The sequence below is a fragment of the Globicephala melas genome, chromosome 15, assembly GCF_963455315.2.
Source record: "Globicephala melas chromosome 15, mGloMel1.2, whole genome shotgun sequence".
Lineage (NCBI taxonomy): Eukaryota > Metazoa > Chordata > Mammalia > Artiodactyla > Delphinidae > Globicephala > Globicephala melas.
The window spans coordinates 85726656-85795189 of record NC_083328.1 but is presented as its reverse complement, the minus strand read 5'-3'; the positions used below and the strand labels follow the sequence as shown (position 1 = coordinate 85795189).

Sequence of the window (68534 nt, the reverse complement as noted above, 5' to 3'; positions counted from 1 at the left end):
CGAGGCGTTAGTGCTGTAGACCTTGGGGAGGCCACTGGACAGGTGTCCAGGAGGGTGAGGCCGGCAGGAGCCGCACGGGCAGTTCTCAGAACAGAGGGAAGGACGCCTCTCACCTGGCGGATGACCCAGGACACTGGAGTCTCACCCTCGCTCCCCAAACCCCCTTGGACCCCTGTCTGGACCTGGCGGGGGCTACCCCCACTGGCCGGGCACGTGAAAAGAACAGCCAGTGGGGCCCAGGGTAGTGGAAGCTTGGACTCCATCTGCGGACACGGGCAGGTCCCCTGCCTGTGGGCCCCACCCAGGCTCAGGCTGTGAGCCGACTCCGGGGGGGACAGTCCAGGGTGAGGCCAGGACCACCCCTGGGAGGGCCGGAGCCCTCGCCTGCACGCCTCCCGGGGGTGAGAGACCTCGGAGGCCCTGAGGGTCTTGCCCGCTGGCAGGCAGCACCCGCACCAAGAACTGATAAGTGCGTGCGGACGGCTGTGTCCGTTATCTCCGGGGCAGGACCGCTGGGCCAGCAGCGAGGTGGGGCTGCCCCCCACCCCCTCTGGCCCGCACCCTCCTCCTGGCAGGGTGGACTCCGCACCCCTGGCGCTGGGGGAAAGTTTCGGGGAGGGAAGAAGCTGCTGTCCTGGACCTGGTCACAGACAGGGCGGGGGGTGGGGGGTGGCACGTGGGGCCCGTTGCCCGGCCTCCCGAGCTTCAGTTTCCTCGGTGAAGATGGGCTCATGTCCCTGACACCCAGCTCCTTCTCGGGTCAGTGAGCAGCAAGGTGACCCACCAGTTCCTGGAGCCCCAACAAGGAGCTGTCGACCGGCCAGCGGGCTGGGAGAGGCCTGGCACCAGCACGGCCCTCCTCCACAGGCGCCTCCCCCGGCTCCGCTCCCCCTGGCACATCAGTGTACTTTTCCACAGTCCAGGGAGCGAGTCGGGGAGCCTTCCCCGTGTCTCAGGCCTGCAGAGGCCTCCCCGGCCCCGCTGCTGCCCTCACAGCTGAGGAGCTGTTGCCCCAGGAGGCTGCAGCGTCTGGCAATCCCACTGGCGGAGACAGCTGCTTCCAGGCTCGAGCTCCTCCCTCGGGGGGTTTGGGGTGAAGGAGCCCGGCCTGCTGTCCCCAGACAGAGCCGTGTTTGTGGGCGGCGCCCGGTTTGGACTTTGGGAATTACAGTCCAAAGTGTTCTGCAGCCCTCAGTGATGTGTGTGGTCTGATGTAGTGACCAACTCTCCCGGAGGAGAGACTTGGGTGCCGCTCTGGGCCCTGGCCTGACTCGGGGAAACCCGCCCTTCCCTGTGCCTCAATTTCCCCGTGTGCACTGGACCACGGATTTCAAACTGGGTCTCTGGGTGCCCGGAGGGGTGCCATGGGTGGGGCTCCCAGGCGGCACTCTTGGACGAGTTGCTTTTTATATTAGAACCTCCTATAGGAGTCCAATGGGAAATAGGGTCCCGTGCTGGAAAGCCTGCCGTTCTGCAGTTCCAGGAGCCGGCCGCTGGACCGTGCCTCGGCAGGGGCTGGGGGGCTGCTCCCTTCGGAAACTGCCCGGTGACCCTCAGTGACGAGGGAGGGGCCGTCACGCCCCCACCCTCCTTCCTGGTTCGTAAAGTGTGCCTGGAAGGACTCAGAAGCCAAGATGCTGAGGATGACAGTAGCACAGCGCATGCGGCAGGTCTCGGTGGCCTCCCCCCTGGAGAGGCTAAGGCGGCGGGAGGGGGCGGAACCCCACGGGGCAGGTCGCAGACTCACCTGGGGCCTGGTGGTCCCAGACGCTAGTTTCCTTTACAGAACCAAAGACTGTGAGGGGCGGGGCAGGGGCGGGGCGGGGGTTCTGCCAGGCCAGCGAGTCCCCAGGAGGCACCCGCTCAATGTCTGAGTTTGTGACATGCAACCCCTGGGGGCTCAGGGCCTGTCTCCTCCGCGGCTCCAACCGTGGGAATGACACCCCCAGTCCACCCTCTTGCCCCCTGTTTCCCAGCCCCGCACTTCAGGCCTTCGGGGACACTGCTCCCTCTGAGCAAACATCCCACCAGGCCTACTGGGAGGCACGGTCCAAACTGCCCACCGAAACCAGCCCAGCCGGCCACCCGGGCCCACCAGGACGGAGTCAGCAGAGGACTCATGAGCCCAGCCCTGCCGTGGCCTCCGACGCCCGTCCAGGGCCACCTGCACGGCCCTGCGGGCGAGCCCTCGGCAAGCACACACGCACGGGTTGGTGCACAAGGGGAGTGGCAGGGGCTGGGGAGCAAGGCTTTTAACTTCCCACGAACAGCCACAGCCCGAAGTTGCCTTTAAAAGGAAGTTTTATTCCTTTATGTGGTCAGAGCAGCGGAGGGTCACCTGCGCGCAGATGGGACCGCATCCCCGGCACCTGCCCCTCCCTCGGATGCACTGTGCTGGCACCCCGGGAGCCTGGCTCTGTTTGCTCTCTAGGTGGGAAGTCCAGTTAGAAACAGGGGAAAGCCAGATGAGACTGACCTGCTCTGGAAGGCTGGCAGGGTACCGAGAATACGGTGCTGCCCCCCCGCCTCCTTGTGGCCCCGGGAGGTCAAGAAGGGCCCGTCAGCTTTCAGGCAACCAGCCCACTCTGAGTTTAAGGCGCTGGCATGGGACGCCCTCTGGAGCTGGGGGGCCAGGTGCTGTGTGCTTCCTCCCTGGGCCCCGGAGGCCCCCGCAGCCCTGGCCCTGAGTTGGCGGGCAGCGCCACTGGGTGGGCAAAGGGACGTCCTCCACAGCTGCTGGGGACACAGAACAGGCCAGCTGGAGGTCTGGCTGGAGGGGGTGACCCAGACACGGCCAGCTGCCAGAGGCCCGATTAGGACGCCAGACGCAGAATCCTGGCCCTGCGGACGGGCTTGCTAGGAACACGGAAGGTCATGGCAAAATCAGCCACAAAAGGCCTGAAGACCTGCCTCCAGCCCACTCTGTCCACTCCCGAGCCTTGGGTCTGAGCCCCCAGCTCTTCAGGGTGCTTCCGTGAACCTTCTAGAACCTTCTGCATCCTGCAAATGGCCCCTGTGCATGAGAAGCACCCACGGCTGAGCAAACACAAGGTCACGTGGACCCTCGATTCAGAAAAGGGAAATGAGTCAGCGCTGGGGGCAGAGGGCAAGCAGGGGCAGAGAGCAACCGCCGGAGCGCGCAGGCCCAAGGCTGCCGGCGCCCGGCTGGGACGTCCCTGGGGAGCGGCCCTGCCTCGGGGGTCATCCACATGGCGGCAGCCGCCCACGGTCGCCCTTGTCACGATTCTCATCACCTTTAGCCACTCGGGGGTGCGAACCACCTTTTCCCGCTGAGCCCCACTCCACCCAGGACCCCCGCTACCCCACCCGCAGGTGCTCCCTTCTAAACTGGGCGGGGAGGGAGGCGGTGAAGGCAAAGCCGGCCAGGTCTAGATCCGTTAAAGCGTAACCGAGGGGGAGGTTTCAAAACATTCTTCAGAGGTCCCGGCCCTCTGCCCAGCTGGCTGCGGAGCTGCCTGCCACCTGTGTCGGCGGGGCCTCGCCTCGACAAGGGCGGGGAGAGAGCGAGGGAGCAGAGGCGGCCGCAGGGCGCTCCCCAGCCGGGCACACCCCGCATGCCTGCCGCCCTCCTGGGCACCTGGCAAGGAGACCCCGTGCTGCAATTTGGGCTTTGGGGCTCCCGCCCTCACCAGGCCCTGTCCCAAGGGAGCCTTCTGGCTTCTGAGGCCTTCCTGTGACCAGCTGTGGGAGGCGGGTCCCGCAGGCAGCAGGGCAGGCCCCGGGGACTCAGAGCTGGAGGTGGACGGGCCTGGAAGCGCAGGGCCTGACTCTGGGCCTGGGGTCCACTGGAGGACCTGAGGGAGCTCTGAGCGGCGGGCGGCCTGGGGGCTGCTCTGAGGGCTCGCCTCTCGGTCCTGGTCGCCCTGCGAGTCATGCTGGTGAGCAGATCCCTGTCCCAGGGCCTTCTGCACCCGGCAGCAGAAGAGGGCGGCCTGCCTGGGCTCTTCCTCCCTCACAACCGACACCCCCGTGGGGACCCTGTTGGCGTCACGTCTCTGGCACACGACGACAGCAGGGCTCAGCCAACTGCTGCAGGTGCCGGTGTGGTCCCCCCAACGCCCCCCAGCCCACTGCCTGCCTGCGCAGGTGGCACTCAGTGGGTGGTCACAGGTGCGGTCCTGGGGGTGGGGAGGCCGTGCCTGGGAGCCACCCTGCCCAGCCAGGCAGGCCTCCCGGGACAAGACACTGCGCACACCACCCCCAGGACCGGGGCGGCCTGGAGAGAGTGCAGGGGGCTCTGGGTGGGTGGGGGGTGGCACTGGCCCTGGATGGGAGGCGTGGAGGTGCAAGGCCCCCCAGGCAGAGCAAAGGTGCGGGGCGGCAGGGAGCCATCTCTGCCCAGGACGCCCGCTCCCTCCCCTGACCGCCGCCCCGCCCCCACCCCCCGCCGCGAGGCCCCACCTGGACCACTGGGCGTCCTCGGCCGCTTCCCTGCGGGCCTCATCCGGGAGCGGCTGCATCGGGCGCGGACGGCGTGGGCACAGGGTGTCCGGGTCCGTTCCCGCCCAGCCGACCCACCGGGCAGCGCCGCCCAAGTCCACGTGTCAGTCCCAGCTGCGCTTCCGACCGGCGTACTCCCAGGACGTGTCGCCCCCGGACGGCCACCGCGGCGGGCGGGGCGGGGCGCGCAACTTGGGTCTCCGCCCTGCTCACTCCGTCGGAAAGGCCAGACCTGGCGCTCCCGCGGGCGGGCGGGTCAGACCCTCGCGCGCCGGGGCCTCCTCGCTGCCGGTCGCGGAAGTTCGGGATGGCGCGGGCACTTCCCCTGCAGGCGGCAGGAAGGATGAGGCTTTGGAGGGGCTGAGCCGGCGTGATCCCGGCCGGACACATTGCTGGCAGGGCAGCCTCCGCGCACACACACAAATGGAGGTGTGGTGGGGTGGTCCTCACCTCGCAGGGCTGCCTACGCATCCGTTGACAGCTCGGGGTAGTCTCACCTGTGCAAGGACAGCAAGACTCAAGGGGAACCAATTTTTAAAATGGATCTTTGAAGGTGGGCTCCAGCCCTGTGACCCTGGACCAGCCTGGGAGCCCTGGGCAGCCCAGCGCTTGCGGGGGGTGGGGGTGGGGTGGGGGTGGGGGTGGGGGTGGGGTGGGGGTGGGGGTGGGGGCTGAGTGTTCTGAGTACGGACACGTGCCGGGCCCCACGCTGAGCCCTGTGGATCCTCAGTCTCAGGGCTCCACCTGACCTCAGAAGGCTTCACACCCACGTGCTGCGCACAGCCAGCGCTGTGACGGTGGGGACACGTTGGAAGCAGGTGGATTTCTGGGCGATTCTGCTTCCGCCAGCTGCCCCCTCTTCACCCTGCAATGCCCCCTCCACCTGCTACCCCCTCAATCCATCCTCCACACGGCAGCCTGGCGAACGTGGCCACATCCCACCCTGCTCCATGTGTGCTTGCTGAACAAACTGCTGTTCTTCCATCCACGCGACGCTCAACGGGGCAGAAGGATGGGGCTGGAGAGAGGTGTGTGCCCCCAGAGAGCCTGTGACTCGGAAAAGTGTTCAGCTCAGCTACGACAGTACCCCACCCTGCTCCTGGCAGCTCACCCTCACCCACTGCCTGGGGCTCTTTGATGATGATTTTACGTACAGACCTAGAGCCACACTGTGGGGGGCATTTGTCATTTGCCCAAAGTCCCTCTCCTTCTGGAGCTGATGTTCCAGGGCGTGTAGACGAAACACAAAAAGGAGACCAAGTGGGGCAGGGAAGGGTGGCTTCTGCCGTGGGACGGGCTGAGAGGTGCTCCCAGAAAGACATACGCGTCAAGTCTGAGAGCAGGGAAGGAGGAGGCCGAGCGGGCGGGGCGGGCGGAGGCCCAGGGCCAGCTCCAGGACCGCAGGGAGCCCAGCCGGGCTGAGGAGGGGGAGACAGGAGGTGGGGACAAAGTGCTGGTGAGGTCATTACTTGAACCTCACAAACACTGCTGTTCAACACTTCTGTTTTACGCTCAGGATACAACAGAACACCCGGAGATTAAGGACTCATCAGTCCCACGAGTCTGTGGCCAAGCAGGGGCCAGTGCCCCGTCCCCTCACCCTGGCCAGGGTGGTCGACGGCCTTCCAGGCTTCCGGCTGACCGCCCACCACCTCCCTTCCCGCCCCTCCAGCCCCGGCGTGGCATCCTCCGTGACGGCTGGGCTGGCTTCACTTGCAGAAGCCAGATGGTAAAATTAGTGTGACTGTAAGACACCACGACCCGTGGGAGAGAAAACCTCATGTGACAGGGCCCGCGGCTGAGTCTGCGGAGAGCGGGAGCCACGACCGGAGGAGGAGACGTCCCTCCGTCCTCTCCGGTGACTAAGCTTACGTGCAGCCCAAACACGCAGAGTGCCTTGGGGTCCCAGCGGCCAGGCGCATCCCACCCCCAGCTCCAGAGGCGCGTCGGGGTCTCAGCCTCGTGCCGCAGTGAGCCTGCTGCTCCACGGGCATCTGACATGGAGAGAACGCAGCCGCTCAGAAGCTTCACGTGGGCAAAATCTGCTCACCCAGAGAGGAGGCCTGCCCCGTTATCCGGAGGACGGCAGTGTCTTTTTTTTTTTTTTTTTTTGCGGTACGCGGGCCTCTCACTGTTGTGGCCTCTCCCTTTTCGGAGCACAGGCTCCGGACGCGCAGGCTCAGCGGCCATGGCTCACGGGCCCAGCCGCTCCGCGGCACGTGGGATATTCCCAGACCCCAGACCGGGGCACGAACCCGTGTCCCCTGCATCGGCAGGCGGACTCTCAACCACTGCGCCACCAGGGAAGCCCCGGCAGTGTCTTTTAACACAGAATGTGTACGATTCTCTCCGAAACTCCTGGTTCTGCCACGGTCCCCTAAACTAACAGCAGAGAGAAGTGGGAAAGTAGACGTCACACTGCGTGAGAAAAGCTGCCCCTCCACACATCTCCTCTGCATGTCTGTCTTCAGAGGGCGTCCTGGCTGGACGGCAGAGCCAGCCCTGCGACCCCCAGGCTTGCTCCTGGCATCTCAGTCCACGCCAGGACCAGTCCCAACCAACAGCTGCCTTTTCTAGAAACTGGAAAACTTAATTCAAATGGCAAAATACGTTAGCTCTCATTTGCTTTGCGATGATCCCTGTGCTTCGGAAGAATCCCGACTAGGGGTCATTGCTCACGTGACTTCACAACACCAGGAACACAGAGCACCAGAATATTCGCACATTTTATTCATTTCAAGGCACTTTCCACCCGAAAGTGTGAAAGAAGAAAGAAACTACCCTGGTAGAACATTACATTTTGACAAACACAACAGCGAGATCCAAATGAGACGAAGCAGAGTCAGCACACTTGACGCTCGTTATCTTGAAATGGCTTAAGGTCGCCTGCTTGCTGCAAAAAGAGAGACTGCAAAAAAGAGGAAACAGAGGCGTCTGCAAAGCCACCCCCTTGAAGATTTCCAGCCCATGGGGAAGGAACTAGACCCCTTAAACAAAGGTAAAGAGCTGAAGAGTAACATCTGAATTCTCCGAGTCTGGCCAGCACCCAGCTCACACGGGTTTTAGCACTGGCCGATCAAGTCACTCACTGGTGAACTGGGGAATAAAATAGCAACACTTCTCATAAGCATTTAACATTTCATGCACGTGACAAACCCCATTCAAGTCCTGACAGTTTATGGATGATTCTTGCCCATTACTGTACATCTCAAACCCTCTCCTTTGAAAAATATTTCAAATCGATTATATATTAATTATGCACATAAACAATCTTATATACACTAATAATAAAGGATGCTTTTGAAAAAATGTAGTTTTATGTCTACTGCCCTAATATTTTTCTTCCAGCTTCTGCTGTATTAAGTCTTAATTACCTGAAGATTAAAACCCCCTTTCTCCCTAACTTATTTTTATCCTCAAACCTCAGAGGAAATGATCCTACGGAAAGGTCACACCTGAGGCTGACGACCGAGAGAGGTGAAACTCATCACTTCTGGGGGTAAGGAAAGGACACCCCACCCCCCCAACCCTCACAAGGTCCAAAGGGCAGCATGAAGGGCCAGTCTAGGGCCTGAGTGGTCTATTTGCCTTTGCGCCCGTGACTGAATTACACAACCACCTGGGGAAGGAAAATCCTGCCTGAAGCTGTACCCACTGAAGACCAGTGACCCCGCAGACTCAAGTGCAGGTCGAAAGCGAGTGGTAAGTGGAGGGAAGAGCTGGTGCCACAGATGCTTCAGGACAAACACTCGGGGGGTCGGAGGCAGAGCCCCGATCTCCCCGAGGACCTGCTTCACTATGCATCCAGGCCCACGGGCTCCCCAGATTCGGCTGCTGATGGCATTTCTCTCCATCGAGCCCGGAGGCCAGCACAGCCCACCCTGCACAAGGGCTCAGACGAGGGAGAACTGAGTCTCAGCCACGTGGGCGCTCCCACCAGAGGGTGCACAGGAGCCCCCAGCCCCAAGAGCTCCGCGTGCTGGGGCCCCGTCCACCTCCACCTCCACCACCTCGCCCAGGGGCCGGCAGCTCTGCAACAATCCACAGAACCCCTTCCAGCACCGGCGCCCCAGGCCACCTGCCACAAAGCCCAACACCCGAGCCTGCATCTGGGTATCACCGACCGCACTGGGTGCCGGGCAGGGGACAGATATGAGGGCACAGAAGCAGGACAGGCACAGCACTGGCTGACAGCGTGAGAGATGCTGAAGTACGGCACACGCCGCGGCGCAGTCACCCGTCTCTCCAGCTGCAGATACTAGACGGTGTCACTGCCGTCACATGGGGAAGCCAGCCCCAGAAGCAAAAGGTGTGCTGGAGATGATGAAAACTTTTGAGAGACCATTTTGGTCATTCTTGAAATTAAAGAGAAACCTTTATTTTTAACATAACTGCCCAGGAGAGATGGTTCATTGATCCACTAGGAAAGAGTCTCTCACCACGTACAGCACCAAAATATATATTTAAAAATTTAAAAAACACACAGCCCGCCCCTCATATACACACGCACGCACGCACTTATCTTGCCCAAAGCCACACAACCCCGACCAAAAGGGAAAAAAATCAAACTCAGGACCCGCACACAAAAGAAGTCTTTGAATTGGGATTTACAAATTTATATAGTCTTTCCTATGAAAAAACAAAAACAAACCAAAAACCAAGGGGGGAAGGAAATACTTCTACACGAAGGCCAGCCGAGATGTGGGAAGATGAGGATGCGCTGTCTGTCCAGACACAAACAGAGAGCAAGACGGCCATCAGTGCTGCCCCGGTGCTCCGGGCGGCGGCCGCGGGGTGGACCAGTGTCCCTAAGATGCGGCGCCTTGGGAGCCGAGACGCCCAGAGCACGGAGGTCAGGCCATGCTGTGGTCCTCACCAGCCTTCCGGAGGAGACGGTGTCTTTCACCGCACGTTCTCCAGCACTTAAAAGGGCTACTTTTCCCTTCTGAAAAGATTCTGGGTCAAAAAAAAAAAAGTAAAAGGGGGGAGGAAAGAGTTCTCTGCTGCCGTAAAAATCTTCAGTCCCAGACGGTGCTCTGCCGGCCCGGCGGTGAAATGGGGCCCCTGCCCAGACTCTACTTGGGCTCCTCGATCACGCCTTTGCTGAGGTCTGTCATTTTGGGATATTTGACTTTCTTCTGGTCCAGCTCATTCTGAGCCCAAAGGAGTAGTTTCAGTAACTTTGCCAGCTTGGGTGTTGACTCACGATTTTCATAATCCAGGACAGCTTGGTTCACTTCACTCCACACCTAGAAAATAAAGGCAGCCAATAAACACCACCACACACGCAGAGCGCCCGCAAAAGGGGTCCATCACAAGATGCATTTCGTGCGTCCTAGAAACCAATTTTATGTGAGAAGCTGGTTACTTATTTAACAAACATAAAGTCTGTGACCGTCAGGCACTCCAGAGGATGTAAAGCACACTACTTGTCCAGAGGAGCTCACAGTGTGGTCAGCAGATATCACATCCGGCCTGGACGGCAGTGACATGCCAGAAGCTGGGCACGAGGGGCCTGGCAGAGAGGGCAGACCAGGGTGGGGGTGGGACCGGTTCCAGCCTAACGAGCCCCAGGACGACACCTGAGGTGGACCCCAAGGACACCCTCGTTCCAGGGGAGCGGAGGGTGGCGGGGAAGCCACCATGCCGGCGGGGACACAGAGGCTGCGACAGGGCGCGCAAAAGTGTCCAAAGCAAGTGTGGGCTTTTAATCAAAAGGTACTTGAAACCCCTCTCCTACGAGTCTCCAGCTATACAGGAAGAAGGCTCAGATAAACAAGAAAAATGGGCGAAGAGGCTTGCCTGCTTTGTAACAGCTGCGACGCCCTGGGCTCCCGGTGTGACACAGTGGAAGTGTCAGCTAGGGAACAGCCGAGGCCCTCCCAGCAGCGTCCCGGCCAGAAACGCCGTCCCGTTCGACACCACCCACCCACCGCCCCGTTTCTTTGGAAATCCTGTGAACATCTGTGGAGGATGCAGACGGAAGCCCCCTACCCGCCTGGCGCCCACCTTCTGCCTCTGCATCATGTTGAGCAGGTCTCCGAAGGGCGAGTCCTCGGGGTTGTCGAAGGCCAACAGGGCCAGCGTGCGTTCCATCTCGGTCAGGCACTCCCGGCTCTCCTCGCCCTGCTCGGCCAGCTGGGTCTGTGCGAACTCCAGCGCCGCCTCCGTCTCCCGCTGGCGGATCAGCTCGATCAGGTGCTGTTGCTGGTCGGGGCCCAGGCAGACGGGGTGAGCGCCAGGCGCCTGGCCACTCGGCCAGTGACACCCCCGCGGTCGCGCCTGCTTCTCATGGAAAGGGCCTCTCAAAGGACAGAGTTGTCTAGCAACTCCGAGTTATTACATTTGCATTTTTAAAGCAAGAAACAGCTTCTGAGATACACAGAAGAGCAGCTAACTCTAACCCCTTCCCCACGTCAATTAAAGCAACGTTCTATTAAGGCGAATTAGCCTCGTTACTTCTGAATCCCATAAAGAACCTTAATTTGTCAAGCATCCGTAAACCAGACTCACTTGTAGGTGGAAGTAAAGATAGCGGTTTGTGTCCAGAAGCTCCGGGTGGAGGCTGTTGACCAGTGCGATGGCCTCGGGAATCTGGCCTTCCAGTATCATCTCCCGGATTTTGATTCGCTCGTCGAGCGTTTCTAGATCAACACTAGGTTCGATCCCAGATTCCATCCGAAACTTCTCTGCTGCTTCCTTAAAGCCCTCTGGAAATGAAAACCATCCTCACTGCTCGGAAGGTCAGCAAGACATCAACGCAAAGCCCTTTTGTCTCCAGAAAGCCCACCGCCTTGAATAAAAAGCCTCTGCTATAACCGCACTTTCTTGGGGATCTGGGTTTAATACCTTTGTGACTTATCAGTTATGTCCCAGAAATGCAGACGTAGGACTTCATTTCCTTCCCCCCACACCCCAAACGCTCTAACCTCCCAGCCAGGTGAGGACGGGTGCTGGTGGAGGGCTGCGGTCCAGGCCCAGTGCAGAGAAGCTGCCAACCTGCTCCAGGGGAAGCAAGGCCCTCTCAGCCTGCAAGGCCCTGGCTACTCCCACTCTTAGTGAGTTTACAATTCTCTTCAACATCAGAGACTGATGGGAGGGGTGGTGGCCACTGGGAACTCACAGGAAGGAGACTGACTTTCTGGAAACATGTGGGTTTTCTCACCACGTACAGAGTTACCCTTTTGCTTCCCAGTGTCAAGGAGGACTGAGTGTTAGCCGCAGAGCATGTGCGTTTCCTTCCATATGCCCTTCCCCCTTTCTTGAGTTGGACACATCTTCTAGAAACAGTCCAGTATCATTTACCAGACTGGCCAGAAGAGGTTAATTACTTGGGTTTTAAACGTACTTCAGCACTTTCTTAATTATGCTGATCAATTGCAAAAACGTCAAAGGCCAAGAAACAGGTTTTTTCCTTAGGTCTCAGAGACCCGGAATCATGATCTCATCTCCGGAAGAGGATATCTCTTTAAATCCGTAACTACAAGTTTATCAAAAGAACACTGCATTTTCATGACGCCTGAACACAAGTGCACCACAAAACTTCAGTAAGTCCTGACTGTGTGCACAGAAAGGGATAAGGATGTCCAAGGGGCAGCACCCTCGTCACACCCCTTACCTGTGACCAAGTAGTTCATGATGAGACGGTTCATGTCTGCTCGCTGGACGTGTAAGTTATTGAGCTTTTCCATCCACTCATCCTTTGTGATTTCATCGGGTTTTTCTGTATAACTCATTCTGATTTATTTCTACAGGGAAAAAAGGTAATATTTTAAGAATCGGTGAAGAATTCTATGACAATTGCGATCACTTCAGACATAAACACGGCGACAGAGCAGGAAGTAAAAGGGGGAGTGGGAAGATACTTAAAATGTGGAAAACAGCACATGCAAAGGGCCTGAGACTCAAACACAGATTCAGGGACCAAAGAGAAGGTTGGGGTGTTTGGAAGGTAGGATGAACGAGAGGAAGAGCCAAGGGTCTTAGGACCAGGAGGTCAAGGGTCGGCTGGGGTCCGATTAAGGCCCTACAGGACAAGGGGGATCTAGATGGACTCCCCTCTAAGCACGAAGGGCAGCCACGAGAGGTACAGGCTGAAGAATCACGTGCTGCGATGTGTGTTCTCCAGAGAAGCCCACATCACACCCCCTTCAGACTGAGAAAAATGAAGCGGTCTGACAACACCAAGTGTTCACAAAGACGTGGAGTTCTCCTGAACCCCTTTACCCTGCGGTCAGAACGGACCGCACAGCAAAAACACTTGGCATCGCTTTGCAAGGCTGCGCACATGTGCCCCTCACAGCCGGCTCTTCTACTCCTGGAGACTGAGACCCAGACACAGACGAGCCTGTCCACAGAGACACTGCTCGGGATGGCGACAACATGGAAGCCATCACCCGGATGTTCAGCCAACAGCAGCACAGACAAATGGACTGTGGTTCACAGGACCACAGTCCCATAGGACCAAAACCTTGGGGCAGGTGGGTTTCGGACTTCAGAACTGTCCAGGCTGCACAAAGACTATCTGCACATTTGACCACGTATCGTACGCCATCCCCTCTGTGGTGTGGGGCAGCACCCCACAAGCAGATATGATTGCTTCAGTGAAACGTATGAGGCCTCATACCAAGTGGAACAGAAGCTACTAAACAGCCTTTGGCAGGTGAGGTTTTGCCATCTAATAGGTTAAAAAGAAAACCAAAAACTTTTGGTTTTCAGAGTTATGTGGATTTTAGAACTACTGAGAAGGGACTGTGACTGTATCCACGAAACAGGATTTACTAAAGCAAGTAAAATAAATGAATGTGACCACACGGGGGACTTAGAAACCAGCTGGACGAAGAGAGCAAGTCACAGCGGAGACCCCAGTGCGGCGGTTTGTAAAGAACAAAAGCAAGACAAGCTGTACAATGCTTGCTTAGCAGTAAATACACTCATACGTTCGTAGCAAAACCGTTTTGCCACTGTTTTAAGTAAGGGCACGAGACATGAAACTCAGGAGATGGTTACCAAGGAAAGGGGGCCCTGGGAGCACCAGCTGGGCTCTCGCGATGGGTGGTGAGCCCACCACCGTCCACGTCAGTTTTATCCTTTGTAACTGACATAGACGTTGTGGATATTACTTTATACATAGCAAAGCACATGCCAAACCAATTAAAAAAAATTAAAAGACAGCTCTGGTGCCCAGTGGACATGGGATGACCGTGGGGTGGTGAGAGCTGAGCAGGAATACCAGTGAGGAGCCACCCAAACAAGAGAGGACGGCAGCAGAAGAGCCACAGAGCACAGCCCATCAAGACTCTGTGCACGGAGCCAGGGCGCCTTGCTGCTGGACCCAGCGTGGAAGGATAAAAGAACGGAAGACTCAGGGACCATGGTGGGGTTTCAAGCTTGAGACCTTGCAGGATGGAGCCACAAATGAGGAGAGGAACAGGTCTGAGGAGCCGGGCAAGTTTGGGCTATCAGACCCACAGCTGGAGAAGTCAAGCAGGCACCTGGATTACAGGTCCTGAGCTCAGCGCTGGAAACAATTAGGGAAACATCCGCCACAAAATGACTGAAAGCCAAGAGTTCGCCAAAGATCGCCCAGGGAGAGAGTGTAGGTGGGGAAGCAAAGGGGTACAAGACAAAGTTCTCGGTCCGTGGGGGGATGCCATGCCCAACTCTAATCCGCAGAAAAACACTTGTCCTAAGACAATCAAGATGTGCTGTCCCTCACCCAAGGACCCATCTCTCCAAGCTACGCGCCAGTGGTGTAACTCACTCAGATCAAATTCTCAGTCCTGGACGACAGAGCGACGTTTGAAAAAATAACAACTTTGGAGAACTGTCTCATTCTGTTTTGTGCAAGAAGAACTCAGCAGTTAAAAATCCCACAGACATAATTTAACATCCCATTGCGGACGGCGAGGAACACTTGCTCGCAAGAGCAACGTCCGGCCTCTGCAGCTCAGCCTCTGCTCGGACGCGGTTCCGGGTGGAAACGGTTCCCGTCGCAGAGACACCTGTGCGACGTGTCGAGAACTATCACCTCCTAGTAGGTGCCGCCTCGGAATGTGCAGACCTCCCTCGAAACGCGCTTCGTCAACAACAAACACCGAGTCTCGGCGCTCGGGCTCCGTCGCCTTAGGAGAAGGGGACATTTGGACCTGCAAACCCCGAGGGCGCCGCCTCCCCGGACAAGGCGGCCCGATGACACCTGCTCGGACCCCCAACCCCGGAAGGCCCCCCGGCGCGGTCGGCCAGTCGGCGCACCCCCGCGGCCTGGCCCGTCCCCTTCCCGGGCCGCCTCGACCCCTCCCTGGCCCCGGCCCCTGCCTGACCCTCCGCCTCCCCGCCCCGCTTCGCCGCGCTCTCGCGGGGACGCTCCGCCCGACCGCCTGGGCCCGCCGCGGCCATCTTACCGTGAGGATCCCGCCTGCCGCGCTGCGCGGTCTCCGCGGCCGCTCGGGGTGCCGGCCCGGGCGGGAAAGGGGCGGTGGCAGCGCCGGGGAGGGGGAGGCAGAGGCGGGGGCCGCGGCGGAGGCGGGGAACGGGAGGGCAGACGCACCGGCGGCCGCCCCCTCAGCCACTTCCCGCGAAATCGCGAGATTGCAAGCCGACAGCCAATCAAGGGCTCTCGCGAGGGTGCGGGTCGCGGCGGCCGCCCGGAAGCGCGGGACTCCCGCTTCCGTCCTTGCGCAGAACTCCTCTCACGGCGCCCTGGCTCTACGGATTGGCGCGAGAGTCAAAAGGCGTTGGCCGCCTCTGGATAAGATGGCGGCCGTGGAGGCGTCGTTGTGGGGGAACTTCGAGCCGGGACGGCGACATCTGGACTGAGTCGGAGGCTAAGGTCCCAGCGTCCCTCCAGTCGTTTGTGTGAGCCCGAGGGCATGGGGCGGGAAGGGGGGGACAGGCGCCGGTGCTCCGCGCAGCCCAGAGGCGGGGTCCTTGCCAACCCGGTGCTCGCCTTCGCGCAGGCCCGGGAGGAGCCTCCCGAACTCGGCCGGCGGGAGCTCTCGGTTCCGACGGTTGGGGCAGGTTCCTGGGCACGCGACCGCGGCGGGGAGCGCGCACCCGCTCGCTGCCGCCTGAGTCAACCTGGACGGGCCTGCCTTCGGGGAACCTTCCGGGGACCCGGGGGCCTTTTCCGCCTGTGGTCCCTGCGGCGCGGGGCCTAGTGGTTTTTCCCGCCCGTGATCCCTGCAGTCCCAGGCCTGGTGGTCTTTACAGCCCGTGATCCCTAAGCCGCGCTCGGGTTGGGCGGGGACTGCAGGCCTGTGCGACAAGGGCCCCGAGATGCTGCGGCCGGGACCTGGTGGTCGCGGAGACGCAGAAAGTCATTTGCGCGTTTATTTGGTTATTACTGTCCGTCTGCTGGAGAAGAGTGCAGATTCCTTCAGATGAGGGTCTCGTTTTCCCGTTTCTGGAGAGTAAAGTTAAAAGATTTTGGAACCCTTCAGGAAGGAAATTGAGGGGCAGCCCTTTACTCCATCGGATGAAGTCCGGTGCCCTCCTGAGTTAGAATTCGGGGGTTAGTTGGTTTCCTGTGATTGCTGGGGAGTGAACTAAATAACGTGGAAGTGGTATGGGACTTCTTGCAGAAAGTAAGTGGAATTTGGCAAATAGGTTTGACAGTGACGACTAATTGTGGATATTTCCCATTAGGGTTAGTCAAATGAGCTAAATCTGCAGGTCCAGAGCTTTGACCAAATCTATTTAAAACGCAGACGCAAATGCAGTATATGTCTGTAATTACATCCTCTTCAAGTACTTAATCCTATAAACAACTTTAGATGTCAACTTTATAATGGGCGAGGGGGTGCAGATTTTAAAAATTCTTTTCAAGGGAGCAAAAATCTGGTGCCCTAAGAGGCTAGAGAGTTCTAAAGAAGGTCCATCTGCACCTTCTGTGCGGGTCATAGCTTAATGGCCCGTCACCCCCAGAAGTGGTCCTGCACAGCCTAAATTCTGTCTAGATACCGGCTGCTTTTTGAAACCCACACTTCAGGCAGGATCATCTCTCTTTGTCCCTGGCTCCCTCTTCACACCCATCGGCAACTCTCCAGTTGCCTGTGTAGAGTGAGCACAGCTGAAAGACTCACCACTCCTACCCTGACTCTGGGCTCTCAGGAGCTGGGTCTGCGTGCAGCGCTCCTGAGGCCAACTCCTGGGAGTGGGGACACCATCCCGACAAGCAGGATGTCGTGCCACCCCTTCATGTTCACGTGGTCCCTAAACGATTCCTTCGTTGCCTTCAGCACACCGTTCTATGTCACTGATGCCTGTTAGTGTGTCACAGTTCACCACCACCAACACATGACCTTCATAAGAGCTGAAGCGGCTAGTATGTGGCAGGGGTTCTGTAGATAGTTGCTGAGAATGTGGAGGAATAGATGAGTGAGGGTGAGGACCTTCGCTAGAAGCAGTCTCAGCAAAAAAGGACAAAGGATGGGAAGTTAGTCCCAGTGGAGTGAGAGCAGAGGAAGAAGTCGAGAATGGCGCTCGGATGTGTAGCCTGGTTGGTGGGGTCGATGGTGGCGCCAACTGAGGAAGAGCCAGCAGGGTGAGGAGTGAGATGGGAGGAGGGAAGGGGTGGTTAGGGGCCCAGGGTGGACCATGGAACGCTGGAGGGAACGATGAGGCTGGAAGTGCAGGTTTCTTGGTGACACCGTGAGAGTCCGTAAACGTATTACTTGGAGGAAGTCCGTGGAGAGGAGGAGCGGGGAGGAAGGGCCGGAGCGCTGCTGCCGGGCTCTCCAGGAGCCTCGGGGCGCAGCTTCCAGCAGAGCCACTGGCTGGGGCGGGCCACTTGAAGTTCACCAAAAGCTGCCCTTGTGACAGGGCAAGAAGTTCGGTGAGCCGGTGAAGGCGGAAGATGTCAGATCGCGGTGAGCTGAGATGGGGTGGGGTGTCTAACACTGAGAGGCGCCTAGGGCCCTGCAGCATGTGTGCAGAGGAGCTCGCAGGTGGACTTGGTCACGGGAAATGCTAAAGCCATGGGGTTTGATGGCTGAGGGGGAGGCCGGTGTGTCGGAGAGAACCCTGGGCTTCGGGCTTGTGCCTTTGGGTTCCCAGGGCCGGGCCGCCACTGAATGGGGACACCAGAGGAGGGCTGGGATCAGCGGGGAGCTCAGAAGTCAGGAGCTCGTTTCGCATGCGTTAGGCTTTGCAGTGCGTTTGAGGCATCTAGTGGAGAGGTTAGGGGAACAGACTAGTGGATAGTAAAGGACAGCCGCACGGCCAGGAGGGCGGCCTGGGCCGAGCCCTGAAGACACCCGCATGCAACAGGGGAGCGGGGAGCAGGAAGCAGCTGGGGGTGCAGGGCCACGTTGGTCATCATCTGGGGCAGTGAGCAGGTTGACCAAGATTTCAGCCCCTTGGGGTGGTTGACTGACTTCGTGATAGGAAGGCAGGGGCCCAGAGCTTCTGCTCTTCTCCAAGCCCTGATGGAGAGTTTCATTCTGACAGATTAACAGTTCTTTTTTCTCTCTCTTTGTAATTGGTTTTCTTTTCTTTTTTTTTTTTAATTGAGGTATAGTTGATGTACAATATTATATGTTCCAGATGTACAAGGTAGTGATTCACAGATCAGCAGTTCTTTAAAGAGAGATGTTAAGGTTTATTAGTTTTAAAAGAGCAGGCAAGAGTTTTTAAAAAAGGAAGTGCAGGGCTTCCCTGGTGGCGCAGTGGTTGAGAGTCCGCCTGCCGATGCAGGGGACACGGGTTCGTGCCCCGGTCCGGGAAGATCCCACATGCTGCGGAGCGGCTGGGCCTGTGAGCCATGGCCGCTGAGCCTGCGCGTCCGGAGCCTGTGCTCCGCAACGGGAGAGGCCACAGCAGTGAGAGGCCCGCGTACTGCAAAAAAAAAAAAAAAAAATTAAAAAAAAGGAAATGCGTTTTGAGAATAAAATACACAGTGCTCCTTTAATAAAATCCTGGACTGTTCAACAACCTGGGTATCAGCCATGTTTTACAGAATTGCAGTATTTTGGAGGGCGTTTCTGTCTTATTCTCATACCCTCAAAGCATAAAATCAAACCCCTACATGCTGGAGCTCTGCTTTCCAGGGGATTTGGCAAATCAACCCTGATTCTTCAGGATAAGGTATAAGCTGATTGATTGTTGCTGCTGGGAAACGTTACCACAAGTGGGCAGTAAACTCCAAAAAGTCAGTTCCCATAGCCTTAGCTTCACACGGTATCTTGTCTTCAGTTTCTCTGTGAAGCTGTTGGAAGAAGGAAGACTGTTGTGACTGTTTAGTTCTGCTGCATGTATTCAAGACCCTGTGAAGCACGTGTAATGGGGTCTGAGGTGGTCGCCTTCCCCCTCCTTGCGGGATTGTATTTCCCTTTCTCGATTATATCACTAAATCAGAAAGCACTGGTTTCGTCATAAGTTTCTTTGAATGGGTAAAGTAATATTTTAGAGTAATAGTTTTCTTGACCTTTTAACTCCTGCAGAGGTTGTAACGTAAATTGAGTCCAGCACGGTGCCACCTGAACCGCTTGGGGTGGGGTGGGGGCCGGACGGAGGGGCACAGGCAGCGTGCTCACAAGGCTACCAGTCAGTGCGCTGCTCGCAGACTGTCTCTGCTGAATTTGACCCTTCCCTTCACACCTGGCTGGTTAGGGCTTTGATGCACACATCGGAGATCCATACAGACACATGCACGTGTATATATAAACGCCTATAGCGTACCCGTGCGTAGCTGTATATCTGTATATGCTTTGAGGGGTTTCTGGTTTCTGTTGGTTTTGGTGGTTTTGTTTTTGCGTGAGCCCAGTTCTGATCACATGTCTGACTTGGGAGACGGAAGCACTGAATGAAGATGAGGCATTTTTTCAATCCATACCCACGCGTTCTTTTAAAAAACACTCGCCAAATTGATTTTCTTTTTTGACTTTAAAGTCCTCTTATATTTACTCTTTTAAATGTTTTTACTTTCCATTGAACGAGAGGAATTTTGTATGTCTGACAGACTCCCAAGATTTGTCACTTTTCTGTGTAGCTGTAAAAGGCAACGTTCTTGTCCTCCTACCTTCTGTAGACAGATTTGGGAGATCCTGTTTCTCCTTGGGTTTCTAAATTTCAGAAGCAGTTGGTTCCATTTGGAACTCAAAACTATTTTGGTATTGAAAAGGGTAATTTGTGGGTATTGATTTCATTGAAATCAGGGATACCCCAGAATAAAACCTTTTGGGTATCCTTTTGAAATTCCTAATAGCTCAACCTGTGTTACTCTTGTTGGTATTTTTTTCAAATACTCTTTTCTCTCTTTCACCATTTTGTTTTTGTGACCCAGGCAAGAGCAGGAATTTATACATTTTTTTTCTCTTTTGGACAAATCCAGAAAGCCACTGTTAGACCTGACTTTCAACTATCTTTCACTTTTCAAGTATTTTCTTTCAGAAAAAACGAATCTCTTAAATTGTAGGCGGTACAGCTATTTGTCGCTGTGTGCCTGCCCCTGAGGCCCCACCGGCCAGGTGAGGGCCGAGGACTGGTGTCAGCGGCCCTGCCCTGGGCCCTCCCGTCTCAGTTGACTGTTCTCTCCCAGCCTGTGGAGGTTCCTGCTCACCAGCTGCCCTAGGAATTCGGTTCAGATCTGTGGGCTTGTTTCTCCCTTTTCCTGTTACGTACTTTGTGGTGTGATGAGGGTAAATGGTGTATGTATCTGGGCACAGTGCGGTGGTGGATCCAGTACACCAAAAGGTGTTTCTGCTTTACTCCTAAACTGCTTTTCTGTCAAAATCTGTGAAAGGCGTTGATTTTTCTGGCTTTTTCATTTGGTGTGTTCCTTTAGAGACTGCTAAGAGATGAAACGAACCAGAAAAGAAATACACTTTTTATGCCTTATACTTTTTAAAGTATTTCTTCTGAAGTTAACTTTATTTACTTTTCACTAAACTCACGGGAAGAAGTAGATGTCTCAGAGTTACAGGAACCACCCTGAAAGGCAGGAGTAACAAGCGTTGTTCTGACGTCTGAGCCCTGCAGCCCATGACCCCTGGGTCAGAGGGCACCTGCGGTAGCTATTCTGAAGAAACCCTGAGGGTTTTCCTCCAAACTGCTGGCCGAGGCTAGGGAGGAGGAGCTAACGGGGGTCCCACCTTGACTTTGCCCCCTGGCTTCTTCTCTCCTCCCTGGCATCTCTCCTCTGCCCCAGGCCTGGGTCTGAGTTTGGGTCCAGGTTCACTGGGGACCTTGCCCAGGGCCAGGCAGTGGCCCCACCCTAGACCTTGACTACCCAGCCCCTTCTCTGCCTGCCTGCTGGGAGGGCGCTGGCTTGCTTGCTTGCCTTTGAATTCCAAATGGGAGTAGCAATAAAGCTGCTTGGCTGTCACCTCGCCCAGACGCACTTTGCCTTGTCTCTCAGGGTTGCACTTGACTGCAAGGAGAGGGGTGCTCTGCTCAGGACCCAGCTTGCCAGTAGGCTTTAACTCAGGGGTGAGAAGAGGCTGAACGCCAGGAAGCGGTCTTGTAAAAGGATTGCTGACTTTTCCAGATGTGCTTTTCTGCTTTTATAAATTTCCTCCGAATTGTCCATGGGTATTGGTGGCAGGACCTGGTGTCCACACACGTTGGGCAAGCACCAATCATACATTTTCTCAAAGACTGAAACCCCCTTGAGTCCTGGAAGCCTGTTTAGCTCCCTGCTCCCCCCTGCCCTCTGAGCTACTCGTGCTGTCCCCTGAGCTTCGGGATTTTTCTGTGTGTATTTGGGGTATTCAGGAAAGAATCTGAGACAACTGGAGACTCCTTTTTAATCCGTTTGTTCCTCTGGGTATAAGGTTGTTAGGAGAAGGTATTCCTTAGCTAGTAGACTTCAACTAAAAAGTATCCAAACTGAAGTTCCAGAAATGCCTTTTTTACCAGGGAAGAGCAGCTCCCGTGAGGAGTGACAACAGGTGAGCTGGAGTTACCTGAAGAGGTGGGAGAAGGGCGAGGGCCTGACTCCTCCCACAGGTGGCAGGTGCCCCTGAGCCTGGAGGCTCATGGTCAGGGCTAGCTCCTGCTGGGAGATCAGAAAGGGAGGCGCAGTTGCAGGGCTGGTGGGGGTACGGTTTCCTTTCCTTTGCTGCCCGAGAGCCCTCCTGAGCCCCCCAGTACTGCAGTGATACAGCCGGAGCTTCCCCTCTGGGCCTCCCTTCTGTCCACTGGGCTTTCCACCCAGAGCTTCCTCCTGTTCCACTGGCAGCCCGGTCCTCTGTGTCTTTCGTGCGTCCCAGCACCCGCCCGAAGCTGCAAGCCAGTTAAAACCTTGTAGAAAGACATTACTGCTGGGTTTGCTTCATGTAAAGATTTTCAGCTAAAGAGGCTGGGTGGGGTTTCCCCGTTGCGACTCCCATTTAGGGAGCCCTTTGCAGGGAGGCCTTCTGTGAGCTTCCCCTGCACCCCAGCATGAGTCCCATGTTACACACAGCTTACCCACTTACACACTGTTGGTTCAAGCCAGTTCCAACTCTGTCTGGTTTATGAACTTCTCATACACCCATCTGGAGCAAACCTGGAGACAATCAAGATGCTAAGAGCGCAAGATTCATACTTGGGAGAGGCCGTGGAAGCAGTCCTGATGGAATCACATCAACAGAAACAAGCTGTGTTGGATTCCTTTGAAGAAAACGGACAGTCTGCGAACCTGGCAGGCCGTGTGATCTTCAGAGACGTTTATTTAGAAGCACACCTGCTCCCAGGCCCCTGGTTCTCACGGAAGCACCTGGCAGTCCTCTGTAGAGTCACGGGTGGAGCTTTACTGCACACAGGGCACTTTTCTGCTTTTTGCCCAGCGGTTCCTGCTACTAAGGAATGTGGAAGCAGGGAGCTGTAGCGGCAGCGATGGGGACAAAGGCCCTCGGCCGGGGAGTTACTGTCTTCGGGGGCCATTGTCCACTGTCCCAAGGTAGCAGGTGTTTCCCCTCTGAAGTCCGTTTGTTGAGTATTTGGGGATGGACAAGTGCCCTGCAGCCCTCGTGGGCAGGTGTGCCCGGTTGAGTAGGCGGGGGCGGCCCGGGCACTGAGCTCTTTGGCCCGTGGGGAGCGGGCTCGAGTCCCAGAGAAGCTGGGAACGCAGTCTGGTGGGAAAGGAGCGATGCGCCTTGCTCCTCCATCCTCTTCCCGGCCCCTTTTGGGGCCCGGGGTGGCCAGCCGACTGGAGCCGCGCCGCCTCTGCTCTCAGCTTTGGCCCTATGGCTCGGGAACAGCGCGGCGCAGGGCAGGAGCGGGGCCTGGGCCGGGCTCCTTCCTCCGCCAGCCGTGCGGGGACGCTGTTCTCGGCGCGCGGCCGGCTCCTCTACCCGCCGCGTCTCGGTGGCCGGCGTCTTCTATTCGCTCAGCGCGGGCGGCCCCTCTACCCCCCGCATCTCGGTGGCCGGCGTCGACCCCGCCCGCCCACTCTGAGGCGCTCGGAGGAAATGGCTGCGAAATCTTGGAGGCCTGCGGCCCGCGCAGTGAGTGGCGGCCGGGGCGCCGGGCGGAGGGTCGGCCGCTGCGAGGCCGCATAGGGACGGGCGGGGGTGGCGGCGCCCGAGCCCGGCCCGCCCGGCGCCGCAGGGCCCGCGCCCAGCCGCGCTCTGTCGAGCTGAGAAGATGGCGGCGGCCGCGGGGAGGGCGAGGGGAGGGGGGAGGGACGCGCGGGCCGTGGGCAGGAGCGGGGGGGCGGTGTCGGGGGGCGCCGGGGCTGCCGGGCAGGGTCCACTCCGCGGGGTCCGGCCCGGTCCGCCCGCCGCGGGCGTGTCCTGGGGGCTGGGTTACGGTGTGGACGACTTGAGAGGTGCGCGAGCAGGACGCCGCCCGGTGACCCCCCAGCGGCAGTGCAGGAGGAGGGCGATGCTTTTTCCTAGAAGTTCCTGGTCTCGCTGCTGGTGCGTGGAGGAAGTGATTCTGTTTCAAGTAACTGTGTAACGTAGGATTGAATCCCCCCCTCCGTTTTTTGTTTTTTATCAAGTGTCTAGTTGCTCTGGACACCTTAAAGGAGATGAAGTTTCATTCTGGTTTTTTTTTTTTAAGTGTGGTTCTTTTTGCTTTTATTTCGCTTGATGGTTTTGGTTTCTGGTCGACTATTCCTGTAAAGAATAACATTTCGATAGTTGTGTGATATTTGATGCTATAGGAAGCAAAAAAGGCCTTCAGAAAATCTGTTTCACTCTTTTAAAGAGTGTGTGCCTAGCCATAAAATACGGATTTTTAGCTTTTATTGTGCGACGTGTCGATTTGATGTAGGACACAAATTTGTGTTATATCTTATCTTCTGGTCAACCTCAGAGTAGAAAGGGGCAACGTTCACCTTCCACCGGAGGTGTGCCCGGCCGGGCTCACCAAAGACGGGCTCACGTCTTTGGGGCTCAGATCCCACGCCCTCATTTGCTCACTTTTCTTTCCCCCTCGGTTGCTCCCCCGCCAGGTTGGGAAACTCTGGAGGTCAGGGCAGGTTTTCTGCTCTGAATCCAGCACTTCAGTCAGTGACCTTAGAGTTAGGACCTTAGAACGACAGCACCTGAGCTAAGTTGAAGATACTCTTTAATTCGTGTTTTGGCCTTAGATAATATCCATATAATTTGCACATTGGTGGAATGAGATTTGAACCTCATGTACTTGGGTATTTTGCAGGAGGGAAGGGCGGATACTGAGATCTTTTCAGTGTGCTCACATAAGCTCATTACCCATAGCTTGGTAAGCGGGAAGCTGAGCCTCCACTTGGCACCAGCAACAGCTCACAGTGGGCATTCCACCAAGGTTGACCCTGTTCTGGGCAGTTGATGTGTGCTAATTCGTCTCAGTGAGTAGGATGCTTCTGTACCTGTTCTAACCTCCAAGAAGCCAAAGCACCTTTAAGGAGCTTGCTCAAGATCGCAGAGCTGGGTTCTAACCGGGCCGTTGGGCCAACCCCAGACAAATGTTCCATGATTTCCCCAGAGCTACGTAGTCCCTGGCTTCATGTTTCCAAGAAAGGTGCTTTAGCCATGGACTTTTTTTTCAACAGCTTTATTGGAGTATAGTTGCTTTACGATGGTTTGTTAGTTTCTGCTTTATAACAAAGTGAATCAGGCACGTATCCCCATATCTTAGCCATGGGTTTTAAGGAAATAAGATCTGTGACCATTAGAACGATTTCTCGTTGTATTCAACAAATATTTATTACATCCTGTGTGCCAAGCACCCTGGTTGTAGCAGGGACCAGAAAGGTGGCCTTCCCAGCCCTGGAGACGTGTGTAATGGGGACCTGTGAGGGTCGGCAGCCATGTCCCTGGAGCCTGGGGCCCCTTTTTGGCACTTGAGGGTGGCATGTATTGAGCATATACGTCTCCACGTCTAGTCCTCTACCTTCCCATCTTAACACGGCAGACGTCTCAGGTGTCACGTGGGGAGGCCCAGCCACAACCCTGCTGTGAAGCACTCTGCCTAATGCATTTCCTGAGCACCTTCTGCTTCCTAGCTGCCCATGTTCTTGCAGGCTTACGTTAACAGTGAGTTTAGGACTAAGGTGTATCTTTAATTTACTACTGATTTTCCACCGAGAACTGTCTTCTATTAGTATTCGATTAAATTCAGGCTGTTTCAGGCGAAGCGAGTTATGCTCTGATAAGAAAGGGTAGAATGAAAAGTTGGGCAGTTGGCCGCTCCCCTGATTGTCTGCTGTTACCGGCGGTGACCATGTATGCGTGTGTGAGCATCACAATGGCTTGTTGAGGAACTGTGTCACTGGGGCTTGGACACGGGGCGCCCAGTGCTTCAGGTGGCCCTTCGTGTGGATGGGGTTTGTCTTCTTGGTGAGGAAGGGAGGGTTTGGAGTGGGGACTTGGCTCCCGTTTTCTTTTTGGCGGTGGAGTTGTGGGTCCTGCTGTTGATGCTGGAAGTCTCTGTGACTGACCACAGGGTGCCTTATTGGCTTGGAGCCCCTTCCCTGGCAGCCCGCGGACTGGGTCTTTTTAGTGTGTGTTTCCCAGATGTTCCAGGTCCTGATTGTTTTTTATTTCTGTTAACATGATGTGTTTTACCTTTTTTATACACGTGTTGCAAGCTACCAAGTGACTTGCATTTGGCTCTTACAGAGCCAAGGTTGAATGTTTACAGGTCAGCTCACTGTTGTCCTTGGGTCCCGTCCAGTAGAGGCCTGATTTCTCATACACCTGGTGGCTTCAGGAAGTCCTTTAAGAAAAACGTTCCTTAAACAGTCCCTTTTGCATTTTTTCTTATTTAAATGGTGGCGTCAGGTACAGTGGAAACCTAATGTTACTCTCTTTAGGGCCAGCATCAAATGATGTGTGTTAATTCCACTGCAAAGGCTCTGTGATTAACAGTTAATGGACATGTACTATTTGGGAAGGAGGAGGCCTAACGGTCTACATTGAGCTCCCTTGATCTTAAGTGCCCACACTTCCTGGAGTCTCTTGCTTAGGCCTTTTTTTTTTTTTTAATTCCAAACTCTATTTTATCCCCCTGCCCGAGCATGCGGGCAGTGGGATAAACTTTGTTTTCTACGCCTGAGTCTATTTCTGTTTTGTTATAAGTAAGTTCATTTATGTAAATTTTTTTAGATTCCACATATAAGTGATATATATTAGTCTTTCTCTGATTTCATTTAGTATAATAATCTCTGGGTCCATCTATGTTGCTGCAAATGGCGTTTCATTCTTTTTTATAGCTGGGTAATGTTTTGATGTATACATTAACCACATCTTCTTTATCCATTTCATCCATCAGTGGACATTTAGGTTGCTTCCATGTCTTGGCTATTGTGAATAGTGCTGCAGTGAACATTGCGGTGCATGTATCTTTTCAAATTAGAGTTTTCTCCAGATACATGCCCAGGAGTGGGGTTGCTGGATCATGTGGCAGCTCTAGTGTTTTAAGGAACCTCCATACTGTTCTCTTCATTTTATTTTTTGAGTAGTATGGTTGACCCTTGAACAACATGGGTTTGAACTGTCTGGTTACACTTACGCAGGGACTTTTTCCAGTAGTAACTACAGTACTACACAATCTGCGGTACACGGAAGCCAAGTTAAACACAGGAATTGGATGGGAGTCCAGTTCCTGCGTTGTTCAAAGGTCACCTCTAATTTTGAGGGTAAGTTGTTATGTGAAGTTGAATAGGTAATTGTACGCATTTTAATAAGAATTGTTGTAACCATGATTGTAAAAACTACTTAGTAGGTGTGATTATCTTGTTTGTAATTTGTAAAGCAGGTGTTTCTCTCTTGAGTGTCAAACTTAGGTGCTATGGTTTTGTTTTTCATATGCTGATAGAGACACTCCAGAGGTATTTAATACACCTTTACAACAGGAAGGTAAATGAGGTTTCCTCCCCAATGTAAAGATGGCTGTACGGTGTTTGGGTTGCAAAAATAAGTTTATAGAGAGAGAAAATTAGGATATAAAGAAAGGATATAAAATATGAAAGGATAGAAAGAAAGCAGAAACCCCAGAAATGGCACCATTTGGAAGCCCAGTTACAGCTGTGGATGTGTTTGTGAACTTGGTTGGGGTGGGGTGGGGGGGTCAGGATGTGCTGGGAAGTGTTACCTGCTAGCTTCGCTCAAGGGTGTGGGGCTCTTTCCATGGCAGGGGCTGTAGAGTTCATCATCCTTTAATTACAGTCTTAAAGAATTGCATCACATGGCTGTTTCTGGGTTTTTCTCAAACTGGTCTCCTGGTGATGGACATTGGTTTGTGTCCCTTAGTTTAAAAAAAAAAAAAAAAAAAAGGCATGCTGGGAGCGCCCTTATAAACGCACCTGCACTTCCCTAGTTATCCCTGGCAGGTCACAGTGAAGCAGTCCCACCTGGCCGGGTGGAACAGAGGTGCTGCCTGCTCTGTGCCGAGCATGGAAGGGGCTCTTTGTAGATATTTGCAGATTCTCCTGTGAGGGCCTGTTTTCCCAACTACTCACCAGCAGACATTGTCATTTTAATAAATGACACAGGCTATTTATCATAATCTGACTGGCACTTGACATGATGGAGTTTCACAGTTGTCCCCATTTCCCTTGGCAGCACACCTAGCTGTTAGGTTTGCAGTTGGGGTTGAAGGCAGGGACACCCTGGTGTGAAGCCTGCCTTCTTCCGTGGTGCTGCCCCTTGAGCCTCTCAGCCCCCTGTCTGCTTATCAGAGGACTTACCCTACTTGTTAGTGTGTGGGTGTGGTCATGCTGTGGTCAGCAGAGGAGGACACTGGTGGCTGCCTTGGTCAGGACTGGGGATGCTGAGCCGGCACAAGGAGTGGTACCCCTGAGATGCCCCCCATGCCCCATGGACACAGGGCGAGGTCAGTGCTAGCCATTGACTCTTCAGGTTTGTTAGATTGTAATTTAAACAGTATTTGTGTTTTTAGTAGTAAGGTGGCTTTCTTCTGCACTTTCCCCACCCGGGCAGTGGGCAGGAGTTGGGGAAGCTGCCTCAAGTTGAGCTCTGCATGGATCTGTAAAAATCAGTACAGAAAATCCTGTTTTTATTTAATAACTGCTTTATTTAAGCTTGGACCTTCCCCACTGCCCCCCAAAGCTAGACATTGGCCTCTTCTAATCTCAGAGAAAGAAAGGAGGATTCCAGCTCAAGTATACAGCTTAATTCTTGACTTCTGCATTTCCAAGGTCTCCAAGCATTATTTTTGCCCCTTGGCCTGTGGCATGAGATGCAGCTCCACTCATGAAGCAGATACTTGTGAGGCAGCAGCAGGCCTTTGGTTTTTTTCTCCAACCATTTTCTCTTTGGACTTAGGTGGCAGTCCCTCTGAATGCTGCAGTTTCGTAATTGGTGCCTTCTCATCCGAGGAGAGGTGGGGAGGGTCTGGGAGAGCAGCCTCCTGGAGCGTCACTGTCACGGCCCATCAAGAGCAGCCCCTTGACGTTGCCAGTAGTGTCAAGTCTGTGGTGGTGGCCATTCTCAGACTGACCCCTTTACACCTAAAATTAACAAGGACCCCAGAGGGCTATTGTTTACGTTGTATCTATTGATATTTCCCATATTTGGCATTAAAAATGAGACATTTAGGGGCTTCCCTGGTGGCGCAGTGGTTGAGAGTCCGCCTGCCGATGCAGGGGACGTGGGTTCGTGCCCCGGTCCGGGAAGATCCCACATGCTGCGGAGTGGCTGGGCCCGTGAGCCATGGCCGCTGAGCCTGCGCGTCCGGAGCCTGTGCTCCACAACGGGAGAGGCCACAACAGTGAGAGGCCCGTGCACCGCAGAAAGAAAAAAAAAAGAGAGACATTTAAATTTACTTACTTAAAAATAATAACATAAATGACACTTTAGGGGAACTATGTTCCAAAACAAAAACAATTTAATGAGAAAGGTAGTGTTGTCCTAGGGTTTTGCAGCTCTCCAGAACGTCTGGCTTAAGCGACAGTAGCCAGATTCTCTTGTCTCCTTCGTCCTATCTCTGTCATTTGGCTTCTGAGAAACCACCACATCCGTGCCCTTAGTGTTGTGCAAATAGTTTGTCCTTGGGGGGGCCCTCCTGAAAGGCCCGGGGGCCACACTTTGAGAACCTCTGCTCTGGGTCATGGTTAGAAATGCTCTTGTTGTTGAGAAATGGGAATTTAAAAAGGCAGTTGACTCTGAACTTGTAACACCTGGGGAAATGGGTTACTTTTAAGATAGGCAGTGTTTTCAGGGGGCCCTCAACCACGTTCTTGCTTTTTGGGAAAAACGTGGAATATCTGGCTAGTTTGTGGTCCCTAGTGAAGAGGGTTCAGTGCACACGTCCCCCTCAAAGTGGACCGCCTGGAACCAGAGCCCTAGAGTACAGCCGGGGTGCGCTCTGGGTGAGGAGGCCCCAAGGGTCTTGCGGCCTGAGGGAACGGTGGGTGGCATTTTGCCTTTATCGTAGGCTGTCCTCACCCACAGCCTCTCACCGGATCCTTACCAACAGCTCTTGCTGCAGTGAGACACGGTGCGCCGGGCCTGCACTGGGTGCTACGGGTGACACGGGGATCTGGCAGCAGTGCCCCCGTGGGCGCTGGAAGGGAGTAGCCAGCCCGGGTGCACTCGGGGCCCAGACAGACCATTGCGGATATGAAAGCGATAGGGTGAGCAGTTAGGGGGGCGGAGCTGGAGGATCAGGGTCCCTAGGAAGCAGCCCCTGAGGTGCCCAGCAGGGCTGACTGTCCTGGGGAGCGACTTACTGTGCCCAGGGTCCCGTCTGTGACCCTCCCCCCCTCCCGCCTCACAGTCACACCCTCTGTCTTGGTTGGGGAAGGAGAGGGGAGGCTCCCTCTTGGGGGCCCATCCCAGTGTTGTCCTGGATATTTAGCCAGACCTGCCCCATCTTGCAGACTCCGTGAGGACAAGAGCCTGTGCAGTTCAGAGGGGCCCTAAGACCCTGGCAGGAGCCTTGTCTTACAGGCACCAACCCCAGGGTGTAGGATTCAGATAGTCCCTTGCCAGTGTCTGAAGCCATGTTTTCTTGTTCCTTGAGAGACAAGAGGGAGCTGCCTCAGTCCCCTCGGGCTGCCGTGGCAAGGACCACAGACTGGGAGCTTTTGCACAGTGGACTTGATTGCTCGCAGCTCTGAAGGCGGGAGGCCCAAGGTCAGGATGCCGGGGCAGTTGGGTCCCGGTGGCAGGGCCAGGTGAGCTCTGGGGCCTCTTTTCCAGGGCAGGTATCCCATTCAGGAGGGCTCCGGGGGCACAAACGTGCAGACCACAGCAGGAGTCCATCCAAGGTAGCAAGTGGTTTCGTAGAGAACAGGGAGAGCCTCGTTTCCTCCACCTTAACCTGGACGCATTCAGGTGGCTCTGCTGGTTGTTCCTGAAGCGCTTTTGGAGAGTTGCCCACCGAGGTCACAAGCCTGTGTTTTCACTAGGAAGTGGATAGAGAGAAACCAGAGTGCCCACTGCCCACCCGCAATGGGGGAGCTGGGGTCCCGGCCTCACCAGAGCTTGGCCGAGGCACCAGTCCTGGCGAGCTTTTAAGCAACAAGTTTTACTTTTTGTCTGCACAGACCTGTAAAGCAAAAACACCTAAGAAATTTTGAACAGCAGGTGGTTCCTAGATTTCTCTCTGTAGTTACTGCTTGAGAAGCTCACCGTGCTGTGGGTCCTTTTGCTTCAGTGGAATTTTAATAATGACAGTGTTACTTGGAAAGCGGCATACTTTGGATTGGCCACCTAAAGGACTGCAGTGCCACTTGTGCAGTCGAGTCAGGATGAGCGTGGGGTAGCGTGGGGTCGCTGAGAGGGAGCGCTGCCAGGTCGGCAGAATGTCGTGTGTCCTCTCAAATTCCTGGACGTGCCCTCGTTAGTGACTATCCCATTAATAAAAACGGAATTGTGAAAGAGGCTTTAATTGGGAAAGCTTGCGTTTTTAAGTACTTCATAGAACTTTCAGCATCTTCTCAGTCCCTCCTCATCCCCAGCAAAGGATTCGTCATGAGACGGAAGACTCTTAACGTGAAATGTCAGTAACTGTGAACTTTGGCCCAGCCTGTTAGAACCATAAATTGAGTTAGCAGAGTCCGAAATAATGAGGTTATGTTGTAGCATTGGATATAAATTGTGACCGGCAGGTTAGAATTGTTTCAAAATTAAAATTGTTAGCTTTGAATATGGTTTTGGGGGTGTGAGGTTCGGAGGACCGCCTTGTTTTGCCGCTAGGTGGGCAGGACAGGTGTGCGCTTGTGTGTTATCCTTTTGAGAAGCTGCAACTGTTTTCTTGTGTTTGTTGTGCTGTGGAAATAGGAGCTTCATTGTGGTTATGTATTATATTTTAAAGTATCAGAGAAATTAGTCTCCAGTCCATAGAACTAAACATCTTCAAATGGGTAAGAGGCAGTTACTTACCCGTCACGAGCTTTGTAGAAGTGGAGCCTTCAGATTTACGTGGTTGTAGAGTTGGGCATCACTCACGTTTGGGGAGCGTATTTTTGGTTTTGCTCTAAAGAAAATCACTTCTGGCAGCTTAACGTTTTTCAAGGGTTGGATAGTCTGAAGGGAAAATGAAGCGGTGGTTTTAGAACAGTTTTGTGGAAGCAAATGTTTCCTCTCCTCTGACACTGAAGTGCGGATATGTGTGACTGCTTGGCGTGTATCCAGCATGTTCTTGAGCTACCGGAAACGGTGTGTTTTGAAACCCTTTGGAGGCTAAGAGCTCAGAAGCCCTGTCCAGGGTCACAGTCGGCCTCGTGAGCCGGCCCTGCCGGGTCGGCGTTTGCACTGCTGGCACAGAGGTTCCTGGTAGCGCCCCTGAGGGGCCAGAGGGGCCTGCAGCCAGGGGCCGCAGAGCATCACCGATGGACTGCATTTTTCCAGGTGGTGTGTGGCAGGCATTTTCTCGAAGATGCACAGTGTGAGACTGGAGGAAAGTAACTGACAATGTTTGTTACTGATGACAAAATTCCAGCTTTAAACGAAAGTTAGCATTTTGAAAAGCTTCTATCTGCCACCCTGAGCTTGATGGCTTCCCAGTAATGAAAGACATTTCAGGAGATGGGCGCTAACGTTAACAGATGCGTCTCATGTTGTCTAATGAAATGTGCCAGCGTGTGGACTCTGCATGTGTCCAGCTGGCCACCGTGCACACAGGCAAAAGATGTTTTCAGAGTGCGTTACGACCCAGGAAGGTGTGGAGCATTCATGGACGTGGTTGCAGATTCGTGTTACAACTACTTTTCATGTAAATGCGGCCTGTCGAGGTTTGATGTGGTATCAGGGAACATCCACAATTCTGAAAGCCTTTCTCAGGTTTAATTTTGGAAATACATATCCCACATAAGCAACCGCTCTTTGGGGTCCTCAGTTTTTAAGGGTATAAAGGGACCTCAACAGCAAAAAGTTGGAGAGCTGCCTGGGAGGTGGTGGGCTGCTTCCTGCCCTTGGGTGGTCTGGGGGAACCTAAGGTTTCATGTTGGTATTCGTAGGTCTGCTTAGGAAATGGAGCAGTTTTCAGCTGAGAGGACATTTGCACTTAGAAATGTAAAGATATAAAACTATCTCAGTGCATTATGTTCGCCTCCAGGTTTTCTTTTTCCCAGTTTCAGGGATGCCCGCCCACCGTTCTTTTCCTCTGGGGAAACGTTGTTACTAGTATGGTGTGACCACCGTTTGGTGACCTGCTGTTGTGTGTGGACCCACATTTTAAGTTGTGTTAGGAGCATAACACAATTTTTCTTTTTTAACTTTTGCCTTCATCATAGGGGTTTGTTTTTGTTTCATGACCTGAAATTTTACATTAGAATTTCTGGGAAGCAATTATGAAAGTGATCTTGCAAATGTAAAATCAAAAAAAAAAATGAACCAAAATGAACCAGATTATCTACAATGATATGATCTATTCTGAATAAAGTACTTCATTCCACTTAACAGAAATAACTGGATTTTCCTTTTCTGATTATTCAGAACTCAAATCCAGAGGCATGGGGTTTTTTTTGGGGGGGGGTTCATATTAACATAAATTGAAAAAACTTTTTAATTCCTGAGAACATCGTAATTTCTTTGCTTTTATAAATGTTCACTGTTGTGAACAGTTTCTCCTGAGAAGTTTCTCGTTTTGAGATGGGTTGACCACATGTGAGAGAGGTGGTGGCCATGGGGGGGCGGGGGTGACCAGAGTGAGATGGTCGCTATCTCTTTAAAAGGAGGTGGGACGGAATGTTTGCTCTGAGGTCACCAAGGAGACCACAGTTACAGGGGAGGCAGTTGGTGTGAGGTGAGGAAGAGGTGAGGTGCGGGCAGGGAGTCCTGGGTCTAGAATGCGAAATGTGTTAAAATGTTAACATCGAGGACTTACCTAGAAACAGAGACACGTTTGTGGAGCAAACTAGGTATCGTGACTGAATGAGGGCACAGGAGGAGAAACGTTCTTTAAATATGTAAATACACGTAGATGAGCTGTACCACGGTGATGTTCAATAATCATAACATTAGTCCTCTGAAATCTCTCTTAGATTTTTAACTAAAAGGATGACATAGGTATAGTGTTCTAGGGCTTCCTTGGTGGCACAGTGGTTAAGAATCCGCCTGCCAAGGCAGGGGACACGGGTTCGATCCCTGGTCAGGGAACTTAAGATCCCACATGCAGCGGAGCAACTAAGTCCATGTGCAACAACTACTGAGCCTGCGCTCTAGAGCCCACTCAGTAGCCACAGCTACTGAGCCCACGTGCCACAACTACTGAGCCCGCATGCCACAACTACTGAAGCCATGCGCCTAGAGCCTGTGCTCCACAACAAGAGAAGCCACCGCAATGAGAAGCCCACGCACCACAACGAAGAGTAGACCCCCGCTCGCTGCAACTAGAGAAAACCCACGCGCAGCAGCAAAGACCAACGCAGCCAAAAATTAAATAGATTTTTTTAAAAAAAAGGATTTCTAGGGCTTCCCTGGTGGCGCAGTGGTTGAGAGTCTGCCTGCCGATGCAGGGGACAGGGGTTCGTGCCCCGGTCCGGGAAGATCCCACATGCCGCGGAGCGGCTGGGCCCGTGAGCCATGGCCGCTGAGCCTCCTGCGCGTCCGGAGCCCGTGCTCCACAACGGGAGAGGCCACAACAGGGAGAGGCCCGCGTACCGCAAAAAAAAAAAAAAAAAAAAAAAATCTAAATAATGACTTTTCATGTGTAATTTTTTTGTTCATGTTTTCATGTTTTGTTCCTTTCTCTCTTGTCTCTGGGTTTTTATTGACCTTGGTCCATCTCAAAAGTAAGATTGTAATTGGAAAGCATCTGGTACCAATTATCAGTTTTCAAACTCTCCTTCCCACTGAGGCCTCTGCCCTCTGCCCACCAGCTTCCTCCCCACCAGTGTGCCAGCCGAGGCCTGTCCAGCCCGCCCCTTGCTTTCAGAGTGTAGTCAAAGTATCTTCCCTTCTTTAAAAGTCCTTAAGGGAAGCAGGGGACTTTGTTTTGTGGATTTTGTTTGTCGACTCGCTGAATGTCTTTGTGGGTCACGTAATGTACATTCAAATAAGAGATTGTTTGGAAAGTTTCATGCCTTTTTTTCCCTTAAACATGATTTTAGTTATAGTTGCTTTAAATCTTTAAACTATTTTGTTGTTTTCTTTTAGGAGCTTACTCCGTGATCACAGTCTCGAGATAATCTGCGTTGTAATCTGTGAATAGTGACCGACAGCAGCAGTGTTGCGGGGCTTGGCGCTTCCCTTGGACCCTGCAGTTGCATCGGCCAGGCTTTGGTTGTTTTTAGGAAGTCGGAAGAAGCGCCCAAGCTTCCATGTGGGGCAGGTAACGTGGCAATAGTGTTAAACGCCAGCAACACAATTTTAAGTTTTGATGTCATGTTTTCTATTTCAGAAGTGGCATTATATGTAAAGAAACTAATGTAACATTAGTATTTGTTTGAAATGGTTTAAGCTTTAGCCCGAGATTTCTTGAAGAGTGTCTAATTGTGTGTTAAGAATCTGATTCAGAGCACTACTTTATCTTTACATGAGTGGTTTTTTTAGTGCATTTACGATGACGTTTTATATTCTCTCTGGTGAGAACTGTATTTTGTAGAGGAGAGTCCTTCCTGCAGAAAGCCTTGGGTGACCAGGACAGTGGCGTGGTCCTTGGTGGCACAGGTGCTGATGTCACAGCTACTCCTGCAGCTTCCGAGTGGCCTGGGAGAGTGTGGGCCTAGGCCCAGGGTGGGGGAGTTACAGACCTGGACACGGAAATGGGAGGTGACAATACTTAGTGGGAACCAAAAAGAGAATTCAGTTGTGTGTGATGTTTAATTTTGTGTATTTTCTGTTTGAAGGTTTTCATTCTGTATTAGTCCTTCCCCTGGGATGGAACATGGCATAAAACCTGAGTCATCGTTAGCATTTAAATGTAATTGAAGCCTACACCGCTTGGGAAAAAATTCTCAAGGTATATACTATCTTTTTCAGGCTTTTTCATTTTAAACAGGAGCGACGTTTTCACAGACATGACCCTTTAAACAGTCTGTTAGAGAGAGGAGAGACGAAATACACGCCAAGGGTGCGTGTGGCTCAGTGTCTCCTCAGCGCCCCAGCGACTGCTGCTGCAGACCCTGCGCGCAGCGCCGGATGGGCCCACCTTGTGTCAGCAGTCGTGGCTCGGGAATCTGGGCAGGGTTCAGGGTCCGAATCCCCCATCTCCATGTGATCCCTCCAGCAGCGTGGTCAGACGTCTCACACACAGCTTGGGGCTTCCAAGCAGTAGGCCCAGAGCCAGCACAGCGCTCTGTCCACCGAGCTCTGCGGGCAGAGCCAGGTGGGCCCCGCGTCTCTGTGCTGGAGAGCCCGAGGCACCTGCCACCCTGTCCTGTCCTGGCAGCACTGCTGCTCGCTTCCTCTTTCCCTGCTACCACTTGTACAAATCCTCGTCCTCAGCAGTTGACCAGTTCACAGATTTGGTTTGCTAGCTGTGTTTGTCTGCTGAACATTAGATACGTAACTGTTACAGTTTTCTTCAAGAACCCCCTTGAATCCTCTCAGCGCACTTTAGGAAACACCTTCGGGTTTTGTAGGTGGAGAATTGTTGCGATTCACTGTGTCTGGGTTTCCTCCGTGTGGGTGTTGCCCCTTCTCGTGCGCTCTCGTGGCTGGTGGGTGCCTGTCCTGGTCCTGGACCGCGGCCCTGGCTGACGCCTGGTGTGGTTTGATTGCATTTCCCCGTTAGGTATGGACGAGAAGGGTGACCCGAGTGGTGAGGATGCGCCCAAGGCCATCAAGCCCACCAGCAAAGAGTTCAGGAAGACGTGGGGGTTCCGGAGGACCACCATCGCCAAGCGCGAGGGCGCTGGGGATGTGGAGATGGATGCCCTGGACCCGCTGCCCCGGCAGCAGCAGAGCCCGTCGCTGCGTCGCAGTGGAAGGCAGCCGAAGCGGACCGAGCGGGTGGAGGAGTTCCTGACCACGGTACGGCGCCGGGGCCGGAGGGGCACCCCCGTGTCCCTAGAGGACTCGGCGGAGCCGGCGTCCTGTCCAGTGACAGATGCGGAGAGCGCCTCTGAGGGGAGCGTGGAGAGCACCTCGGATGGGAAGAGCGGTCCCAGGTCTGGCTCCACGGGTGCTAAGGAACGAAAGGCCTCCTCGGCAAAGGCCAGAGGGCGTGGTGACGAGGATGACACCTCCGATAGCGACAGTGATGGGCTGACTTTGAAAGAACTCCAGAATCGCCTGCGGAGAAAGCGCGAGCAGGAGCCCACGGACAGGCCCCCCAAGGGCGTCCAGAGCCGCCTGCGGAAGAAGCATCGGGAGGAGGACCCGGTGGAGACCATGGACGTTGAGGCAGGCGATGCAGTGGAGGGCTCGCTGCCCGTCCCGCAGGAGCTGGAGGCCGACCTGGGGGCTGCGTCCCAGGCGGCGAAAATGGACAGAGAGAGCCAACTGGAAGGGAGGGCGGCCCCAGGGGGGAATGCAGAGGAACCCGGAGACGCAGTCCGACACAAGCCCGAATGTGAGGTGTACGACCCCAATGCCCTGTACTGCCTGTGCCGCCAGCCTCATAATAACAGGTGGGTCGTGGGAGGATGGAGTGGCTGCCCAGGCTTCTGGGGGGAGTCCGAGCTGTGGAAAGTGCCAGAGAGCGTTTTCCATTCGTCTTAGTTTAGAGAGTCCCAGGGTGGCCTGAATGAGGGACTTGTTCTCTTGGGAAAGACGAACAAGTCATTGTCCAAAAACAAAAACGGCGTGGGTGGGCACTGCCAAGAGCCACACCCTCCACCAAGGTGAGGGCTGGCGTGGGACATTGGCTGCCTCGGTCCCACCAGCCACGGACAAGGCGGCCTGGACCAGAGGGGATCTGCTGTCCCAGAGAGCTCGCTGGGTGATGCTGCTCCAGACCGGCTGAGACTGGGCTGTGGTGTGGACATTGGGGCAGCTCGGGGTGTGTGGGGGGGTATAGGCGTGGCTGCCCTTCTGTGGACGAGAACTGTGGTGTCAAGGGCAGAGTGCTTCCCTCAAAGAAAAGATGAAGCAAATTTGATTGAATGTTAGTAAAATTGAGAAGGGCACGTGGATGCTCTTTATTCTATTCTCTCCACGTTTCTGTAATATTTTTGTTTTTTTCATAATAGAAGGTTGAAATTTGACTTGTGTTTAAAATTGAGTTGGTCTCTCACTTTCCATTCCTATACTAATAATATCCATTCTTTATTTTATCATTCCAGATTTATGATTTGCTGTGACCGATGTGAAGAATGGTTTCATGGCGACTGTGTGGGCATTTCTGAGGCTCGAGGGAGGCTCTTGGAAAGGAACGGGGAGGATTACATCTGCCCAAACTGCACCATCCTGCAAGTGCAGGACGAGCCCAGCTCTGAGACCACAGGCACGCAGGACTCGAGGTCGAGACCTGCGGACGCCGACGGCACAGACTGTACAAGTATAGGAACCGTGGAACAGAAATCGAGTGAAGACCAAGGAATTAAGGGTAGAATTGAGAAAGCTGCAAACCCAAGTGGCAAGAAAAAACTCAAGATATTCCAGCCCGTAAGTACCTGTCTCCCAAGGTCAGCGGTAGAGGTGACCGTGGAGCCCTCAGCTGCCATTGGCAGAAACATCAAGACAGGAGCGTTTGTCTTCTGAGATAAGTTAGCTTTTCCCAGGAGTGGCATTGTGCGCAGGGCTGGGCTCTGCGAGCTCCCAGGTCCATGCACCTGCTCCAGGCTGGCAGGCCTATCTATTCTTACTCTATGTTTGTTAATCATATCTATCTCCTATGCTGTTATTACTGACTTAACATTTTCCATAAGTGGACTCACTTTTTTAAGTCTTCCCTTCAGTTTCCTCATGAATGGATCCTGAGTTTGAAGTGCATATGTGAACAAACAAAATTATTTTTGAGTCACAGGGGCACATGTGCACCTATATTACCCGTCACCGCCTTGAGAGAACCAGTGGTCTTGTCCCTGCCTCGCAGCAAGATGCCAAGGCCGGCGGTGGTGACCGCACGGCTCCCCAGGGTGACAGTTCAGCTGCGGCTGGCACGCCCTCTGTTATGGTGGTCTCCCGCTCCCCAGTGCTTGTGCAGCTCTATATGCTCCTTCCCTAGCTCTGTTCACTCGTTTCTCCTGCCCAAGGGCCGTGATTCTTGGTCATGGTTTCCGTGCATCTTGAGAGCTGTCTCAGGCTCTCAGGATTGTCCTACTCAGAGCATGTTTTCACCCCAGGCCTTCCTTGAATTGGGGGCCCATGCCGCCCCCACAGCCCGTTCTCTAGCCAGTGTTGGGCATGCAGACGACTTTGCGGTGGCCGTGTCATAGCTTCCCGCCGTCTCCCCCTTGCACTGACGTAGCCTCGAGGGCTGGACCATTTAAATTTTACCTGTCATGGGGGTATGAGGAGGCATCGAGTGGAAGTATGGTGATAACTGGTAAGGAAGAAGAATTAATGGAAATGTAAGTCAGTAGGAAACGTCATGTTATTGCTGATGTGTTTGAGACTACACATAAAGTATTTTTCTGAGTAAAACTTGGATTCTGTGGAGAAAAAACAATTAAGTGCATAATTTGAGACGCAAGATTTTGCTCAAGTACATTTGAGGGGTATGTTCATGTATCTTATTAGTCTCGACCGTCAAAACATGTTCTAGTGATCGTGGACAGCTGTGCTCAGCCCTTGTCGTGAGCCAGGCTCCTACTGCACGGCAGGCAGCCACAGACTTGTTTAGCGGCTTAAACAACACACATTTATTCGCTCAGAAGCCCAGGCCTGGCTTAGCCGGGCCCCCTCTGCTCTGGGTCTTACAAGATTGCCCTCCGGGTGTCGGTGGGGGCTGAGGTCTCATCAGAGGCTCGGCTGGGGAAAGATCCACTTCCAAAAGCTCTGACTTGATTTAGCAGGTAAAATATGTCCCGGGCAATTTGTGTGGCATGGTGACACCAAAAAGTTATCTGTTGTTTTCTGAGACCCACGTTTAATTGGGTGTCCTGGGTGTCGTCTCACAACCTTGCCCGCCGAGCCTAGGCCTGGGCGCCCTCTCAGCAGAGGCAGCAGTGGAATCCTTTCTCTTCTGGAGGCTCAGTTCCTCTTTTAAGGGTTTTCAGTTGATGAAGTTGGACCCTTTGGACTAACTCACAATCCTCTCACTTGGGATCTTAATTTCGTTGGTAAAATCCCTGCCCATTTGCCCGATAAGGGAACCTACTTGTGGCGTGCAATCCCATTGTGTTCAGAAGTATGCAGCAGGAGTGCCGGGGTCCCCTTAGAGTTCTGCCCTTCCTGCGTGGCATGACGGGCAGTTAAGAACTTGAGGGCCTTACTCGGGGGAGGTGGATTTGTGTGTTTTGAATAAACAGAGGTACATCTTTATTCATAATTTCTTCATACATGATTAAAAGCAGTAATCTCGGTACCGTGAATAGTTGTATTACGAAGTGCCACAGCCACCAAAGCGGGCGAGCACTGAAGCCGCGTCTGATCCTGCAGGTCGTAGAGGCGCCTGGTGCCGCCAGGTGCATTGGCCCCGGGTGCTCAAGCGTGGCGCAGCCCGACTCTGTCTACTGCAGCAGCGACTGTATCCTGAAACACGCCGCGGCCACCATGCGCTTCCTGAGCGCAGGGAAAGAGCAGAAACCAAAACCTAAAGAGAAACCCAAGACAAAGCCGGAAAAAATCATTCTTCAGAAATGTAGCGTTCAGGTGAGTTGACGGAGGCCAACCATTTGTGTAGTTGAAACCAAAAGCGTCTGGAGGTTACGGGCTCGGTGGGTTGGTTTGGAGAGTGTAGGGCACACAGGCCCAGACAGGATGCGGCGCCTTTGCACTGCCCTCCGCCTTGCCCACGAGTGTTCTCGTCAGCATTACAAATAGGCACGTGTTCTCATGTTTTCCTTCTCCGCCTCTAGCCGAGGGATTAACTGATAGAAACGTGGGAACCGGCTGCTGCATGGAATAGCTCTCCACCCACACACCAGCCCCGCCGGGAGGAGAGCGGTCCCTGTTGGAGTCTGTGTGGGGAGTTGACGCGCAGGCAGCGGGGTGGCAAGTGGGTTCTGGGGGTGCCGCACTGAGTTCCTGGTGGGGTACAGCGATGTTGTTTGGACGCCTGTCCTTTCTCCACGTGCTGTTGTGTCTGCAGCTCCTGCCTGTCAGTGTTATTTGGGCGCGTTCTCACACAGGGCCCCGGCCAGCCGTGCTCTCCGCCTTGCTTCACTGCCTCACTCCATGGCCCCTCGGTTATCCTGGTGGCCTAGCACCTCATCAGGATGCTAGGATGACGGGTTATTCTGTCAGGGACCTTCTCATCGCTCGGATGTTGATGCGGGCCTGCTGGATGTGGGGGAGTAGCCAGCCCGCTGCTGAGCAGATGCAGTGTATTGGGCTTAGGATGGCCCAGGAGCTGATTGAGTCGTGACCCTCACTGCAGAGTGAAATGAGCAAAGGTTAATTTCTGACCTCATTAATGATTGGGGCTTTACTGATTATCCAGGCAGGCATTAAAATCTCTTCTGTGCACAAGAGACTGGCTCCAGACAAGAAGGAGAACGCAGCGAAGAAGGTGGCACTGGTCCCTCCAAGGAGTGAGGTCCTCGCTAAGGAGCCGCCCTGTGAGAGCAGCACGCCGTCCTGGGCCAGCGACCACAATTACAATGCAGTAAAGCCAGAAAAGACTGCTGCCCCCTGGCCGCCACTGTTGTATAAATGTATGTATCACCCGGGGGGAGCTCTGGACCCTTCCCGGTCTTTCTGGACGGCCGTGCACTCGGGCCTGTCCAGAGCTAGGAGTTCTAGCCGTGTTTTCTGCTGCACCTGCAGAGATCAAAGCCCTTGCCCAAGTCCAGGAGGCCTCCTGAGCCCCGCGTGCCCATCCTTAGTCTGTCGGGACTTCTTGTCAGTGTTTCCAAAAAGCTGTACGAGACCCGTTGCTGAATGTCTCACCTCTGACAATTGATGTCTTTAATCGCTTTTCTTTACTATCAGTCTCTGGTAAGTATGTGTAGTATCTTCAGCAGAATGTGACAAGGGGGCGCGCTGCCTGGCACTCAAGGTCCGCCGTCATCCAGATGTTCACCACAGCGCCGTCACCGCCGTGGGCTCTCCACGCGGGGGTCTTTCCACACAGTCTGCTCCCAGCACACGTGACCCTCACTTCCTTGTATATTGTGGGAACCTATTACTATTAGCACAGTAGTGTTGTAGCTGATTTTCAACTGAAGCATGAGTTTCAGGAGTTATATTATTTTTGACGGAACCGGAATTTTTTTTATGTCCAATTCACATACTACACACAACATAAACACACATGCCAGGCTTGAAGGCCATTTACCCTGCTTCCTGTGCTTGAAGGTAAGTGAGCACAGTGTCTCCACTCTGAGCAGCACCCAGACCAGGAGTCTTGGCGTGCACTGCTGGGTCATCCCACCCCAGGCTTCAAGTTCAGACAGACCTTTGCAATCCCATGAGATCATGCAGCTTGAATCTTTTCTCTTTCTTCTTTTTTTCAGCTCATTCTCCAAAATTAAATTTTAGAAATTTAAATTGCTCTGGGGCACATCTTATTCTTATTCTATGGTTAAGGTCATTTTGTGTTCAGTTTTTATTTATGCTATCTTTTATTTATACTCTTGCAACTTTTTTTAAAAGCACAAGAGGTTAAATGGCCCCAAATCCCAGGATTATAGCCACGTGCTGCTTCCTCCTCTCAGCGGGCTGTTTAGGCCAGTGGCCTGAGGGAAGGCCTCATGGATGTAGTGTGGCTAGAAAACTGCATAACTAGATGCATTTTGAGAATGTAAATGACCCAAGACCTGAGAAATGGAGTTGCAAGTGAACTGCAAAGCAATGCTGTGTGTGTATATATATGCATATTTATCTATTTTATTTTATTTATTTTTGGATTTTTGGAGTGAGTGGTTAAATATAGAGTTAACCAGTTGCTGTATTAAAATGAGTCTCAATACACCTCAGGTTGTTTGAACCAAGAACTTCATGCTAACAACGTGTCGCAAATACCCATCAAGTTCTAGCACCTCTACACAGTAGCGCCTCTACAGGGGTTACGAATGGACCTAAATATAAGCATCGCCCAGCTGGGAAGGGGTGGGGAGCAGTCACGTTGGAATCCTGTGCTAAATGTTCTCAGTTGGTTATAGGCACGTGACAGAATAAAAGGAAAACCGAGGTGTAGCCACAAAACCCTGGGTGATTGGTTTCAATTCAGTTAATTTCCATCTCTGTTGACCAGAATTGGGAGACTGCCCCCAGGCTCCGAGTGTGGAGTCAGATGTAGGGCGCACAGTGAGAAAGGAAAGTTGGCGGGGTTTGGGGGAGGGGTGGGTGCTTACTTATCCCCAGTTCTGACTTCCTGGTTTTTGAGGGAAGACTGGGGTGGAGGGGCGGGGAGACTTGCCCCCAGGAGGTGGTGGCTCTGCTCACAGGCGGGGTTTCTCTTCCCTCTGCCCCACCCTCCCTCTCTGCACATCAGCTCCTCACTGATCACCTTCCCAGCACATTTACGTCTCAGAACTACGTGGATGGATAGCCACAGCTTCTAGCCTGCATAAGGGACATGGTTTTGAGCTAGTTGCTTCTGATCATTTTTTGTTATCCCAGAAATGTCATCTTCCCAAAAGATGATTGGGAGGAGTGTAAAAGGTCGCTGGTAAACACCCGACTTCAGCCTCGGTGAGTAGCAGCTGTGCCTCTGCCTCTTCCCCAAACCATTACTTGACAGTGGCAGTGGCTGTGGACCTTCCCCGGGTCCCCACACACAGGCACAATGGGAGGGGGTCCCTCGCATACACTCAGCAGAACCCTGCATCCCCACCAGGGCCCCCACCTGCCTCCCTGGCTGCAGAGCGTGATATGTTTCTGGGTGCAGGTGATGCCAGGACAGCTCTTAGGAAGGGGGCGTTTTCCATGTTGACCTGGATTCAGGTCAAATCTTGGGTAGATCCTTGGGCAGCCAATGTGCTGCCCCTGGAGGTGCTCTGCCCCCCACCCCCTTCTCCCAGGCCATTGGCGCTGGCCTTGGGTTGTGGGTTCAGGGCAGCCCTTCATGAGCGTCACGGGCAAGACCTTGCTACACAGAGGCTCTGACCTGCTTCTCTCATGGGACAGTCAGTAGATCTTCAGGTCCTCGGGGTGGTGGGATTAACACGTACTTGTTCTCTGATGAGTTTTTTTTTTTAATTTTTCAGAGTTTCTGAGAACAAAACCAGTGTAACTCATGGAAACGATTGCCATTTTCTTTCCCCCCAGGTCACTGTGTTTCTTACTCCTCCTCATGGTTCCTCTTCATTTCCTCTCCGTCGCCTCTCATTACTGTCCAGGCACAGGCACGAAGAGGGCTGAAAACGTTCTTCGAAAGTGTCCCTGGTTTGTTAGGGTTTGGAAGTGGAATTGTGATAGGCATAGGCACATTTCCCCATGTTTGGGGCTCCCTAAATGGCCCTGAGATGACTTAAAACTCTGGGGACCTGAACAAATTTTGACTGGAAAATCAGATTTCTGCAGTTTCATGTAGCTTTGAGAATTGAAATGGGGACCCCTTGCAGCACCTGTGCACCCAGGTCCAGTGATGTGTTAGCATCCTGCCCCGATGCGAGCGTTGCCCTGTGGTCCCCGTGTGCCACATGTCCGGTCCCCGTGCTATGGCGAAGTGGATCTGGGGACGCGGGTTTCACAGGGATTGGTGTGGGTTCCGGGAGCACGCTTCACAGGTAGTAAGAGAAGACAAGTCCCCACGGTGAGATAGATGGGGGGGGGGATGGGGTGCCTGGGACCCAGGGGTGTTTGGTAGAAATGGAACGGTGGGAGAGGCATGTTTTATCAGCTGCACGAGCTGTTTTTATCTGTGTCTTCCAGATCTTCAGTGGCAAAAAAATGTGGGTGGGGACAAAGCAGCCTTGTACATCTCACCAATCTCCTCCCCCCATTTGGAGAGAGAACCAAAACTTGTCCTGATAAGGATTTACCTTGACAGCTGTTTTTAAAGTTATCCAAATAGCTGGAATTTTCTTGGTCATTGACATTCTCTCGTATTTTTAAGTGTTTTACTTTTTACAGTTTTTTTTTTTTTAATAGCCAACTTCAGAAAATCAGTGCAGGGGAGGTTTCGCATGCACATGTACTTTTTCTGACAGAGACCCTCAGATGTATCCTGGCTGCCCCCCTTAGTTCTTGTGCTTTAGCGGGGGTGGGGGTGGGTAGAAGTTTCTAGCAGGAGTGGTCCTGCTCACCTCACCTGCCCTTTGGCCTTCATGTGGCCTCTGGGGCTCTGCATCTCCTGTGGCACTGTTCACAGACGGTCCCGCGGCAGAGTCCCTTAGGTGGCATCGAGTCCCGAGGGTTCTTTTGAAGATGCAGCTGTAAACCCTCCCACACGGTGTAGGAGTCTCAGGCATATTTGAAGCTGTGAAGTAATGTTTTTGATTTTTTGCGTGTTGCACGTCACCGTGCACGTAGTCATAGTCTTACCTTCTGAAAGTTAAAGAAGTAAACCTGGAAGATCGATAAGAAGGGTTTCCACTTTGATTTCTGTCAACGAAGGTCGGGGCGTTGCCATGCACCTGGAGGCGTCAGCGAGACGAGCACAAAGGTAACGGCCGCTTAACCCGCCGGGGTCAGCAGGTGCCGCGGGCTATGTGCCCCAGAGTCTTACCACGCCCCCGGCCCCATCATGTTGCTTGAAGTAGCAGGTGATGCAGGCACAGATAACGGTTAACGTTGAACCTTGTCAAAGTGGTGAAAGTGCCTGTTGGCGGGTTTTGGAAGTGAGGGAAAGCAGCAGCTCTACTTCCAGCTGAGTCTCAGGTCTGGCGGCCAGTCCCCACCAGTCCAGTTGGCGTAGACAGGAGAGTGGAACGCCTGCCTCACACACAGCCTCGGCCCCGTTTCCTTCTCGTGGTTCATGCTGAGGGATGATGTGACCATTTTTTTTCATATATTACCAGTCCAACATGAATTGGGTTTTGGTTTTCAAAATCTGTGAAACTCTGAAAACAAGGAAGGGTCCATTTGCCTCCGGAGGTGTACTTGGTTTTTTTGCAAGCTTGTTATGGCCAGTTCTCTGCACCTCTCTTGAGGTGTAAGTCGCTCAGATACTGCACATCAGTAAGAAAAAAGTCAATCTGGACAAGCTTTGTGTAGCCCCAGATCATGGCAGTTTGGCTGTGGACCCACATACAGAACCCTAGCGATGGAGAGCAGCTGGCGCGAGGGCCCCAGAGATGGAGATCAGGCCTCCCAAGTCTTCAGTGGGGAGTCTCTCTGTTTCTGTGTAAGCACAACTTTAATTCTCCAGGAATAATGCACTGCAGAATATTTAAGCAAAGGCACAAAAGCAGAATGTTCTCTCTTGCTACTTGAATTTTCACACTAGGAAACGTCTTGACAGCCAAGAAACAAAGTTGAAATGAGAAACGTCTTCGTACACGTGTCAGGCTGAGCTGAAAATAGAGCTGATGTCACAGTGAGCAGAGCCCACTCCCCCCAGCCCCTGCTGCTCCACTGTGTCCTCTGAGCCCTGGCTGGTCCCGTTACGTTACCCGGGCCTTGTGGCGGTAGCTGCCTTGCCTCGGCCTCACCACTGAGCCTGGGTGGATCTGGGGCCCTGTGGGAATGGGGGGGGGAGGGGACGTTCCGACCTGCACCACGTGGGCTTGCTTGGCGCCTGGTCACATAAGAAGCTCTTTGATTTCTTTGGCGTTTACAGCCAATCATTCTGAGTAGTGTCTCTCCCCCTGCCCCCCACCGTGTCAGTGTGACTGAAAGCCTCATATCTGGGGATTTTTAGGGTAAATTGGCACCTCTTTGGGGCAGGACAAAAGGTATAAAGCAGTGACCGTCCCTCAGGGTTTCTCACTGGTCCCTGTGAGGGGCCACCCCGACAACGGCTGTCACTGGGCGGGGGCCGCGCGATGCTGTGCGACTCGGGCTCCTGCCCGGCGCTGGTTCCTCGTCCTGCTGCACAGCACTGGCTGCTCGGAGTAACACAGCTTCCACTCCCGGTTCCTCCTGTCCCCACCAAGGCCCACCAGTGCCACCCAGTGGCCAGCGATGCCACAGCACCACGGCCCACCTTGCCGTGTGGCAAGGCCCCCAGTTTCATGCTTATTGGGAAGTTAGCCAATTAGATTGTTGCTGGTCCCTGAGCGCACCGGCCTGCCTGGTTCCTACCGGGCTTCACCACAAACAACTCGTTTCCAGTATAAACCAATGGCCAGACCCAGCAGAAACGACGTCATCTGGGGCGGTGGCCTGGCCACCGGCCAGCATTTCCTCCTGTATCTGCTCCCCAAGACAGCACCTGCCCTGGAGCTTGGGCCACTCTTTTCCCCATAGGCAGACCCCGGGATGGCCCAGACTGGGTGTACACTCCCAGGAGGCCGTCTCTGTCCGGCACATGGGCAGGCGGTCACGCTGCCTCGAGCTGGCAGCACTGGGGGCCTGCCACTGCTGGAGCCACTCTACCATGGGGGTGTGCTGCTTTCCTGTTCTAGAACTGGTGCTTCGTGGTTGGTTGGTTACGCCTTGCTCTTCTGTGAATGTATACACATAATACAGTTAAAAGGGAATTTGGATGAATTTGCAAATCTGATTTTAGCTCTACTCAGAAGTAATGCTTCTGTCACTGTCAGACACTTTGGCACTACACCGTGTCACTGCCATTCCAGCAGCAGCTAACCCACATCCAGCTGACGGTGGGACCAGATGCAACTGTTTTCTGTTTTGAGCATTTTTCCTCAAAGTAGGAGAGGGATAGAACTGACTTGCTGTTGGGGTCCACCAGTTCCCACATCTTACCAACTTTTTATTTATGTAATTACACTTACATACGCTCTGAGATGCAGGTGAGGGATGATGAAAGTTGACTTTTAAAAGCCAGAAGCAGCTAATTTGATAGAAGAGCAGCATAATGGTTAAGGAAAGCCATCCCCTGCTTTTTAAATAGATTACGTTCATTTACTGTTACCACTCTTGGATAGCAGGTCACTTTAATCACCTGTACTGTGAATGTCCTAAAAATAAGCTCCTGGCTTCTGTTTTCCCTGAATGAGAGAAAACACCGGTTAGACCAGTGGAAGCGTTGATCTTAGGGAGTGAATGTTTTCGAAGTCAACAGGAATTGTCACTTGAAACAATGTAAATGTCACATAAGATTTGTTTGAGGCCCCATCATGGGTGCCTCACTGAGGATTCTGGAAGCATCTTAGGCCAGCTTTTTACAGTTGTTTAAAAGTGTGCTACTAAAATCTCAGCAAAGTTTGTAAAAAGTCAGTGACTGAGCTGGTCTTAGGACTCGATTTTAATCCTGACGGGTTTGTTCCTTCATCCCCTGCTGGCAGTCACAGCTGGCACCGCGTCCTGCTCCACTCCACTCTCGTTCCTTCCCCCAAGAAGAGGGGCCTCTGTCCATTTCATTTAACCTAAGCTCTAGCAGTCGTGTCCCCGCCCCCCCCCCCCCCCCCCGCCCAGATTAGGTGCTGTGGACCCTGTTAGCCAAGGCTGAGCTGGTAAAGATAAGTTTCCATGTACTGAGGTATGGTAGCGCCTTAGGAATATGGATTTGAGCTGATGAAATAATATACGTAGAATCATAGGACTTAGTCTTAGTTCCTATGACGTCCCCAGTTCCTACTTTGTTAGCCGTGACTTGCTGACGGGACATGGGTGACAGCCAGCAGGGTGGTCTTGGGAAAGGGCTGCTCAGCAGGGAGTGGGTGGTCTTGGGAAAGCCTGGACAGCATAGCCCGGGGGTGCCGGCACATGTGGGGCCAGTGATTGGGACACCGTGGACAAGGGGACATGAGGTCGGGGGGTGCTCTGTAAGATGAAAATAGATTTGCAGTCAGGGTTGTTGCTTGATGACAATGAGGTACTTCTAACACGGTTCTAAGTTTTGGATGTGTGTAGCGCTGTTGCAAACTGTAAAATTAGGTAATTTCGCCTGTACTATGAAATGGAAAAATCTTGCGGTCCCTGGGCTTTTAACACCTGTGGCTGAACTGGCCTGAGCAGTGCTGGAGGAAGGCAGTCCTGAGGGCAGCACTCCGGCCCTTTGCCAGGATGGCCACGCAGGATGTAGGCTGTGAACGCCGTGGGGGCTCTCGTGGGCTCAGGCCTTACTTGTAGACAGGCTCTCGCCTCTCTCCCCAGACTTCAGATTTCTCCCTGCTTCACTAGGACAGTTGCAGGAAGCCCCGGCAGCTGACTGGAATTGGTGGGTCTTCAACCCCTGCGTAAAATTGGAAGGCTGCTAGCGCATGTCGAAGTCTCCCGTTTAGAATCTAGGGGCTCACTGCGCTGTGGGTAGTTGAGAAAAGCCTGCGCCTGGGGAGGCGGCTTCTCCGTCGGTCCTGTGTGACGTGGCCCTAGGTGGTGTCCCTGTGCTCTCCTGGCTTGCTCCCTGGACCTGCCTGCCCCCACCCCCACCCCATTCTGCCCTGGGTCCCAGACGTTCTGGGCGGTGGGCCTGAGCGGGGCCCCTGCTCTCAGTCACGGCTCCCCACGTACCTCTGCTGGGCCGCATGCCCCTAAGACTGAGGAACTGGTCTTAGGATGAATCTCCTTGCTTGCCTCTGACTGTAATTCTGATGGTCTGATACGGGATTAAGTGTAATCAGTCCATGCGAAGTACTGGCATAAAGATTCTCATTTTAGCTTTTGGCTGTAATCCTTGTTTGCATTGAAAGTGCTAACCTACTGTCTTACCCAATAGCGAGCTGCAGCTAGACGGGTGTGAATGACAGCAGGTGGCGTTCCTGCCACCCAGCTCCTAGTGTAAAAATAACTGGTCTCCCCCATGTTGCAGTTTTCTGCCAACATTCTATATTTTATTAACATCACCACGTCCAGTTGACTTTTGTCCAAGAGGACGGTGAACACCTGTGAGCCGCTAACCCCAGGGTGGACTCTCACTAGTCCTTCCAGTGCCCCATGGGCCCCCGAGGTGGGGCTTGGATATGCATTCGAAGAGAATGTGTCTGATCCACCCTGGAAAGATTTTCTAAGCTCCTGTTCACCAAAAACTGCACTGGGACTCTCCATGAGAGTGGTCTTTGAAATCTATACCTTCTCTTGATGCAGCAAATTTGCCCTTCGAGTTCCAAGCTAAGCTAACGGTTTAAATCAAGCCTTTGATAGCTTACTGGTTTATCGGTTGAAGTCAAAGTTTTAATAATAAAGCATTTATCTCTGAAACAAAGTATACTCGCTATCATAAATGTTGCTGGTAGCCCTTTTTACACTCCTTTTCTGAATTTAACAGTTACTTTAAATCTGTCTCAGTGATGCCGGGTTATTAGCTTTGCTGGTTTCGGGTGCACGTGCTGTGTGGGGTCCCCTGCACCCCTACCTCACTAAGCGGGCCCCTCTCCTTTGCAGCTGTGAAGGAGGACAGACGCGCAGAGGCAAAGGTGGCGGTGGCGGCGGTGCCGAAGAAGGCGGCTCCTCCAGGCTCCTCGGGAGGCAGCAAGCAACCCTCGCCCAGAAATCTCCTTCCAAAGAAGTCCCCTCCTTTTGCAAACGCGGCAGCAGCCAAACCGGCCATCAAAAAGACGCCACCGGGTTTCAAGGGCACCATCCCCAAGAGGCCGTGGCTCTCGGCTGCCCCCTCCCCCTCGGGCAGCGCTCCCTCGGCCAAGCAGGCAGGGCTGGCACCTGTTGCTGCCACGTCTGCTTCCAGAAAGTTTCCCAGCTCTGCTGCTTCGGTGGGCGCCATCAGGAAGCCTGGGACCGCCTCGGTTCCCCTGGCCTCTCCAGCCCCGGGACGCCTGGGCCCCGCGAGCCCCGCCTCGTCACAGCCAAATTCTCAAATTCGGCAAAACATAAGACGCTCCTTGAAGGAGATCTTGTGGAAAAGGTGGGCTGTTCCACTTTGTTTCTTAAATGTTAAAGTGGAAAGTTTTCCACGTAAAGGGTGGTCGTTTCGCGATGGCTCCGCTGTTTAAGAAAAGTGTCACATGTGGGACTTCCCTGGTGGTCCGGTGGTTAAGACTCCGCGCTTCCACTGCAGGGGGCACTGGGGTTCCATCCCTGGTTGGGGAGCTGAGATCCCACATGGCATGTAAATGCAGCAGTTACCGTGGGGTTTTCTTCATTCCATCTAGAGTCACTGACAGCGATGACTTAATCATGACAGAAAATGAAGTAGGAAAAATTGCACTGCACATCGAGAAGGAGATGTTTAACTTGTTCCGAGTCACAGACAATCGGTACAAGAGCAAGTACCGCAGCCTCATGTTCAACCTCAAGGACCCCAAAAACCAGGTGCGTGTCCGACCGTCAGGAGAGGGGGCAGTCCTGGCCAGGTGCTGCCCAGGCCTGGGTTAGGGCAGTGGGTCCCCCTGCAGCTGTGAGTGAGTGGCATGCTGTTCCCGTGGGGCCAGGCGCTCGCCCGCTGAGGTTCTTGCCACCCGCACGCCTGTGTGCCTGCCGGGGCCCACGCTGTCTGGATCGGCCTCTTGACCTCTTACCTGTGTTTAGAAGCAGGGCACATACTCTGACTTTCCATTTCGCCTTGTTAAGCCCCTGGCAGAAGGGATTTCTTCTGCCTTTGTCCCTGACACTGTACCTTCTTCAGTCGATTGTGTTTTCTGTGAAGTGGTCTTTGCAGCAGGGTCAGTGCGGCGGGATACTCGAGATCAGCTGCCTGACCTCAGGGCCCTTGTTCTCCGAGCATCGATGGGATGCTCCGGGCCCTCGTCCTGCTGCGGGGCAGGGGCTTGCCTTGCTGCCCATCTCCACATCCTCTCTAGTATCTTAGAGGGGTTTTTTTGTTTTTTGTTGTTTTTTTGTTTTTGCGGTACGCGGGCCTCTCACTGTTGTGGCCTCTCCCGTTGTGGAGCACAGGCTCCGGACGCGCAGGCTCAGCGGCCATGGCTCACGGGCCCAGCCACTCCGCAGCATGTGGGATCTTCCCGGACCGGGGCACGAACCCACGTCCCCTGCATCGGCAGGCGGACTCTCAACCACTGCGCCACCAGGGAAGCCCTCTTAGAGGGAAGCCCTCTTAGAGGGAACGAGTGAACAAGAGATGTTTGTTTACAGGGGCTCTTCCATCGTGTTCTGCGTGAAGAAATCTCTTTGGCAAAACTTGTGAGAATGAAGCCAGAAGAACTTGTCTCCAAAGAGCTTTCCATGTGGAAAGAAAGATCGTCAAAGCCTGTGAGTGCCGACGGGAGAGGAGGCTGCGGGTGCCAGAAGCCTGACACCAGCGCCCCCCCCCCCCACCCCAGAGTGAATTAATAGCCCGTTGGCATGAGAGAGTCCCTTTGGGAAAGAAGGGCTAAGTTTTCACGTTTGTCTGTCTTTTTCATCTTAGGTGATGGAGTCCAGAACTAAATTGCATAATGAGACTAAGAAGCCAACTGTTAAACAGGAAACTATTCCCGATATGGAAGATTCTCCGCCAGTATCAGATTCTGATGTAAGCGTTTAGGATTTCCAGTGCTCACGAGAATTGACTAAGATGATCCCGTTCCAGACGTTGTTAGGTGCCTGAGTTACTGGGCAAGACACTGAGCTGACACAAGTGTGTGTAGTTGTGTTGCTTCTCAAGTACTTGTACTCAGTAGTCCTTTTGCTCTTTTTTCAGTGGTTCTTAATCACGTGAGATGTTTCTTCCATGGGTGCTGCTGATGTGGAGAGGGGGTGGCAGAGAAATGACCTCCTCTGCTTCTTGTGCTTTAGGAACAGCAAGAATCGGTGCGGGCGGCCCCCGAGAGGAGCGCAGCCCCGCTGCTGGACCTTGTCGGCAGCATGCTGCAGGACACGACCGGGCAGCACCGGGCGCACCTCTTTGACCTGAATTGTAAGATCTGCACAGGTGAGCAGATCTTGGGGGAGACTGTGGAGACCCTTCTCGGGACAGCTGCATTCAAACCAGGTTACACAGTGGAAAGGGTAGAATCATTTCTTCAAGCTTAGGAAGTGAGCCCCTGCCTTTATAGTGGTGTTGTTTTAAAGCAGTGATCGTCTGTCTACCCACGGGCAGGCTTTGCTCTCGAACGTGTGGGATTTCTCACGAAGGCCTTCCTTCTGTTCTCCAGGTCAGGTTCCATCGTCGGAAGATGAGCCAGCTCCGCAAAAGCAAAAGTGGTCAACTTCTGCCAAGAAGGAGGACTCAAAGTCCAAGCATGACAGCTCTGCCTCTGAGCCCGCTCTCAGCTCAGCCGATCATGCGGCACCAGAAACTCTGCCTGAAAACGCCTCGGAGCCAGACCTGGAAAGCGCTGCGCGCGCCCATTTGGAGGGAAGGTCCCTCCCGGTGCCTCCAGAGGACGGCCACCCCGAGCCCTCCGCCCTGGAAGGCGCCCCCTGCCCGGCCCCTGGGGGCGGCGGAGTGCTCACCACAGTCACGGTGTCTGGCCGAGACCCCAGGACTGCACCAGGCGGGCCGAGCACGGGCACGGCTCCCTCGGCAGCCCGCCCAGACAGCGCCCACCCAGCGGAGCCCCGACAGGACGTCCCGAAGCCTGTGCCGACCTCCGTGACGGTGCCCAAGTCCATCCTGGCCAAGCCGTCCGCGTCGCCCGAGCCCAGATACCTCCTGTCGGTCCCACCGTCGCCAAGCATCAGGTGCGGCCCCCGTGTGTGGTCTGAGCAGCTGAGCTGTGGCCTTTCTTTCAGATGAACAGGAGCAGTAATGAGTGATTCAGTCTTTCGGCTCTGAAATCCACCCAGAAATACAACTCTCCTCAATTTTCTATTTTAAAAAGGCGTTTTTTTAAGGCTTCAGTTTTAGGATGACTAATTATCACCTTAGAAATATAGTTCTTGAAAACTGGAATTTAAATTTACAGCCATCCAGTTTATTGCCTATAGAGTTTATATTTCTTTGACCAGAATGTGTTTATATCATTATGATTAAAGTAATTAATTTGAAAAAGCTATCAAAACTTGCAAGAATTCACTTTGCTTTTGTAAACACGTTAAATAAATAAATAAATACTGGGGATTCTTTGGGCAGAGAGAAAGATTCACGTATCTTCTGTGGTTTTGTTTTGCAGCATCTCAGAGTCCCGCTCCCCTCCAGAAGGCGATACCACCCTCTTTTTGTCTCGACTCGGCACCATTTGGAAAGGATTTATTAACATGCAGAGTGTAGCGAAGTTTGTCACTAAGGCGTATCCTGTCTCTGGATGTTTTGATTATCTCAGTGAGGTTAGAGCCAGGAGGGAGAGAAGTGTGTGTGTGCGTGTGTGTGTGCGTGCACGCGTTTTCCACGGGCACTCTGGTCCCGCGCTGGAGTCAGGCGTGTGGCCACCTTCCTGCTGAGTGTCTGGACACGCGAGCACCTCTGAAGGCAGACTAGGGGTTGCCGGGCCGAGTCAGCAGGTTACGTGGTTTGCACAGTGGCGAAAATTCAAATGAGAAATCAGACCCTCCATCTTTTCTGAAGAAGCTGAAGCTTGTCTTCCTTCTCCCTCTGTTCACTAGAGCTTGTGCAAAACCAACCTGGGTGTGCATGTGCCCACTGCAGGTGTGGCCAGACACGCATGACCTGCCTTGGTGTGGAGGGGCACACGTGACAGGTCTTTCATTTTTCAAAGTTAGCAAAACAGCACTAGCATTTCAGACTTAACAAAGAGCGCTCAGTCACTTCTGAGACATACCTGGGTCTTTATGCGCATGTTCCTAGAAGACAACAGTCAAACATTGCTGACTGCCACCCTATTGAGCAGAAGCGTCTCCTCCTGCCACCCTTGGGTGTGGCCACTCATAATCCCGGATGTTAGTCAGCTAAGCAACATTTGACACCGTTATTGCTGCTTTGTTTGGGATAGTTGCAGTTTCCTTAGTTGTGAATCTCGGGTAGTTTGGGGTCTCTCTGTGGCCGCCACGGTTCCACCGGCCATTTAATCAGAGTTCATTTCACTTAGGACCTGCCCGACACAATTCACATCGGCGGAAGGATTGCCCCAAAGACAGTCTGGGATTACGTCGGCAAGCTCCGATCTTCAGTGTCTAAGGTACCTGCCCACAGTCTGACCTCTGCACCCGAGGAGGAAGGGGTTTGTTTACACACGGCTCTTCCTTTGACTCTCGTCTTGCGCGTTAATACCTGAAATGTCTCTAGTTCGTCAGATGCTTGCAGGTGAACGTTTAAGTTGGTAGCTGGCTAACCTGTGAAGGCGTGTCTGAGTAGCATGACGGTGGAAGCTTTGTGAAAGCGCATGTGCAGTTCAGAGCTAGGAATACAGATGCTCTGTCCCTTCTTGTCTGAGCTGATGGAGTAGAGGTGGGGGGAGGCGGCTGGGCTGGAGTCTGAACCCCTGAAACGCGGACGCAGCTGTGTGTCTGCGTGTGCAGTGCTCTTTGGGGGAGGCGCTCTTGTTTTCACTGGGGTCACAGAAGGGTTACAACCCTGGTCTAGTTCAGCCCTCCCGTTTCGGAGCTGCGGGCAGCTCATCACACGCTTAGTGGTCACTTAGCTCTGTGTCAGACACTGCCCCAGGCTGGCCCTGCACACAGAGTACCCCATCAGTACGAGCGCCCCAGGAGGTGGGCTCTGTGTTGAGGACAGTGGGGCTGAGTAGTTTTAAAGCGGTCCCTCCGAAACCAAGACCAAACCCAGCAGTCTTGAGACTCGGGCCTGTGTCCTCTTCACTAGCTCGTTGTTCGGATGTGTTGGGCAGCAGGGCTGTGACGGTCAGAATCAGAGCTGGTTGCTCCTGTCCTCGCTTCCCTCCTGCTTTTGGGGCTTAGGTGCAAGGTGAAGCGGCTGCCTTTCCGAGAGGCCGCAGGTCAATGCTCCCCGCCCTCTGTTTGTTGCAGGAGCTGTGTCTGATCCGCTTCCACCCCGCGACGGAGGAGGAGGAGGTGGCCTACATCTCTCTGTACTCCTATTTCAGCAGCCGCGGCCGCTTCGGCGTCGTGGCAAACAACAGTAGGCACGTCAAGGACCTCTACCTGATCCCGCTGAGCGCCGCGGACCCTGTGCCCTCCAAACTCCTGCCCTTTGAGGGACCAGGTAGGCCCCAGCCTTCTGCCCACACGTCCCCCCCACGCCCTGCGGAGTCAGTCCCAGCGAGCTGCGTGCCTCACCCAGACCCGGCCTTTGGCAGCGGAACTTGGGAGCAGGGGTGAAGTAGCGTCGAGCTATGGCACTTCCTGGGTAGTGGAGGGTGGCACCGGAGGTCCCCTGAGGAAGGTGTGAATTGTCTTAGAAAAGTCCTGTGAAGAGGGACAAACCTGTCCGGAGCCCGCCCGCCTCGTGTGAGCAGGGTGTTGGCGGCAGGAGCTGGGCAGTGCCGGGAGGGCGGGGCCTGGGCCTGGCCTGCGGGCTTGCCTCCTTGCAGGCGTCAGGCCAAGCCTCTTCGCTACAGGCATTCGTTTTGAGGAGAAACGAGAAATAGCGTTGAGACAGGAACTAGTTCTAGAAATAGTCACTTTGAAATCTGCTGCTCGAATTCTTATCTTTGGCAGACCACTTTCTGTTCACTCATTCCTTAGAAAGTGCTGCTTCTAAAGAATTACTTACAGGCTGACCAGAAAGAAAGTTCAGGCTTGTCAAGGGAGCTAAGGGTGATTCCAGGGGGGACGTGGTCTCTGGGGACCCAACTCCTCTTAACCCTGAGAAGTTGACGGGACTTAAGTCTCGCAGAAAGGTGCCTAAATGGGAGTGTCTCCTTGGCCGTGGCGCCCCCCAAAACGGCTAAGCCTAGAAGATGCTGAGCGTAACCCGCGGTCAGCGCTCTTGAAGCACTTGCTTCTACAGGCGGTGGCCACGCCCGCGCCCGGTGCCTCCGTGTCCATGGCCAGCGCCCCGGCGGCTCTGCGGCTGGGCCCAGCTTCCTGGTCGGTCCCCGTGACCGCAGGGCTCGTGTTCCCTGACATAACACACGGAACTGTCTCAGTGCCAAACACGTTAGAAGCCAAGCTCTCCGGGGGGCTGTCCCACTCCTCGTGCTAAAGCGGTGCTGCCTGATGGGCAGCAGGGAGGGCCGTGGCCGAGGTTCTTGGCGGGCAGCTCCTGGGGCGCTGGCCGGCTCCCTGGACGCCGTGCTCCTGACACAGCGGTGACGGTGGTGAAGCCGACTTCCCGATACCATGAGGAGCCTCCGGTCAGTCACAAGGGTGGAAGCCTAAGCGGGGCCTAGTGTGAGCGTAGATCCTGTGACATGCACACTCTGCGCGTCTGTAGCAGCGGGACCTGGGAGGTGACAAAGGCCTGTTTCACCCGCGTTGGAGCCCCCCTCACGGCTCCACCTGCAGAGCCTGCGGTGGGGTCTTGCCTGACTCCGTCCCGGTGCACCTTGTCACACGAGCAGGGGGCTGCCAGGTTCGGGGCCACAGACGGACCCTGAGTGGGGCAGAGGTGGTTGAGGTCAGGCGTGGTGAGGAGGCAGGGGCGCAGGGGCCACCGAGGGGACCCCTAGTTGGAGCCGCGGTGGGAGCTGGTGCAGTGCTGGGTTGGGGCCTGGCTGGCAGAGGGAGGGGGCCGCGCTGGGTGTTCCAGGGTGACACGGGGACAAGGAAGGCTGGGCAGGGCGCTCACCTCATCTGCTAAGTGACCACACTTGATGACCAGCGGAGTGGACATCACTCCTCCACCTGCATTCCCAAGGCTGTCACTTCCTGAAGGGGATGCTCAAAGGCCTGTGGGTTTTCATCCACCATAGAGAACGAAGGTTTCATTAAAATCAAGTAGGAAGAGGGGCTTTTGAAATGTGATTGTATGGGAAATTTTACGATAAACTTTTAAAGACTTTTAATCGAAGAGCTTCTAAATCTCAGCTCGCTCAATTTAGTATATATATTTTTAATTCTCCTTGCTACCTTTGTTTGACGTTAACATCCGTGTGTGTTCTGTACACCTGCACATCAGCCAGACTCCCTTGGCCCCAGAGGCCACGTTACCTGCCTGAGCTGCTTCGCACGTTTGTAGCGTGACTTGGCGCTCCCTGGGTACAGTGGTGTGTGCGTCATGTGCGTGTTGTGTGTGTGCATGAGTGTTTGGAAGGTGGGCCGGGGGTGTTCCTCCCGTCTCTGCACAGCATCCTTTGACGGCACAGGTCCAGTCTGAGGGGCTGCCGTGTCCGTCGATGGAGCAGCCAGTGGGCTTGAGCACATGCTGCCTGGCAGCGCTGGCCCCGCACCCTGAGGGGAGCACCCTTGACCCCCCATGTCAGCCCCTCAGCAGGGAGCGCCCGCACTACCCAGGGTTGTTGCTGCCTGAGCTCGCAGGGCCAGTAAGCGTGGAGTCAGGGTCCGACCCGGCCGCATCTCCATCCCAAGGCCTCGGTGGGGCACAGGCCTCCCACTTCGGGCAGCCCGCCAGCGGGCGGGCCTCTGGGAGGAGGAGGGCAGGTCTGTGGGGGTGGAGAGTGCCGACTCGGCACGTCCGTCTCTGGACTTGGGAGCCCCGTAGGTTTTGACAGTATGGCTCACTGGAGAAGCAGGCGAGGACACGAGGTGTTGAATCCATGTGCGGTGCCGGGGAGGCCTGCGCGGCCTGCTTGTGGTCAGCGTCCTCTCTGCCCCACGCTTGGATGGTGGACACGGGGTGGTCTCCACGCAGAACCCACAGCCCAGTCCCTGCACGGCAACAGAGCCCATCCGAGCCCAGTCTGCCTCCAGGGCCTTTTGTCCTCCCGGGCTCCCTCGACTTGTCCCAGAGGCGCCAGGCCGTCGCCACGTCACACAGCCTGGAGGACGGCTGGGAGGCCCGCGTCCCTCTGAGCCAGCGGACAGTCCTTCCACTGTGGACACGGCTCAGCTCAGTCCCACACACACTGACGGGGCTCCACCCCTGGGGACTCGGGTCTCAGCTGGTCCGCGCATCTAGGGGCTTTATTCACAGAAGGAAGACCAGTCAGATGGGATGCTGGGCCTAGGCCAGGGCGCCCGGCCCTCCCGAGGGGGTGGGGGGCGCCTGTCGAGGGCCCTCAGGCATCTAAGGTATGGACCACCCTGAGCAGAGGACAGGGACCTGCCTTCCGAGGCATTGCAGGGCGAGGGCCATTCTCTTAGCAGGCTGGCTCCATCCGTGGTGTCTGCCTTCTGTCCTCACGCTTAACTGCTTCCTAAATTAGCAGACCGTTTCCGCGACTTGCAATATTGTCAGGTAAGCACGTCTTCAGTTTCTGCGTGCATAGCTGTGTACAGATGCTGTAATCAAAGGCAAAATCGTGCTGAATGGAAAGTGCTTTTCTCTCCTTTGAAATCAATAAAAATATTTCATGGAAACTGGTCATTGTTTGTCTGAATTTGAACCATTTGGTAGCTCTTGGTGCCCATCCAGGTGCACTGTGACGGAGGACTGTCTCCACCTTGCTTTGCCTCAGCCGACGCCAGTGTGCTTCTGGCTGTGCAGGTGGCGGTGCTGTGCTGGGGGCGCCTGGACACGGGCGGGCGGACGGATGGACGACGCTCTCCTCACTGGGACGCGGAGCCCTGGCTTTGCACAGGTCTTAGGGACCCAAGAGTGGGAGCGGGCGAAGTCTGCATGGGAGCCGAGTGTGGCGGGCGGGCAGCTGCTTCTCCCCGTATTTGCTGCGTCTCTGCCCAAGTCCTCTTCGAGGACGGTTGCGGCTAACTCCAGCACAGTTTCTGTTCCCGCAGGTGTGGACGTTTTGTCTTGTCGGACTCAGACCACAAGAAGGTGTTCACTTTAAATACTGAATAGTGGAGCATTCCAGGTAGATTTAGGGGTAAACGCCTCATTTGATAGTTGGACAGCTTTCATCTGGTTTATTAAAACTAAACCTTGTCCCCCCGCTGTGCCACATCCAAGGTGCATGGGGGCTGCTTCCCCCGCGGCCCTGTTGCTGACACACCTGGACACAGATCCTGGTTTGGGTCTTGGCTCAGGAAATCCACACACACCTTTTCAGCTGTCCCTCGTCCCTGGGTTTGTCCACTTCTTTCCCTGTACGGGTGGTCTGGGGCTGACCCTTTCACCGTGAAGACTCGGGGACCTACATGCAGCTAAGAAGGCTTGTTTCATCCACACCGGACATTGTGGACACGTTTCTCCCGCAATTTGGAGGGGGTCGGGCAGGGGTGCCGACACCCCGGTGCTCAGTCTGATCAGTACCCCGTGTCTGGAAATGATAGTTCAGTGGCCTCCCACCTAGTTCTCATCTACTTGATGAGTCATAAGCCTCACCACTACCCTCAAAGGGAGGTCGGTAAGTAAGCGCCCCTCTTGTGACCATGGGACAGAGGCCCTGTGCGGAGCCGGGGAGGCGCCCCGGGCCCCAGCGGGAGCCCTGTCTCTGCACGCAGCCAGCGGGGCGCCCTCTCCTCTCCAGGGCTCACACTCAACAGTGGGCGCGCCCACAGGGGCCCCAGGCAGAAAATGGGGCCTTCAGGCGAAGGCTGCCCCTGCCCCGCCCCAGTGGTAGTAGCCCTTTGTGTCCAGCGTGCCCTTGCCAGGCGCCTGTTGTGAGGGTGCGGAGCGGGGTGGAGCCAGACGTGCCCTCACCTCCCTGACGGTCACTGCCGAGGCCCCGGTAGCACAGTGAATCATATTCTTCCACGAGTAAGTCATCTCCACGGTGCTGGTTACATTTCAAGTCTCATGCAGCCATAACGTGCACAGGTGAAGCAGATGAGATTTGACTGCTTCAGAAACAGCCCAATTTAAGTGTAAAGTCCTGGGGAAGATCCGTGGGGAAATTCAAAACTAACACTCCTCCAGCTCGAGCTTTGTTAGATCGCTTACGGGTGTGTGTAGACGAAGTAGTTGAGCTGAAAGCATTTAACAATACTAGCTGCTTAGTTAGGTGCTGGTCTCCAGGGGGTTAACTGTTTTCGAAACAAATGTAAATGTTAAGTAATTTAATTATAACCTCACCTGTGATGCCTGTGACCACAAAGGGTAGAGTCTAGAGAATTTTGCCACGTCTGGGATATATCAGTTTTGTTAGGAAGCATATAAAGCTGCTGCAAGTTGTAGGGCTGGCGCACCTCCCGAGGACAGGACCCCACCTCCCTGGATTTAACGCAGTGACTTAGCCTCCACACACAGCGCCTTTGACCTGAAACGCGATTCATGCCGCAGGCCCTGGTGTTGGCACCTTAGAAGTTTAGCTCTTCAGAGGTAGCATAGCCCATCCGCACTGAGGACAGAGGACAGTCGTGGGCCCTGGGCTGCTGAGAGGACGCCCCTGACCGGGGCTCCCCAGCCCTCCCCACCCCCGCCCGCGTGGCCGAGCACATTCCTCCTCTGCTGCTGCTCACAGAGCTGGCCAAGGCTCCAGCTTGTGGCTCGGCTGGGGACCTGCTCTGCCAGCTCTGGGGCCGTGTCAGTGACAGTCGGTCCAGAAAGGGCCACGAGAGCCAGTTGAGCTATTGACTGTGCCCCAAACTGGATATTAGTGAGCTGTAAATTATTCAGTAAGTGGCTGTTATAGTGAGTGAGAGATTTACTATTTTAAGTTAAAATAATTCATTTTGATTAGAAAGCAAACTTGATAGAGTATCTTTCACATCTGAGCAGAACCATCTGGATGCCATGCTCAGTGCAGTGGGCCTGGCCTTCCTGTCTCCACGCCCTCCTTTGCCCAGCTCCTCCTTCCCCTGAGTCACCAGTGTCATCAGAAGGGCAGGCAGAGGACATTCTGGAAGAAGCCGTTCCTCTTATCATGAGTGGGTGTCTTCATAGGCACCTCAGCCCTTGAATGTCAGCCTGTGAAACGAGGCGCTGAGCACAGTGGGGAGGGGGGCCGGCGGTACCTCGCCGATCCATGTGGATGCTGGGCCAGCCCAGCTCACTCTGGCATGCCGGGTCTTCCTCCTCGGGGGCGGGGTGGGACATCCGCCACCCTTGTGCTCGGCATGTCAACCCACCTCTGTTGGAATTTAGGAAGGGTGACAGGCGCTCAGAACTACACAGTGGGTGTCCAGAGACAACTATTTGATCTGTGATCAACTTAAAATCACAGAAAGAATAGGAAAAACAGTGCTGATTTTCTTTTTTAGTGATTAAACAAAAAATATATAGCATGAATATCTTTTACACAATAGTGATTTATGTGTAAATTGAGTTTATACAATTTGATTAATTTTAAATACGCTGTTGAAACAAAATTTTGGTCCCATGTTTATCATTTCTCCCTAACTTACCGATCTGTGACTCGGGCTTTTCTGTTCCCCTGTTGGTGTTCCGGGTTTGTTATTAGTGTGAGGGTGGAGGAGCCGTACAGAGACAGTAGCATCCCTGGGACAGTGCACCACGATCCACAATGTTTGGATGAAGACTTTTTAAAGACATAATTATTTTTTAAGAACTGTGCAATGTTCTGAAATTCCCAGCGTGTTCTCCACGTGGTCTGTCCTTTGTTGCCCCTGTCCGAACACCGTTGGGCTTTAAGCCGCACGTCTTGTGTTGACAGAGACCTGAGCGTTCGGTAGCTTTTGATAAGCTACTGGTCGTTGAACGTCTTTCTAAACCTGCAAGAACATTTGTTTTAGGCATTTTGGTCAGCGTCACTTTTCCCGTCAGTTGTAATTTTGACACCAGTGACCGATGAACTTATCGAATGGTGTGTGCTATATCGATCAGTATAATTTTGTTGATCATTATAATTGAGTTGTAGAATTGGTCCTTCATTGAACCTTTAATTTTAGTGTGAATAGCTTAATTTACATACTGCAGCTCGTAAGTTAAAGTCGAAAGGGGGTGCTGCCTTCCTGATTTGTAGCAAGAGTCAAATAAAGGAACACAGCTAAGAGTTCGTTTAGAAAACATCCTGGTACATACAGGCTTCATTCCCAGTAGGTGAACGTCCTGGAGTGTGTGCGTGCTGGCCTTCCCCACCTCCCCCAGCACACCTCTACCCTAGCGTTGCGTATAATTGAAAATCTGTAATAATTTTAGCACTGGGCAAATGAGCGTGTGCATTGGGCCCTTGGTTTTGTGGTTTGTGGGCCCGTCAGGCCGGGCAGGTGCGCGGTGCAGTTTGCATCTTTTGCAGCTGGTCTTCAAACACTTGGTTATGTTTTGCCACAGAATTTCCTCCTCCTCCCTCTGGAAACCATCCCCCCACTGCCCTTCACACCTAGAGTTTACCCCTGAAGGACAAAAGCTACAATTCGATTCTAAAATTTGCACAACTGTTTTGTTTTCTAGGTCTTGAGTCACCGCGTCCAAACATAATCCTGGGGTTAGTAATCTGTCAAAAAATAAAGCGTCCTTCAAATGCCGGCGAATTAGACAAGACAGAGGAGAAGCGGCCCCGTACTCAGACACAAGAAGAAGTGGATCCCGTCCACCCCAGAGTGCCAGCAGCCCTGCTCCCTGAGAAGAAGCCGCCCAAGTACCCGCTGTGCCCAGGGGACGCGGCTGTCAGCACCACACCCCCGGGGTCTCCCCCACCCCCACCCCCTCCTCCAGAAGCACCAGGCGCGCCGGCCTCGTCTTCCGTGTTACAGATACTGTCGTCGCTCAAACCAGGAGCCACGAACACTGTCACAGCATCACCCGCATCAGTGACGGTGGCCGCTTCCTCTGTCACTTCCTCTTCTTCAAAAACAGCTTCGCCCCTAGAACATATCCTGCAGACTCTCTTTGGGAAGAAGAAGGCGTTTGACCCCCCCACCAAAGAGCCTGCCGAGTCGGCCCCAGCCCCCCACCAGGACTCGAGAGCCAAAGCCGGCGGCGGGCTGCCGGCAGCACCTCTGCTGGACCCAATTGTCCAGCAGTTTGGTCAGTTCTCAAAAGACAGAGCTCTGGAGGAGGAGGAAGACGACAGGCCGTATGACCCCGAGGAAGAGTACGGGCCTGAGAGAGCCTTCGACACTCAGCTTGGAGACCGCGGGCGACGCCAGGACGCGGAGAAGGCTGCGGAGGCAGCTGAGCGGGAGGAGGTGGCCTATGACCCGGAGGACGAGACGATCCTCGAAGAAGCCAAAGTGACCGTCGACGACCTGCCCACCAGAATGTGTGCGGACGCGCACGGCGGGCCGGGCCTGCCGGCGCCCTCCTTGGCCGAACAGCAGCAGATGATAGAGGAGCTCACCAAGCAGATCGAGGAGCAGCAGAGGCAGGTGGAGGAGCAGGAGGAGGCGCTCAGGCAGCAGAGGGCGGCCGTCGGGGCCTCCATGGCCCACTTCTCCGTGTCGGACGCGCTCATGTCGCCACCGCCCAAGGCTGCGCTCCTGCCGCCAGAGCCACAGGCTGCGGCCAAGCCGGCCGCGCCCCCCGCTGGCAGCCAGGCTCCGGGCCCGAGCGCCGAGGCGCGGCTGAGCCGGGACCCCCGGCAGGCCCGGCGGTTGGCCGCGGAGAGCAACGAGAGCGAGGCCGCCCCGAGGCCCCCGCTGGCCAGAGAAGCGCCCGGAGGGGCCGCTGCCGGCCCGGGGCCACTCCCAGCCCAGGAGGAGCCAGAGTCAGCCCCTCCACCGTGGGCTCCGGGCGAAGAGGCCCCACTGCCGGCCAAGCAGGACGGCCCTCTGCGGGAGCCCATGGAAAGCCCGGGGCCTGAGGGCGCGACCGGCGGGGACGGCGCGGCCAGGCCTGCCCGGAAGGTGCTGCTGCCCACGCCGCCGGGTGCCTCCTTCCAGCCCCTCTTCCCTTCGCAGCACGAGGGCCAGACCTTCCACCCTCCCGGAGGAAGGGATCCTTTCTCGGGTCCAGGGTACTCTCAGGAAAAACCTCTGGGCTCTTGCCAGTACGACGATCAGAGAAATGCTCAGTTTCCCGAAAAAAGTGACTCCCTGGCAGCTGAAACCGAAGGAGACAGAGAGCCACAGCCCAGGCCAGGTGAGGGGGCCGGCACGTTCCCTGCCGCAGCACAGAAAGGGGGGCCTCCACCCCAGTTCCAAGGCCAGCGGGAGCCTGCACCGCGTGCTTTCGGGATGTCGGGCCTTCACGGCCCCAATTACACAGGCCCACGGGGGCCAGTCCCTCCGTTCTCGGAAGAGAATTCTAATAACGACGGGCCCAGAGGGGGGCCTCCACCAGCCAGATTCGGGCCCCAAAAGGGGCCCATCCCTTCCTTGTTCTCAGGGCCACACGGGCCACCTCCCTATGGGGACGGGAGGGGCCCATCCCCTTCCCACCTGGGCGGGCCCAGGGGAGCAGGGCCGCCTCCGTTTGAAGACCGGAAGGACCCCCACGGGGAGAAGAGGGAGTTCCCGGAGGCCCCGTACGGTGAGGCCTCGGGCCCCCCTGGCCAGTGCGAGGGGCCCGAGCAGGCCCCGTTCCTGGGAAACAGGGGCGCCACGCCTTTCCAGTTCGGGGGCCAGAGGAGGCCTCTGCTGTCGCAGTTTAAAGGACCCCGAGGTGGCCCTCCTCCTTCTCAGTTCGGAGGTCAGAGAGGCCCCCCTGCCGGCCACTTTGTGGGCCCGAGGGGGCCGCACCCTGGGCAGTTTGAAGGCCCCAGAGGCCAAGCTCCTGGATTCGTGCCGGGACCCAGGGGGATGCAGCCTCAGCAGTTCGAAGAGCAGAGGGTCCACTCACCGCCCAGGTTCACCGGCCAGAGGGCACCGGCGCCCTTGCCCTTTGGGGGGCCCCGGGGCGCCGCTCCCTTCCCCGAGAAGAGCGAGTCGGCGCCTCCACGCTTCCACTTCCAGGGCCCGGCCGCCCCCGGACCCAAGCCGGCGCCCCGGCCACTGCTGGAGCTGCCCAGCCACCCGCCTGCGCCACCCGCCGCGCCGGCCCCAGGCCCCGAGGCCGAATTCCGCGAGGGCAGGGGCCACGAGTACAGAGGCCCAGGCTTCGAGGGGCGGCCCCGGGACAAGGCCCCGGAGGAGCCCGAGGCCCCGCCGCCCGACAGCCGCCCGGGCCGGGCCCTTGAGGACCGCCGGCGCGAGCGGGAGCGTGGGAAGCCCTGGGAGCGGGAACGCGGCCGGACCTGGAGTCGCGAGCGGGACTGGGACCGAGGCCGCGAGTGGGACCGACACCGCGACAAGGACGCTGGCCGCGAGTGGGACCGGGGCCGCGAGCGCAACGCGGGCAGGGACAAGGGGCGCGAGTGGGACCGGGCCCGAGAGCGGAGCCGCAACCGCGACCGCGACCGCGACCGTAGACGTGACCGGGAGAGGTCCCGCAGCAGGGACCGTGACCGCGACAAGGCCCGCGAGCGGGAGCGCCGCAGGGACCGTAGTCGGAGCCCGGAGCGACCCCGGGACCCCAAGGCCGAGGCCCCGCGGGCCGCCGCCCCCACCGCCCAGACCTAGGGCCGCGGTGAAGCCGCGCTCACGTGCTAAGCAGGTGGTCTTGGAAAGAGCTGGGTGCTCATGCACAGGACAGAACCTTCTGGACTTGAGAAATTACTGTAATTTTGTGTATGATGGTTTCTTACAAAATTTCACACCTTTACAATTCTGATGCTTTTTAAATGTAAACAAAAAACTAAGAACTCTTTAACATTTCCATTTAAATGTGCTGAAATGGGAAAGTACCTACAAAAGCATATTGCTTTTTCAGATTATAAAGTTATCTTTTCTAATAACTTGACTATTGTAAATTTTAAGGGAGTTTAGTGGACCTCAGAGCCATACCTTTCCTGACATCTCATCTGTGATACCTGTTTCCAGAAGCTGACTTCACAGGGTTCGGGGCAGGCGGCCACGTGTTTCTGTGCATGGCTGTGTCAGCTGTCTCTGGAATGTTGAGAAACACCAGACTTAACTACAGGTGCATCTTTCTCTTGTCATGAAGAAATTTGAATTACAAATTCCAACCAGGAAACAAAAACACATTTCTTTGTTTTGCTCAGTGTTTAGGTATCCCCTTACCTGTTCCCCCCACCCCCAAACATGATTAAAAGCAACATCTGAGTAGAAATTGTGGAATTTTAAATAACAATTTATTTTAAAATGTTTAAATTTTACCAGCCTATAGAATGTGAGAAAGTAAAGCAATTAAGTGTACTTTAAAAGGCGGGGCGGGTGGAGGGAATAGGTTTCTTTGATTTGAATAATCAGGAACGTTTTGTTTGTTGAACTTTACCATCTGAGCGGTTCTCTGTCCCGGGAAAAGTGCACTAGCTCCGCACTGTGATACATACTTGTGACAAAATCTCAACGTTTGTCATTGAAATGGAACAATATTTGTGTAAAGCCTGAGATGAAAATAGTGATATTAGCTTAAGAACTACAAACTAGAAAGCTTTTCACTGTGAGACACAGTATACTGCTTCTTGTCATGTATTTTCCAAGTACTTCTGAAGTGCGAAAGAGAAAAAAACTTGCTAATTTATTTGACTGTACAAATAAACTTTGATAATTTTTTTATATTTTCATAAACTTACTTTTGCAAATATAAAATTAGAGAATTTCATTTGTTCTTTGGAGTCTGTTCCATTGTACATCACTACAGATTTTTCACTTTCTAGCACAAACGTTTAAGTTATGAGAACACCGAGAACTTAGCAATTTGGAGTGATTGGTGTTAGAGACCCTGTCAGTAGGTTACGTTAAAGTGGCGACGAGTTCCAACATCTAACGAGATGTGAAGGTTTTTTTACGTGTAAAACAAAAAAATTTTTCTAATTTAAATACAACAAATGTAAAAAATCAAGTGTGTTTCTTTAGGTTTACTTGATAGAAATTTCTGTAAATTGTATTTTATATTGCAAAGTATTATATCACTGTACATTAAAACATGGAACTTCATAGCTTTGTTACTTGAAGTAGAATAAACATCTACAGAAGGTTTTCTGTCTCGTGTGGCATCGCGTTGGAAAGTCGGGTCTGCAGAGGGATGCCTCAGCTCCCGCTTCTTGGCAGTCGGCGTGGTGTGGGCAGCGGTGCCCTTTGGCCTGAAGACCCCTGCCGGATGCACCCCGTTCCCGGGATGGTTCCAGCACAGGACCCCATGTCGAGCAGGAAGCCCGAGGCCACCAAGGGAAGGACAGAGACGTGGGGCAGGCGGTACCGGCAGGGTCGGCAGGCACCCAAAAGTCCCCGGCCGCTGACTCGGGCCTTAAAGGAGCACCGGGCTGGTCACGAGCGTGTGGTGAGGCGGAGCTGGTGGCCCAGGCGCCTTGCCGGGTGGAATAAGTGGCAGGGGCTGTACCAGCAGATGCGGAGCCTTCGGGTCAGGGAAGCGGCCGCGGCTGGGAGGAGAAGACAAAGGTGTCGGCCTTGCCCTTGAACTTCAGGGCCACCAGTGACTGGCCCCATCCTGGTGGCCCTTGTGCCAGCATTTAGCTTCTCAACAAGTTTGTGCACCCATCTCCCGCCATGAGCCGAGACACGCAGAAAACATCCCTCGGGCAGGACAGGCTCTACCCCTGTGGGCTGGAGAGTCAGTAACCTAACGTCTGGTTTCCCGGCTGAGTGCCGCAAAGCGGGGGTCCCGCGAGGGGACGCCGCCATCACTGCCGCCTCAGAAAGGCGTCGGGCCAGGCGAGGCCAGGAGGGTGGCCGCTCGTCTACGGAGAGCCCACAGCGCTAGCCTGACCTTGGGGAAGACCGCCCTACGGCTAGGTCCTGCCAAAGAGGAAATCCCGAATCCTGCAGGATAGACGCGAGCAGGGCTGGGCACGGTGCCCGGCTCCAAAATGCGTGAGTCCCTCTGGCCTGCAGGCTGCTGTCCAAGCAGTTTCCCCAAAACGTCGGGGAAAATACGCGCAAGTTTTAAAATCCTCAGTCCCTTGGGTACAGCTGGGGTGTTTGCATCCTCCCCGAGCCCTGCTTCATCTGCTCCACAGAACACTCCCGTGGCGTCCGCTGCTCCGTCCTTACCCTGCCAACTACCCCTGCTCTCCTCCAGGACCAGACCTGACGGCTCCAACCCGTGACCCCGTTTAGCCAAAGTCACTCACACACAATCAGGTGCGCCGTGCAGCGCTTGGCTCTCCGGAAACCTGGCATGAGGACTCCCTCCCGCTTGAGGCCTCGAGGGCCGCGGTGCCTGGTGGGGCCCCGTATCCCATCCAGTTCCGCAGAGGCAACTGTCAGGGAGGATGAAAGCAGCCTCCAAGGGAGGATCACACCCCAGGGGCCGGACCCTCCCCACCCCCGCACCAGCAGGTCCAGGGCCAGGGAGACAGCAGGGCGAGGCACAGCGACGGGGACCATCTGGCTATGCCCTTGAAGGGGCCTGAGCAAGGGTTGAGGAGGCAGGTGCCCCAGGGCAGGAGCCCCAGCCTCCAACCCAGGCCCCTCAGGGTGGGGATGGGAGCTCCTGGCTTGGGATGGCTCTGACGCCTGCTTCCCATCAGACATTTAGGAAAGGGGAGGCCCTCCAACACCACCCACACTTTCCACCCAGTGGTCACCACGGGCAGCCATCTGTATCTTTTCCCTTAATCTGTTTTTCCCTCTATTTTTTTTTTTACAAAATTGGGATTC

The 68534-nt window shown here is 54.5% G+C and overlaps 3 protein-coding genes across 7 annotated transcripts in view; 1 reads left to right on the top strand and 2 right to left on the bottom strand.

Moving 5' to 3' along the window:
* The window catches only part of SLC17A9 (solute carrier family 17 member 9), a 14743-nt gene extending 10262 nt beyond the window's left edge, over positions 1-4481 (bottom strand). The window contains exon 1 of the mRNA XM_030841502.2: positions 4423-4481. Coding sequence (XP_030697362.1) covers positions 4423-4481 — 59 coding nt within the window. The remainder of the gene's footprint in view (positions 1-4422) is intronic.
* A 4423-nt stretch (positions 4482-8904) lies between these two features.
* Positions 8905-15053, bottom strand: GID8 (GID complex subunit 8 homolog). The gene is made up of 5 exons (XM_030841585.3): positions 14865-15053; positions 12080-12209; positions 10975-11171; positions 10471-10668; positions 8905-9710 (listed from the first exon to the last, which is right to left on the bottom strand). The coding sequence occupies exons 2-5, from the start codon at positions 12195-12197 to the stop codon at positions 9537-9539; spliced, it is 687 nt and encodes a 228-aa protein (XP_030697445.1). The 5' UTR covers positions 12198-12209; positions 14865-15053; the 3' UTR covers positions 8905-9536.
* Positions 15054-15160: 107 nt separating this feature from the next.
* Positions 15161-66861, top strand: DIDO1 (death inducer-obliterator 1). Of its 5 annotated transcripts, none has more exons than XM_030841579.2 (17): positions 15161-15318; positions 34437-34611; positions 35129-35241; positions 36016-36853; positions 37508-37829; positions 39768-39980; positions 40771-40984; positions 49668-50145; positions 50393-50552; positions 51333-51449; positions 51607-51711; positions 51975-52110; positions 52334-52862; positions 53294-53447; positions 54167-54256; positions 55062-55257; positions 62365-66861. In XM_030841579.2, the coding sequence occupies exons 4-17, from the start codon at positions 36018-36020 to the stop codon at positions 65409-65411; spliced, it is 6597 nt and encodes a 2198-aa protein (XP_030697439.1). In that variant the 5' UTR covers positions 15161-15318; positions 34437-34611; positions 35129-35241; positions 36016-36017; the 3' UTR covers positions 65412-66861. The 5 variants fall into 5 exon arrangements, with proteins under 5 accessions (XP_030697439.1, XP_060140215.1, XP_030697440.1 ...); XM_060284232.1 differs by having other exon boundaries at positions 15183-15292; XM_030841580.2 differs by lacking the exon at positions 15161-15318 and adding an exon at positions 22783-22889.
* The last annotated feature ends 1673 nt before the right edge of the window (positions 66862-68534 follow it).

Coding starts and splice junctions, on each gene's coding strand:
- DIDO1 (XM_030841579.2), top strand. CDS start 36,018: ATGGACGAGAAGGGTGACCCGAGTGGTGAGGATGCGCCCAAGGCCATC. Junction 39,981..40,770: donor TTCAGAAATGTAGCGTTCAG/GTGAGTTGACGG, acceptor CTGATTATCCAG/GCAGGCATTAAAATCTCTTC. Junction 54,257..55,061: donor TCCGATCTTCAGTGTCTAAG/GTACCTGCCCAC, acceptor TGTTTGTTGCAG/GAGCTGTGTCTGATCCGCTT.
- GID8 (XM_030841585.3), bottom strand. CDS start 12,197: ATGAGTTATACAGAAAAACCCGATGAAATCACAAAGGATGAGTGGATG. Junction 11,172..12,079: donor CATGAACTACTTGGTCACAG/GTAAGGGGTGTG, acceptor TTTCATTTCCAG/AGGGCTTTAAGGAAGCAGCA. Junction 9,711..10,470: donor ACATGATGCAGAGGCAGAAG/GTGGGCGCCAGG, acceptor TTTATTTTCTAG/GTGTGGAGTGAAGTGAACCA.